The sequence below is a fragment of the Schistocerca gregaria genome, chromosome 3 (assembly GCF_023897955.1).
Source record: "Schistocerca gregaria isolate iqSchGreg1 chromosome 3, iqSchGreg1.2, whole genome shotgun sequence".
NCBI lineage: Eukaryota > Metazoa > Arthropoda > Insecta > Orthoptera > Acrididae > Schistocerca > Schistocerca gregaria.
The window spans coordinates 38,827,927-38,900,015 of NC_064922.1; positions in this window are offsets into that span (position 1 = coordinate 38,827,927).

Genomic DNA, 72,089 nt, shown 5'->3' on the forward strand with positions numbered 1-72,089 from the left:
TTTAATTCCCTCAGCGTTACCCGACGTAATTCGACTACATTCCATTATCATCGTTTTGCTTTTGTTGGTGTTCATCTTATATCTTCCTTTCAAGACACTATCCATTCCTTTCAATTGCTCTTCCAAGTCCTTTGCCCTCTCTGACAGAATTACAATGTCATCGCCGAACCTCAAAAGAAAAATTCGGAGTAGGTATTAAAATCCATGGAGAAGAAATAAAAACTTTGTTTACTTCATTGCTTACTCAATATACAGATTGAATAACATCGGGGAGAGGCTACAAACCTGTCTCACTCCCTTCCCAACCACTGATTCCCTTTCATGCCCCTCGACTCTTATAAATGCCATCTTGTTTCTGTACAAATTGTAAATAGCCTTTCGCTCCCTGTATATTACCCATGCCACCTTCAGAAATTCAAAGAGAGAAAACTTTTGACAGTGTTGACTGGAATACTCTAAGGAAAGGCAAACCTACGTTTCTAGCTTTTGTAGACTTAATCTATTTTCTAGGATAAGTCGTAGGGTTAGTATTGCCTCACGTATTCCAATATTTCTACGGAATCGAAACTGATCTGCCCTGACGTCGGCTTCTACTAGTTTTTCCAATCTTCTGTAAAGATTTCGCGTTAGTATTTGGCAGCCGTGACTTATTAAACTGACAGATCGGTAATTTTCGCATCTGTCAATTCCTGCTTTCTTTGGGATTGAAATTATTATATTCTTCTTGAAGTCTCTGGGTATTTCGTCTGCAGATGGTAGAGTTTTGTCACGACTGGCTTTCCCAAGGCTGTCAGTAGTTCTAATGGAATGTTATATACTCCCGGGGCCCTGTTTCGACTCAGGTCTTTCAGTGCTCTCTCAAACTCTTTACGCAGTATCGTATCTCCCATTTCATCGTCATCTACATACTCTTCCATTTCCATAAAATTGTCCTCAAGTACATCGCCCTTGCATAGAACCTCTATATACTCCTTCCACCTTTCTGCTTTCCCTTCTTTGCTTAGAACTGGGTTTCCATCGGAGCTCTTGATATTCATGCAGTTGGTTCTCTTTTCTCAAACGGTCTCTTTAATTTTCATGTAGGCAGTATCTATCTTCCCCCAAGTGAGATAAGCCTCCTCATCCTTACATTTGTCCTGTAGCCAACCCTGCTTAGCCATTTAGCACTTCCTGTGGTTCTCATTTTGAGACGTCTGTATTCCTTTTTGCCTGCTTCATTTTCTGCATTTTTATATTTTCTCCGTTCATCAATTAAATTCAATATTTCTTCTGTTACCCAAGGATTTCTGCTAGCACTTGTCTTTTTACCTAATTGTCCTCTGCTGCATTCACTATTTCATCCCTCAAAGCTACCCACTCTTCATCTACTGTATTCCTTTCCCCCATTCTTTCAATTGTTCCCTTATGCTCCCCTGAAATTCTGTACAACCTCTGGTTCAGTCAGTTTATCCAGGTCCCATGTACTTAAATTTCCACCTTTTTGCAGTTTCTTCAGTTTTAATCTACTGTTCATAACCAATAGATTGTGGTAAGAGTCCACATCTGCCCCTGGAAATCTCTTAGACTATACAACGGTAAGATACAACTTAAAACCTGGTTCCTAAATCTCTATCGGATACCTGCTAGTATCACCAGGATTCTTCCATGTATACAACCTTCTCTTACGATTCTTGAACCAAGTGTTGGCTTTGATTAAGTTGTGCTCTGTGCGAAATTCTACCAGGCTGCTTCCTCTTTCATATCTTACCCCCCATCTACATCTACATGACTACTCTGCAATTCACATTTAAGTGCTTGGCAGAGGGTTCATCGAACCACATTCATTCTATCTCTCTACCATTCCACTCCCGATCAGCGCGCGGGAAAAACGAACACCTAAATCTTTCTGTTCGAGCTCGAATTTCTCTTAATTTATTTTGATGATCATTCCTTCCTATGTAGGTTTGGCTCAACAAAATATTTTCGCATTAGGAAGAGAAAGTTTGTGACCGAAATTTCGTAAATAGATCTCGCCGCGACGGAACATGTCTTTGCTTTAATGACTTCCATCCCAACTCGCGTATCATATCTGCCACACTCTCTCCCCTATTACGCGATGATACAAAAGGAGCTGCCATTTTTTGCACCCTTTCAATGTCCTCCGCCTATCCCACCTGGTAAGGATCCCACACCGCGAAGCAATATTCTAACAGAGGACGAACGAGTGTAGTGTAAGCTGTCTCTTCAGTGGACTTGTTGCATCTTCTAAGTGTCCCGCCAATGAAACGCAACCTTTGGCTCGCCTTACCCACAATATTATCTATGTGCTCTTTCCAACTGAAGTTGTTCGTAATTTTAACACCCAGGTACTTAGTTGAATTGACAGCCTTGAGAATTGTACTATTTATCGAGTAATCGAATTCCAGCGGATTTCTTTTGGAACTCATGTGGATCACCTCAGACTTTTCGTTATTTACCAACTGCCACCTGCCGCACCATACAGCAATATTTTCTAAATTGCTTTGCAACTGATACTGGTCTTCGGATGACCTTACTAGACGGTAAATTACAGCATCATCTGCGAACGACCTAAGAGAACCCAGGTCATTTATATAGATCAGGAACAGCAGAGGTCCCAGGGCGCTTCCCTGGGGATCACCTGATATCACTTCAGTTTTACTCAATGATTTGCCGTCTATTACTACGAACTGCGACCTTCCTGACAGGAAATCACGAATCCAGTCACACAACTGAGACGATACCCCATAGGCGCGCAGCTTGATTAGAAGGCGCTTTTGAGGAACGGTATCAAAAGCTTTCCGGAAATCTAGAAATACTGAATCAACTTGAGATCCCCTGTCGATAGCGGCCATTGCTTCGTGCGAATAAATAGCTAGTTGCGTTGCACAAGAACGATGTTTTCTGAAACCATACTGATTACGTATCAATAGATCGTTCCCTTCGAGTTGACTCATAATGTTTGAATACAGTATATGCTCCAAAACCCTACTGCAAACCGACGTCAATGATATAGGTCTGTAGTTAAATGGATTACTCCTACTACCCTTCTTGAACACTGGTGCGACCTGCGCAATTTTCCAATCTGTAGGTACAGATCTATCGGTGAGCGAGTGGTTGTATATGGTTGCTACGTAGGGAGCTATTGTACCAACGTAATCTGAAAGGAACCTAATCGGTATACAATCTAGACCTGAAGACTTGCCCATATCAAGCGATTAGAGTTGATTCGCAACCCCGAAGGTATCTACTTCTAAGAAACTCATGCTAGCAGCTGTTAGTGTTTCAAATTCTGGAATGTTCTGTTCGTCTTCCCTGGTAAAGTAATTTCGGAAAACTGGGTTCAGTAAGTTCGCTTTACCTTCACAGTCGTCGGTAACAGTACCATCGGCACTGCGCGACGAAAGTATTGACTGCGTCTTGCCGCTTGTGTACTTTAGATACGACCAGAATTTCTTCGGATTTTCTACCAAATTTCGAGACAATGTTTTGTTGTGGAACCTATTAAAAGCATCTCGCATCGAAGTACGTGCCAAATTTCGCATGTCTGTAAATTTTAGCCAATCTTCGGGATTTCGCATTCTTCTGAACTTCGCATGCTTTTTCAGTTGCCTCTGCAATAGCGTTCGGCCCTGTTTTGTGTACCATGGGGGATCAGTTCCATCTCTTACCAATTCATGATGTATGAACCTCTCAATTGCTGTTGCTACTATATCTTTGAATTTGAGCCACATCTCGTCTACATTTGCGTAGTCAGTTCGGAAGGAATGGAGACTGTCTCTTAGGAAGGCTTCTAGTGACACTTCATCCGCTTTTATTTTGCGTTTGTTTCTGGTGGATTTGGAAGAAATGGCATTGAGCCTAGCTACAACGACCTTGTGATCACTAATCCCTGTATCAGCCACAAACAGTCCAGAGCTAATAGCATCATGACTAAGAGGTCAAGTGTGTTTTCGCAACCATTTACAATTCATGTGGGTTCGTGGACTAACTGCTTGAAACAATTTTCGGAGAAAGCATTTAGGACAATCTCGGAATATGTTTTCGCCTACCACCGGTTTTGAACAAGTATTTTTGCCAACATAACGAGGGAAGGTTGAAGTCCCCACCAACTATAACCGTTAGAGTGAGCGTATTTATTTGTTACGAGACTCAAATTTTCTCTGAACTGTTCAGCAGCTATATCATCGGAGTCTGGGGGTCTGTAGGAGGAGCCAATTCAGTTGTTAAGTATAACCACCACACATACGAATTCGCACTGAGTACCTACTTCGGCTTCACTACAAGATAAACCACTACTGACAGACACAAACAGTCCACCACCAATTCTGCCTAATCTATCTTTCCTGAACACCGTCTGAAACTTTGTAAAGGTTTCTGCAGAACTTATTTCAGGCTTTAGCCAGCTTTCTGTACTTAACGATTTCAGCTTCTGTGCTTTCTATTAGCGCTTGAAGCTCAGGGACTTTCCCAGCACAACTACAACAATTTACAACTGCAATTCCGACTGTTCCTTGATCCAAGCACGTCCTGTATGTGCTATGAAACCTTTGATATTGCAGCCCTCCCCGTACTTCCCGAGGCCTTCTAACCTAAAAAACTGCCCAGTCCATGCCACACAGCCTCCGCTACCCGTGTAGCCGCCAGCTTAGTGTAGTGAACTCCTGACCTATTCAGCGGAACCCGAAACCCCACCATCCTCTGACGCAAGTCAAGGAATCTGCAGCCAACACGGTCGCAAAACCGTTTGAGCCTCTGACCCTCAGACCCTCCACCCGGCTCTGCATCAAAGGTCCGCAGTCGGTTCTGTCAACGATGCTGCAGATAGAGAGCTCTGCCTTCATCTAGTAAGCAAGACCGGCAACCTTCACCAAATCAGATAGCCGCTGGAATCCAGAGAGAATTTCATCAGATCCAAAGCGACACGCGTCATTAGTGGCGACATGTGCCACCACCTGCAGCTGTCTGCACCCTGTGTTCTTCATGGCATCCGGAAATACCATTTCCACATCAGGAATGACTCCACCCGGAATGCACATGGAGTGCACACTGGATTTCTTCCCCTTCTTATCCGCCATATCCCTAAGGGGCCCCATTACGCGCTACTACAAACAACATAGTGAACGCATTTTGTGGCCAAGATAGACACGAAGCCCACGTCTACTACAGTAGTATAAGTTTATATGCCAATTAGCTCTGCAGATGAAGAAATTGAAGCAACTGAAGGCCTATCCATATTCAGCTACTATGTTTCTTCTCCCCCTTTTCTTACTACCGAATTCCAGTCACCCATGACTATTAAATTTTCGTCTCCCTTCACCATCTGAAGAAATTTATGATGAAATAAAAGAAATTATTCAATTTCTTCGTCATCTGCAGAGCTAGTTGGCATATAAACTTGTACTACTGTAGTAGGCGTGGGCTTCGTGTCTATCTTGGCCACAATAATGCGTTCACTATGCTGTTTGTAGTAGCTTACCCGAACTCCTATTTTTTATTCATTATTAAACCTACTCCTGCATTACCCCTATTTGATTTTGTATTTATAACCCTGTATTCACCTGACCAGAAGTCTTGTTCCTCCTGACACTGAACTTCTCTAATTCCCACTATATCTATTTGTAACCTATCAATTTCCCTTCTTCAATTTTCTAACCTACCTGCGCGATTAATGGGTCTGACATTCCACGCTCCGATTCGCAGAATGCCAGTTTTCTTTCTCCTGATAACGATATCCCCTTGAGTAGCCCCGCCCGGAGATCCAAATGGGGGACTATTTTCCACCGGAATATTTTACCCAAGAGGACGCCATCATCATTAAGCATACAGTAAAGGTGTATGCCCTCGGGAAAAATTACGGCTGTAGTTTCCCCTTGCTTTCAACCGTTCGCAGTACCAGCACAGCAACGCCGTTTTGATTAGTGTTACAGGGTTAGATCAGTCAATCATCCAGACTGTTGCCCCTGCAACTACTGAAGAGGCTGCTGCATCTCTTCAGGGACCACACATTTGCCTGGTCTCTCTACTGATACCCCTCCATTGTGGTTGCACAAACGGAACGGCTATCTGTATCGCTGAGGCACGCAAGCCTCCCTACCAACGGCAAGGTCCATGGTTCATGTGGGAGATTTATATTGTATCTGTAGTTATTTGTTTTGCCAGCGAAACTTACTTTGCTGTAAGTAGCTTCTGTTAAGCAATACAACAATGTAGTTACTAAGGCAGAAAATTTAGACTGAAACTGGTCAGTATGAAGTATACGAAACTAGCAGTAAATATTTAATCAGTTTTGATATTCTTATGACACTCGACGATTGCATGGAAAGGAAAGGGATCCTGCATGGTAATAATGTATGAGGACAATGCAACACAGGTGTCCTAGAAATTTTAACTTTTGCAAGTTATTATTCAAGTTATTCACACTCTGTGAATGAAATGTTGCTGGTTGAAGCCTCTCTACACTACAATGTTTGTCAATTAACAGTCCTTCGATATTGTAGCTGTGCGGATGACAAGTATGTAGCCGACGACAATGCGGAGCTGCTGTTGCTGCTGCTGCTTGATGAGAGGAACCCCGAGTCGTCTCCAGAGCCACGGATACTTACGGGACAGGCAACAGTTGAAACTGCAGCTTCCCCCGCCGGTCCACTCCTACCGTGCTCTCAGTAATCGCAGGTTAACGAGTGAGGGATGTCTACACTGGCACGAGTATAGGTACACACCGGGTCGGCCGGAGCGTTCAACAAGCACTTCCGCACTCTTTCATGACACAAACTGCTCTGCCTCCCATCTGCACGCCACGCGACAGAGGCTCTCCATGCGCAAAGATAAACATCGGTACAGCTATTATCATTTCGTCTTTGCTATTGATACATCTCAATAAAGTTCCCTTGGCTATTACCCGGCAATTTATAATACTTCTATTATAATTACAATCAATTATATACAGTCAAATTTTTATTTAATACGTAATCGAAGTATTGATGTATTTAGTTTCTGTAGTACAGCATATAGCATCAGAATCAAGAGTATAGTGCAAGATATCAACGAAAATTAAACTGCGAAAATTTTGGATGTTGCAGACGGTACTTTGTCTGCATTTTTGGTGTTATACCCTCTATGAGACATGTGTATATTGATGATTACCCGGTACACGCCTGATCACGTGGTACCGTAGACATGCCAGAAAATGGAGAGACACCGAAATCCATTGCAAATAAATACATAAAAAACCACATTTAGACGTCAACTGCTAGGAGTCTCACGCGTACATCTGAAGGACTATCTCATTTATATATGTTTGAGGGAATCCCATCATTCCCAGAGTGACAGGTAGGTATGGCAACTCGCCGGACAATGATGTGACCGCCCAACATTCACCAAGCTTTTGTATGCACAGAAAGGACCTCCACTTGCTTTGCCTGTAAGTTAGGACGATAATTGCCCGTGGATGATACTGAGGCCAAGAAGATTTACTAATCATCAGGATACAGTGGTTGCGAATGCTGAGAGATATCGTAAACCAACCATTAACCAGGAAAGGAATCGTTTTACATTGACAATCTTTTTGTGAAATACGTCTTTTTTATGTGTGTGGCAAAGGCATTGCCCAACCGTAAGGGAAGCTGCTAAGAAGTAATTCAGCTGACTGCTTGTAGAATCCTATCTGGCTAATCAAACGTAAAGAAACGACCACGGTGTATAAAGTGCTCGGAATACTGCTGCATCCAGTAACTGACCTGTGCTGATATTTCGTCCGAGACTTCTTCGTAGCCGTAATATTCTTCACAGATGTCAGCATCTTCCGAATTGCTGTTTTATATTTTTTATTGATGTCAGAGTATGTGTTACTCGATACATATATCTCGCTTACTAAGTGGAATGGTGCTACGAAGGTAAGTTCACCCAAAGTTTCAAGAATTCTGAAGGAATTTCGTCTACTACAGCTGCCTTCTTTTGATTTATGTGTTTCAGTGCTCTTCGGCAGCTGCTGTTGTTATAACGTCAAAACTCAGAGATTGAAAAATATTCCCGTTACGAGCAATACTATCGCTGAAATGGGTAGTTTGAAGCCCGAGAAGTTGTCAGATACTACCCTACGCCTTGTACTGTTCATGAACGCCTGCAATTCAGCGGGGCAACCTCATGGCTGGATGCACGTTCCCCTCACGCTGCGGCATCCCGTCACACCGGTAAGCTCTGCGGACTGCCGTGTCTCATGCAGAAAAGGTATTTGTCTGGTGCATAAGTTCTAACGTAACACAGACGTTTATCAATAATACATTCTCCTTCTCTATTTAAAACAATCTGTCAACGCTGGAGTACGTTTTATATTCCGCGACTGTGGAAATCACGTGGTTTTGAGGCGAAGAACTCGTCGAGCCATATTCATAGAGCATCTTCATTGGAAAGGGAAGTTCCTTCAAGGTTGTATCTGTGTTTGAGGACACCAGATCAGCTGAATAACGTGGTTGCGGAAGGACTCCCCAACACAACTCCCGTATAGTGTCTTCCCTCAGCCTAGCAAAATGCGGGTGGTCATTATCGTGGAGTAGCATCACTTCACGCGGTCTTCCTCCTTGTCGTTCTTGGATTGCGTCTGCAAAACGTCTCGGTTGCTGAGAATAAACGTCAGCAGTGATGGTTACACTTCGGGGAAGCAATTCGTAGCGCACTAGATGCATAACATCATCTTTTGTAGATGATTACAGGTCGTTGTTCGGGGAGTTGCTGCTTTGCTGGGCTCAACCATTCCTTTCGTTTCCCTGTGTTAGCATTGTTGTTGTTTGCTGTCTTCAGTTCTGAGACTGGCTTGATGCAACTCTCCATGCTACTCTATCCTGTGCAAGCTTCTTCATCTCCCAGTACCTACTGCAACCTTCATCCTTTTGAATCTGCGTAGTGTATTCATCTCTTGGTTTCCGTCTAATCTCTTGGTCTCCGTCTACGATTTTTACCCTCCACGCTGTCCTCCAGTGCTAAATTTGTGATCCCTTGATGCCTCAGAACATGTCCTACCAACCGGTCCCTTCTTCTTGTCAAGTTGTGCCACAAATTCCTCTTCTCCCGAATTCTATTCAATACTTCATCATTAGTTATGTGATCTACCCATCTAATCTTTAGCATACTTCTGTAGCACCACATTTCGAAAGCTTCTATTCTCTTCTTGTCCAAACTATTTATCGTAATGTTTCACTTCCATACACGGCTGTCGTGCGGTAGCGTTCTCGCTTCCCACGCCCGGGTTCCCGGGTACGATTCCCGGCGGGGTCAGGGATTTTCTCTGCCTCGTGATGACTGCGTGTTGTGTGCTGTCCTTAGGCTAGTTCGGTTTAAGTAGTTCTAAGTTCTAGGGGACTGATGACCATAGATGTTAAGTCTCATAGGGCCCAGAGCCATTTTTTGAATAAGTGTTGTAGAATTAAGGAACATGTTTTATGTGGAAGAACTGCGATGTTTTTGGAAAATGAATATCTCTTCTATAAAAGTCAACATTGACTTATCAGGATGGCAGCGTGAGAAGGCAGTATTGAATACCGAAAAGAATTGTCAGCACCATTGCTCTTTGCAACGTATGTGAGCCGTGGCTGGCTGGATGGGTGCCTTGTTTTTTTTTTTTTTAATCATTTGTTGTAGCCCAGTGGTTACCGCAATAACGTTGCTGTCTTCTCTCCGTGAGCCGCAGTAGCAGTGTGTATCGATACTAGTACTGCTGTACTATGTCTGGTGTGGCGGATATGTTTTCCGGGTGTGCTGTGTGTGACAGTCGGTCCGTTGGGTCTGAGCAACGAGGAAGTCTCTGTAGCGCGTGGTCGGACCGGAGCCGCTGGCGGCGTGTACGTGCGGTTGGAGTTGTGAGGCACTTCTTGCAAGGGTTACGAAGTTCGTCAGCCACCGAAACTGGACACTAAAGTTGAGTGCTCACTTAACCTACTATCAAGCCTCAACTGCTATCACATCTCTTGGTTTGATCCTGGTTGTCACTTTCTGAGAGATCCACGCGAGCAACAACGTGTGTGCGTTCAAGTCGATTAGAATTGCAGCCGTCTTCCTGTGTGGTGTTAAACTTCATTAATGAAGGAATGACTTAAATTAAGTGTACCAGAGGTATCTCCTGTGTTGTGGCCGTTGACGTTCCAGTGACCTAAAGTGGTTGTTGACGTAGTTTCTGGCAGTGTATTTTCCACATCGTGTTGGTATTGTACAGCACAGCGTGTAGTGTGACAGCTGAGGTGTTGGTAGTTTTGGGCGTTTATTCTCATTTGGCTTGATTGGCCACCAGTATCCGGAACGTTGTGCGATTGACATCTTGTTGTCGTTTTGCTGTTCAGGTGCAGTAGAACTGATGTTGTTGGTTGGTTCCTCGGCTGGCTTTTTGTTGGGTTGCCTTTTGATTAAGAAGTTGTCGGTCTGGCTGCCTGTTTCACCTAAAAGTGCGTTAGTTACTTCCCCAGGTTGGAACCTTCTGAGCGCCGCTCCTTGTGTATTACAGAGTGATTTCCTTTTTAGTCTTAAGTACTGTGTGTGGCCTTCAGCGGAGTTTTTGCTTATTGAAATTTCAAGGCTTTTCTTCTTAGGCCTTAAGGCGTAAAAAAGTTTCTTGACTGGTATGTGGCCTTCAGCCGAGTTTCAGCCTTTCAAAATTAAAATTGCAAATTCCTTGTGCCTAGACATTAAGCCGTAAATTGGTTTCAAGTAGGTATGTGGCCTTCAGCCGAGTTTTCAGCCTTTTCAAATCAAGAGTTGAAAATTTTGTCTAGGTTTTAAGCCGGAAGAAATATTTTGTAGTTTTTATGTGGCCTTCAGCCGAGTTTTTCAGTTAAAGCCCAGACAAAGAAATTTCCAATTTTTAATTTTAAGACGTGAGATTATTTGGGTTTCGTATGTGGCCTTCAGCCGAGAGTTATGTGAAGCATTTTAGGATAAAGACTTTATCCTATTTTAGTTGAAATTCAGAATCTCTTCCTTTAGGCCTTATGTCGTAAAATTGTTTTCTCCATGATGTGTGTTTTAATCACTATTAAATTAAAAATTCAAAATCCTTGTCTTGCCCTTAAGTCATAAGATTGTTATTTTTTAATATGAGGCCTGCAGCAGAGTTTTACACGAAGTATTTTGAGATCAGGCCTTCAGCCTTTTCAAATTGAAAGCTCTTCTTCCCAGGCAAAATCCGTAAAATTGTTTTGTTGAAATGCGGCCTTCAACCGAGTTTTCAGCCAATTTAAATTAAACTTTGAAAATCTTTGTCTCGGCCTTAAGCCGCGAGACTATTCTTGATTAACGTGAGGCCTTCAGCCGCGTTATATGGGATAACATTAAAGCTAAGGCTTTCAGCCTATTTATATTGAAGATAAAAAATTCTGAAGAAGTGAAACCGCCAGAAGAACTCCTGTACCTTGCTTAGGCCTTGTGCCTTGGATTTTCGATGTGGCCTTCAGCCGATCTAAATTAAATCAAAGGAGGTCTTTCGTTAAAACCTTGAGAGTTTTGATTCTTGCTTGTCTGATTGTGTGTTTTAAGAAATAAATTTTGTATGATGGTGTGCAACTGACAGTAACATATTTTGACCTCTTTCCACAAATATAACCGCATCCGCTCCGTCCTGCTAGCCCAGGGATTTCACTGGTAGCAGAGCGTGGTTACGTTTGTGTTCTTGCCATTTCAGTTACTGTTAGTTTCAATTTTATTTCTGTTCTGTGACACCACATTGTTTTGGGTGTTGATTGTTTCAGGTGTATTGTAATGGCGGTCAGTCAGAGTCCGGGGATCGGCCTGCTCAGGAACATCTTGTTTACGAGTTGGAAATAAGGCGCCAAGCTACTGAGAGCAGTGATCCGGATTTAGTGGCCCGTTTAGGTGCCGTTTTTCAGCCGGTTGACGTCACGCCGGCGGTGTTGGGTGAGACAGGAGCGGCCACTGAATTTTTGTTGAAGGCTGTTAGGGGCCTTGAGGACACTATTTGCGTTTTGGAAGGCACTCAACCTAGTGCCAGTCTATTGGATAGGGTGTAGGCCCAGTTAATGTATTTAACAAATCGGAAAGCGGATTTGGGCATGTTAGCTTTGGAAGATCACCATAAAAAATTAGCCGCCGAATTGGGCTCTTTGGTTAGTGCATTGCAGTTTAATGTTACGTGTTTAGATTTGGTGAGAAGAGGATTGAGGAGCGGAACTTGCTGTGTTCGGGAGAGGGCGAGAGCCTGCCCGGGATGGTACTGTTACGTCCTCGGTGAAGTTAGACGCAATGTTTGCCAAGTTGCCTAATCCTCTCGTGATATTACTGAATTAGTCGTGGAGTGGCTTGAACAGGTCGAAAAATTATTACGGTTGTCGGTTCGTCTTGAACTTTATGCTTCTCCCTTTCGTGGTTCCACACCAAGTAATTTTGTCACTGCCGTACCTGTTAGCTAGAAGTGAGTTGCAGAACCTCCTCTTCCGAGCCATGACTGAAGTGTTCTCCTTACAGCAATTGAGGGAGCTCGTCATTAGGCAGAGATTGACCACCGGAGTTCGAAAACAGCTTGAATGTCGTTACATTTGGGAGATGCAGCGGGATAAAGAGCAGTTACATCAGTATGTGGACAGAGTTCAGACGGCGTCCTTGGCTTTGTTAATCGATTTGCCTGAACAACAGCCGGTGTCTATTGTTCTTAGGGGAATGCGCGTTGCGGATAAGTAGCACTATGTTTTCCGTAATCAGCCTTCAGCTTGGGAAGAACTCCGTGCCGCGGTTGTAGCGATATGGGCGTTGCCGCTTGGATACGATGTATGTCACGAAGTTAAGGGGCAGGCCACCGGCGCTGGCAAGGGAAATTCCGAAGTGTCTGCATCCGCTGAAGCCGTAAAACTGGAACCCCGGGGTTGTTTCAGGTGCGGCAGCACGGCTCACTTGGAGCGCTCTCGGATTCAGCCTCGCGCTCTCAGAGCCAATAAATGACGCCGGACTGGGCAGCTATCTCGTGATCGAGCCTTTAGACGCTGGCGTACCCGTGTTGTCGCTCCCTCTTCACCGCCATCGCCTTACGTTGGTTCTCGAGTAGGTGGCGAACCGATCTGTGCTCTTTCCGATTCTGGTAGCTCATTTTCATTATTGTGCTTCGAGTGGTTTTTGGAAGTTGGTCATTTTACGAAACTTCGGTCGGTGCTTTCTCCGGTGCAGAGATGTCGGGTGGCCAATGACCAGGTGTTGCCTCTGCATGATTGGGTCCGAGGGAGTATATCGATGGGGGATTTTTCCTGGCCCTTGTCATTAGCCTCGGTCAAGGAGCTGCCGGTCGATCTAATTTTGGGATGTGATTTCAGTAAATACTGGGTTATTCTTGGATTATTCTGGGCACACCTTTTTCTCTAAGTTAGCTCCTGTGGAGAAGTTTCTACATCTACATCCATACTCCGCAAGCCACCTTATGTTTCGTTTTATAAGTGCGCTAAACGTATTGTGCATCGAAATGCAGATGCATTGGCCGTTCAGGATGTGGCTAATGAGTTTGATCTTACCCATCTCTCGCCGCATCACGCTTCTCAATTACGGGATTTGTTACAGAGTTTTCCTGAGCTTCTTAGTGATAACTTGAGTGTCACTAATGTTCTTAATTACCATATCCTTCTATCCGACGATAGTCCTGTCAGGCAGCCCCCACGTCGCCTCTCACCTCCTAAGGTGAAGATACTGAAGGCGAGAATATCACAAATGCGCCAACAAGGAGTTATTACGCCTTCTACATCTACTTATGCTTCCCCCATATGCCATGTTCCCAAGGATCAGGAGCACTATTTCAGACCTGTGGTTAACTACCGGGTGCTTGAACACTAAGGTTGTCTTCGAATGTGCCTCTGCCTCTGATCTGCATAACTTTTACCTGGTTTGCCGGTACTAATTGGTTTACTGTTCTTGGTTTGAACCAAGCCTGTTGTCAGATTCCATTAGCTGAAGAATGTAAACATGTTACCGCATTTTGTACTGATTGGAATCTGTTTGACAGAGTTCCTTTTGGTTTGGCAACTCGTTTGCTGGATAATATCCTTAGGGACTTGAAATTAGTGTTTGCCTATAATTATTTGGACGATTTAGTCATCTATAGCTGTTCGTTTCAGTCCATTTGGATCATATCCAGAAAGTTCTTTCGAGGTTTCAGGGAGACGGGCTGACTGTTAAACCCAGTAAGATGACATTAGAAAGGCAGCAGGTGTTCTTCTTAGGTCACCTAGTGCCAGGTCAGAGTATTCGCATCGAACAAGAGCGAACTAAGACCATACGGGCGTTGCCTCCGCTTACTGATAAACGCGGAATTGCTAGGTTCATAGGCATGTTGAACTATTTTAGGCGTTTTGTCCCTAATTTGGCTTAGTTGGCCGCGACCTCAAACGAACAGTGCCGGAAGAGAGTGCGTTTTGAATAAGGACCTGTCCAGGAGCCCGCGTTTGAGTATATTAAGGCAGCTGCAGCCAATCGTCCATTTCTAGGAGTACCATACTTTAATAAAAGGTTTATTGTCCAAAATGACACATCTAATGCTGGTATTTTAGCCGTAAAACTGGCCGTAGTGCCAGATGAGAGGTACGCATTTAATTTGAAGTTAAACACGTGAGAGACACTGAAAATATCCTTGCGGATGTCCTCAGCCGGTAGTTCGCCGAATCTACACCTAGTGAGGGAACCCGGGAGACAGATGGAGGCAGGATTGGGAGAAATTCCTCTTTAGTTTGATGTCGCTCAGCGTCGGGATCAGGACCCTATTTGGCTGGGGAACTGTCGCATGAGTATATTATTAACAGTTGCATTCTGCGTAAAAGGGTCGGGCATGCGAAGCAGTTAAAGAAGTTTGCCAGTAGCTCTGGTGCGCCCGGTTTTTCGGTACTTTCATGATTCGTTGGTGGGTAGCCACTTATAAGTTCCTAAGACTCTGAAAAAAGTCAAAGCCTCTTGGCCCTCCATGGAGCGAAATGTCAGAGAGATGGTATAGCAATATCGGCTGTATAATGTAGTCAAACCCAAGAATGCTCTTCAACAGGGTTTGCTGAGCTCTGAGCGCGAGTCCTGTCCTACGCACAAGCTCTATATCGATTATCTAGGACCCTTTCTTCGTACTAAGAAAGGTCATCGATACGTGTTAGTTACTATTGATGCGTTCTCCGGATTCACTTGGCTCCTTCCGAGCCGTAACGTCACTGCTACCACCACTATTTCTCATTTAACTAAAGTTTTCATTGTTTTTGGCCCCCCTAAGAAAATTGTTAGCGATAATGCGCCGGCCTTCCTTTCGGCTCCTTTCAAGGCATCCTATTTTCAGAACGGTGTCAAGCATATCACGACTGCGTCGTATTATCCGCAGGCATGCTTTACGGAGAGGGTTAACCGAAATCGTAAATCCGCTTTGATTTCAGAAAACGCCTAGTAAGTGGGACTCTAGTCTTCCTTGGCTTAGTTTTGCTTTTAATACCACCAATCATGAAGCCTTGGGAGCTACTCCCGCCTCTTTGATCCTTTCCTATCCTGTTAATTCCCCTTTTTAGAACTTGTGGGGAATTCAAGATCTAGTTCCTCAAGTCATCAATGAAAACTGGAACCGTGCCAGACGTAATATACTCAGGGTCCATAATAATCAAGGTGAGCGTTACAATCGTAATCGGCGAACCTTTAGAGGGAGGCTAGGAGATCAGGTCTATGTCCGTAGTTTCCCCAGTAGGCAGCTGCGTGTCGGAAATATGAGTAAATTTACTCCTCATTTTCTGGGGCCTAGCACCAATTTGTTCATTTTAGGCCCGGTGAATCTGCTGGTTAAGGATAACCATTCCGGTAACCAGTACTGGGTTCACCTTAGCCAGGTTAAATCCAGTTAGTTAGTCTGATGGTTAAGTAGCCCCCCCCCCCCCCCCCTTCCAGCATCGTGTTTGTTTGAGGGCGGGAGGTTGAGCCGTGACTGGCTCGTGTTATGCTTCCCATTAAATCTTGGTTTTGGTTGATATTCTGTGATTAGTCTCTCGCGGTTATGCTGTTATCCTCTCTCTCTGTGAGTCGCAGCAGCAGCGCGTATCGATATTAGTACCCTTGTACTATCTATGGCATCGCGCTTATAGTTTTCCGACTGCAGCGCGTGCGGGTAATGCTCCGGTCCTTTTGCCTCAGAAAGTCTACAAGGAAGAGCTATGTGGTCTACTTAGTTCTGGTGCATACCGGAAGATTAACAAAGATCCTACTATCAAGGTGACAGTATGGACTGCTGCCTTGCTGAACGCTTCATCACTACCAAAGGAAGTCAAAAGAAGTACCACCGAGATATTATGGTCTTCCTAAAGTTCACAAAATGTCTAAGTATGAGAGTGTAGAGGTCTATGAGACCTATAACGAGCGCTATTGGTTCACCGACGTATTTTTCTGCCAAACACTTGGCTTCCTAATTAAAACAATTGGTAGGAAAATGGAGTCACCACATTCGTAATTCTATGGATTTTATTCAGAGACTTAACACGTCAAAACTAACTAGCACATCATTATTATTTAGCCTGACGTTGCTGTCATTATGCACCGGTACCTTTAAAGGACTCTTTCTCTTATCAGCCAACATCTTGATACGAACATTACGGCCTTATTTGAACATGTGCTTTTATCATCTTATTTCCAGTTTAATGGTGAATTTTATGAGAAGATTGATAGTTAATAAAAATTTGCGGGTTTCCAGCCGCGTCGGGTGGTTAAAATCCCACGGGCTTTCGACCGAGCTCTCCCCGGTCATTCTCAAGTGGTAAGACTGACTGCTGTGTCGTCGTGGCCGCGTCGTTATACAGCCGCACTGCTGGCTGTGACGTCACTGGTGCTCTCTTCCACGCCATATATGATCATGTTTTCATACCGCGTTCATCGCGCCCGTTTTAACATCGCGATAGCCGGGTCCCAGGCTGTGCTGAGTTGCAAACATCCGCCCTTGTTGATGGTGTTTTCAGCGGTTTTTATTTCAATAGCTTCTTTTATGACGCTATCGCAAAATCCCTCGGCTTTCATAACGACAGATGTTTCGTCGAATAGAATTCGGTGTCCATTTTCTAAGGCGTGTTCTTCCACGGCTGATTTTTCTGGATAGCGTAGGTGTAAGCACCTCTCGTGTTCCTTTCCGACGTTGCTCTACCATGCGTACTGTTTGGCCGACGTAGTAACAGCCACACTGACATGGTATCTTGTACACTCCAGGCGTTCTTAGCCCTAGGTAGTCCTTCACAGGCCTTATGAGCTGACGAATTTTTGCTGGGGGCCTGAACACCGATGAAATGTTATATCTCTTCAGGAGTCGGCTAATCTTTCCCGACACTGTACCACAGAAAGGCTAAAACACAAGTTTCTTGCTTTCTTCTTCGGTGGTGTTCTCTTCTCTGTTGGTGTGTTTCTTGCGTGTCACGCCAGATATAGCCTGGACACCTGTCCGTGGCTGTACCCGTTTTCCCGGAAGACGTTTCGGATGTGGCTCAGTTCTAGTGGCAGATTTGCTGCGCCTGGGACGACTTTAGCACGATGGACGAGGGTATTCAGAACGCCACGTTTTTGTGCCGGATGGTGGTGGCTGAGAGCGTGCAGATACTGATCTGTGTGTGTGTGTGTGTGTGTGTGTGTGTGTGTGTGTGTGTGTGTGTGTCCGTTTTCTGTAGACACTGTGGCTGAGGGGCCCCTTGGTTTTCCGTCGAATGAGGACGTGAAGCAAGGGCAATGTACCCTCTGTTTCGACTTCCATCTTACACTTGATGTGGCCGTGAATGCTGTTCAGGTGTTCCAAAAATTCACGACCATGGAGCTACATGATGAAAGTGTCATCGACGTAACGCTAAAAGCAACTTGGTTTAGCTGGAACCGTGTCCAAGGCGAAGTCTTCAAATTTTGCCATAAAAAGTTTGGCTATGGATGGAGCCAGAGGGCTTCCCATAGCCACGCCGTCCAACTGGTCGAAATACTGGCCGCCATGTAGGAAGTACGACTATGTCACTGTGTGCTTAAACAGTCCCACAATTGTGCTATCAGATAATTGGGAGAGGAGATCTATACAGTCTTTGACCGGAACACGTGTAAACAGGGAGACCACACCAAAACTAACCATCAAATCTCCTTGACTAAGACGCAGTTGTTTAATTCTGTTGAGAAAGTCGACGGTGTTCTTGATGTGATGCACACAACGAAACACATGCGGTGCAAGGAGGCTGGTCAGGTGTTCTGCCAGTCTATAAGTTGGTGACCCAATGCTGTTCACAATGGGACGAAGAGGAGAATCGGTTGTGGATTTCTGGTAGTCCAGAAAGCGTAGGTGGTCTCGGCGCCTGAGGGAGGAGAGTCTTAATAACGCCCTCTTCCAGCATTGACTGTTTTAGAAGCTCTGATGTCTTCCTCATTATTCTTGACGTCGGGTCCCGTGGCAGTTAACGCTATATATCCTCTTCAAGCATTAACTGAATTTTGGCATCGTAGTCAGCTTTATTTACAATGACGGATGCATTGCCCTTGTCGACTGGCAGAACCACGATGAGTGCGTCGTTGCGGAGTGCGTGAAGACCATTGCGTTTAGCCCTAGTCAAGTTAGACCTCGGTGGTTTAGATTTTGAAATGATGCGACACGTTTCGCGATGAATTTAGTCAGCATTCTCACTAGGCATCTTACGGATTGTTTGTTCAACCCCACTTATATCATCACAGACAGGGATTCTCTGAAGCGCTGGTGCGAAGTTAATACCTTTCTTAAGCGCCGAAATGGCACCCGCATCGACCTCTTTCTCCGTCATATTGATGACAGTTCCTTCTGTTGATTTCCGTTCTGCACCGTGTTGTTGTTAAGAAATCCGCGCGAACTACCCTTTCTGTTTCTCTGTGGCCTTCTTTTGCTGTAGTGGCCGCGTCGACCCACTCAAAATCTAATTGTGAGAGTACCTCTGTCAACTGCAGATGTATAGCCAGCAGTTCGCGACCTTTTATATCCAGCTGCCGCCTGGTGAAGTGTATCGTTTCCCGCAACAGGGCAGAGCTGGCTGAACGGTAGATTCACCTGGCTGCCGAGGTAAATCGTGGAATCGCGTTCTCATCTCGACAGCGTAGCAGGAAGGCTAGAGAGCTTAACAGGTTAGCCTTCTTCCCAAGCAGGTTCCCTAGGCGCCACGTTTCCCCCCCGTAGAGGTACGCCATGTATGAATGCGTGGTTTCGTGGCGATATGAATTAATAAGATTTTCTCGGGCTTCCAGCCGCGTCAGGTGGTTATAATCCAACGAACTTTCGACCGAGCTCTCCTCGGCCACATCAAGGACGATCTAAATCTTAGAACGCTTCGAGTGTACAAGATACCATGTCAGTGTGGCTGTTACTACGTCAGCCAAACAGTACGCATGGTAGAGCAACGTCGGGAAGGAACACGAGAGGTGCTTACACCTACGCTATCCAGAAAATTCAGCCGTGGAAGAACACGCCTTAGAAAGTGGACATCGAATTCTATTCGACGAAACATGTCGATATGAAGGAGGGATTTTGCGATAGCGTCATAAAAGAAGCTATTGAAATAAAAACCGCTGAAAACACCATCAACAAGGACGGAACCCGACTATCGCGATGTTAAAACGGGCGCGACGGACGCGGAATGAAAACATGACTATATACAGTGTGTTACAAAAAGGGACGGCAAAATTTCAGGAAATATTCCTCACACACAAATAAAGAAAAGATGTTATGTGGAGATGTGTCCGGAAACGCTCAATTTCCATGTTAGAGCTCATTTTAGTTACGTCAGTATGTACCCTACTTCCTCTATTCACCTCCAGTTGGCAAAATAGAAGGAAGGTAATGTTGACTTCGATGTTTGTGTTGACATGCGACTCATTGCTCTACAGTACTAGCATCAAGCACATTAGTACGTAGCATCAACAGGTTAGTGTTCATCACGAACGTGGTTTTGCAGTCAGTGCAATGTTTACAAATGCGGAGTTGGCAGATGCCCATTTGATGTATGGATTAGCACGGCGTAATAACCGTGGCGAGGTATATTTGTATCGAGACAGATTTCCAGAACGAAGGTGTCCCGACAGGATGACGTTCGAAGCAATTGATCGGCGTCTTAGGGAGCACGGAACATTCCAGCCTATGACTCGCGACTGGTGAAGACCGAGAACGACGAGGACACCTGCAATGGACGAGACAATTCTTCGTGCAGTTGACGATAACCCTAATGTCAGCGTCAGAGAAGTTGCTGCTGTACAAGGTAACGTTGACCACGTCACTGTATGGAGGGTGCTGCGGGAGAACCAGTTGATTCCGTACCATATACAGCGTGTGCAGGCACTATCAGCAGCTGATTGGCCTCTACGGGTACACTTCTGCGAATGGTTCATCCAACAATGTGTCAATCCTCATTTTAGTGCAGATGTTCTCTTTACGGATGAGGCTTCATTCCAACGTGATCAAATTGTAAATTTTCAGAATCAACATGTGTGGGCTGACGAGAATCCGCACGCATTTGTGCAATCACGTCATCACCACAGATTTTCTGTGAACGTTTGGGCAGGCATTATTTGTCGGTGATGTCTTGATTGGGCCCCATGTTCTTCCACCAACGCTCAATGGAGCACGTAAATATGATTTCATACGGGATACTCTACCTGTGCTGCTAGAACATGTGCCTTTACAAGTACGACACAACATGTGGTTCATGCACGATGTAGCTCCTATACATTTCAGTCGAAGGGTTCGTATGCTTCTCAACAACAGATTCGGTGACCGATGGACTGGTAGAGGCGGACCAATTCCATGACCTCCACTCTCTACTGACCTCAACCCTCTTGACTTTCATTTATGGGGGCATTTGGAAGCTCTTGTCTACGCAACCCCGGTACCAAACGTAGAGACTCTTCGTGCTCGTATTGTGGACGGCTGTGATACAATACACCATCCTCCAGGGCTGCATCAGCGCATCAGGGATTCCATGCGACGGAGGGTGGATGCATGTATCCTCGCTAACGGAGGACATTTTGAATATTTCCTGTAACAAAGTATTTGAAGTCACGCTGGTACGTTCTGTTGATGTGTGTTTCCATTCCATGATTAATGTGATTTGAAGAGAAGTAATAAAATGAGCTCTAACATGGAGTTAAGCGTTTCCGGACACATGTCCACATAACATCTTTTCTTTATTTGTGTGAGGAATGTTTCCTGAAAGTTTGCCGTACCTTTTTGCAACACCCTGTTTGTCGAGGAAGAGAGCACCAGTGACGTCACAGCTAGCAGTGCGGCTGTATAACGACGCGGCCACGTCGACACAGCAGTCAGTCTTACCACTTGACAATGACCGGGGAGAGCTCGGTCGGAAGCTCGTGCGATTTTAACCGCTGGAAGCCTGAGAATATTTTATTAATTCATATCGCCGAGAAACCATGCATTCATACAAGATCGATGGTGTTGTCATGGGACGCCCCCTCTACCCTCTGGTAGATAATTTATTCATGGAAGACTTCGAGGACAAGGCACTGCACTCAGCAAGTTTTAAACCAACGGTCTTCTGGAGGTACGTGGACGACACATTTGTGGTATCGACGCACGGGATGAATGAATTACATCTATTTCTTGAGCATTAGAATTCCATCCATTCTAGTATCAAATTTACTATGGAAATATAAAAAAACGTCTACCTCCCATTTTTGGATGTTGTCGCTCGCCGTAAAGTTGATGGCACATTAGGACACGCCGTATACCGGAAACCAACGTATACAAATCTAAATGTTCATGCCAGTAGCTGCCATCACCCTTCACAGACCGTATGTGTTCTTAAGACCTTAGTGCATAGGGCACACTGTATTTCCGATAAAGACAATTTGCAACAAGAGCTCACATACCTTAAGAGCATTTTTAAATCGAATGGATTTTCTCCGCAACAAATTTGTAGAGCATTCAATGTAAAACCTAGGAAGAAGATAGTAATTCTTTCAAATCTAGTACTTTTTTGCCGATGTGGGTGTATTCTTGAGAAATTCTGTGTTGTGGTGGTCTTTCACCCCCCCCCCCCCCCATCCCCCCCAACGAAGACTGCTGCAGCTTTACTCTGTGAAGGACGATTTACAGCTTCGAAAAGCGGGTGTGTATCAGATTTATAGCGGAAATTGTGAGAAATCGTACAGAGATCAAACAACACGCACCGTTCATGAGAGATGTGTAGAGCATCGAAGATACAAACGCTTATTACAGCCAGACAAGTCAGCTGTGGCCGAACATTGTCTTGGTACAGGTCATTCCATGAATTACAGTGATGTGAATATTTTAACATCCACGTCTTCCTTTTGGGAATCTGCCGTCAAGGTATCGAGATGAGAGCAGCTAATAATTTAATAAACAGAGATAATTGTTTTAATTTGGACAAAGCATGGAATCCGGCTCTTGGGGTAATTGAACTGCAGAGAAGTCGTCACGGTGTCACCGCCGCCGATCATACATCGATAAGCGAATCGAATGTCTGTACGCCTTCGCCACAGGCGGTGCATGTATAAGCGTATTTTTTTGCCGCCGACCAACATCTCTCACTCGCATGCGCAGTACCGCCGCGGTGGAGCATCTAAGGCCGCGCTTGGCATCTTGTCGTCAGTCTTATGACTCACTCTGAGGATGGCCGGACGATACGCGGCCGAAATATCAGCGGAGGAAATTTTATTTGCGCGGCTGCGTGCCCAAAATTTAATGGACTGTTCATTACACCGCGAGAAATTGAAACTGGACAGTGGTTATGAAGTTTTTTAAGTGAGAAACTGAGGAAAAATAGGGAGGAAACGTTTATGAAAAAGCACATCGCCGATTCAAAAATGAGCTTGTAATGCCTTCACTTACGTTGTACTATATCCCACAGTATGTCTCGTTTCACCTGCTATCGATGCCCCTTAATAATTACATTGTTTCATCGTATAATGCGGTCAATAATTAAGTTTTGCATGTTAACCATACGGCAAAGCACTCTTCTCTTTGCGTGCTGTCATTTGCGAAAATCTTGTTTCCATATCTCAAACCGTTTGAGATGTGAGGAATGTTGAGAACATCTCATTCTGGCTTTTTCGCTGGCTCGGACGGTTGCAGATGAGTGCGCTACATCAGATTAATTTTTCCGTCATTGGTGACTGAGACTTCCACCAAAGTCTAAAGAAAAATTCATTATCTCAGCTGAATTTTATACGCGGCAACATATTATGTAATGTGTACCAAACGCAAAATCTTAGCAACCCCTATTTTCTATTTTAAACTTTTTCATATTTCATGCAATGTCTTACTTAAATCAAAGTACCATAATAACTGTCACCATTAACGAAATGATGGGCACGTCACACGAAGCTGGCATATAAAGCTATAAGTAGGGAAAAAAGATTTTTTTTTTTTTTTTTACGGAATAGTATCTGTAAAATCGTTTGAGGAAGAACGCAGGGCGTGTGGCTCGCTTCTGCCATCGCAGTGTGTCGCCAGCCGGCTGGAAGTGGCCAGACAAGGTCGGCCCCGCCTAAAGAAACAAATGAAATCGCTCAGTAACTGTTCCCTGCGCATCGGCCACTGTATCCAGCACGGATTCCACCATCTGCCACAGCATATTACACGGCTTGCAAGGTATAGGGTAGATGTGGACCAGTGATTTTCCACAGCTGCCACTATGCTCTGTATGTAAGTAAAGATTTTACAGCGGGTTTGTCGTTCAGAAATCGCATTTGAGTGTTGTTTGTTTGTGGGAAGACTGTGTGACACCTTGTGTACGAAGGGGAAACGTCTACCAGCACTTACCAAAGTCCGAGACTGCAGTTTGTCGTTACGCTGCTCGCGCTGTCACGTGAATACGGTGCCCATCGGTTCGCGAGGGTCACGTAGGCTGTTAATGGCCCTACGTGACTAGCGCCTGAGAGGCTCCACGTGCTGTTTGGTTGGCTGTGCAGGACCACACAGACACACCAGGTTCCCTGTGTCATGGAACGCAGCGAGCTCACTGGTGGCCAGAAGAGCGCCCTCACGGACAGTGCGGCGACGTCCAGCGACAACTGCTGTCGAAGCCCACATCGACGCGGCAGGAGACCGAGGCGGCCGACAGTGGAACTCCCAACAAGGAGACTGGACATACCAAAGTGGCACTATGTCGTCATTGCAGACGAGTCCCAGTCCTGTGTACAACATCACATTGGACGTATCCATGCATGCAAGCTCTGAGGAGGACGAACGTTGCCAGACTGCTTTCGTCATCTTCTCATGGGCTCATCATCTGACTTGTTGGTATGTGGTACCACTGGGTAAATAAGATGACCGCGTCTTGTCCACACAGATGGTAATTTGGACTGTACCTATCACATTTCTGGCGCCTTAAGGACGGTGGCTATGACCCTTCTCCGAGATCTTCGTGACATTATCTTTCAACACATTACACCAACATCGCATGTTTCCCATGCTGTGCTGACCTGTGCCGCACACCGGAGTATATTTACCGAAATTATGGCCAAAATGGCAAAAATGGACGTTTGGTCAACTATTGTAGCAAGTACATGAAAGGTTCTCGGTTCACTTGCCTCGTCAAATTTTCAGAAAATTCCACGCTTTCGATGATACCCTCCACCATCGTCGTCAGGGACTAAAACTGACTGTCGTGAACTGGCAAGGTTCCCTCTTTCATACTCATAGGAAGGCATCTGATTTGCTGGATTACGTCACGGTGGAGCATACAGATGTGTTGCCCCCCTACGTAGATAGATTTTGCATGCAATCTAGCGCTGCATGCAGCACCATCTATCGCATCAGGCTGTGAACTGCGAGAAGTAAGACAATAAACCAACGTGCAATTGAAAAGAACTTTGCGAGAGGCCTGGGACAATCACCTGCTGTGATCGGTAACATTAGACAAGTGAACGTAGCAGAACCAACCAAGATTACACACACTAACATACACTTCTCAATACGCACATATATAACACAGTACATAGCTATAATTAGTTTGAAGGCGCATTTAAAAATTTGCGAGAAAAGTATGGCAAACTAACTACATATGGAACAATCACACACGTGACGAGCAATTCGGTGCCCTAGTAGAAGCAGTCCTGTCATCACGTCACCAGTAAAATCGGTACAGCAAATTAAGGGTATCACACGAATCTTCTTTGAAATTTTCAAGTACAAAAGGTTAAGAACTAGTGGAAAGTGGCATGGTACAAACTGAAAGACAGGCAGACAAACTAACAAATGCATGCCGAGTCATCCCAGGCCCATCTCTATGGACGGCAGTGGAGTAGTTTAGGGGTATTCACAACTACAGTTAACCTAGTAGTGAAAGGGAGTGCTTTAAAGGTTTGAAACTATCAAAAATAATTTTGGCCAGGATTTCGGTACATGTAATCCACTGTTGGTTGGTTGAATTGTTGGAGGGCACCAAACAGCAAGGCCATCGGTCCCTCACATTATGGAAGGATGGGGAAGGAAGGTGGCTATGCCCTTTCAGAGGAACCATCCCGGCATTTGCCTGAAGCGATTTGGGGAAATCACGGAAAACCTTAATCAGGATGGCGGAATGGGTTTGAACCGTCGTTCTCCCTAACTAGAGTCCAGTGTGGTAACCACTGCGCCACCATGCTCAGTATATAATCCTCTTTGCGTCGATACAGAGCGTTCCAGACTGTTGCTTTAAACAGGCACCAGAAACACTGGCTACGAACTGTGCAGAGACAGCCACAACAGGGGGTGAAACCCGTGTAGGGGCTACACGTAACACGACTTCGGTTCGCTGTCAGGCCACTTGCAGTGCTGCAAGTTTATTAATGCATCATGTCGCTTTCTTATTGGATGATCTTTAGGTTCTGTGTTTGTTTTCGTTCCGTAGTGAACGGAACTTAACAGAAGCTCGTTTCAAATCATTGTGCTTCTCATTCCCTATTGTGTGCTTTGCACTCTTTGAGTTACGTTGTAAGTATGTTTCTCATATTCTGATTGAGCTCTGTTGACATCAGTAATACTGGGTCGGGTAAATGAGTCCATATTTTGTTGTTCATATAAAACAGAAGTTGGTTTCTTCACATGATGTTCTGAGATTTATGATTTTTGTTACCACTTACGAATCTGTGTGTTAACTACGCGACTTAGACAATTGTTAAGAACGCTGCTTTTATTATACTTTATGTGGTGTCACCGCCAGACACCACACTTGCTAGGTGGTAGCCTTTAAATCGGCCGCGGTCCGGTAGTATACGTCGGACCCGCGTGTCGCCACTATCAGTGATTGCTTACCGAGCGCCGCCACACGGCAGGTATAGTCTAGAGACTCCCTAGCACTCGCCCCAGTTGTACAGCCGACTTTGCTAGCGATGGTTCACTGTCTACATACGCTCTCATTTGCAGAGGCGACAGTTTAGCATAGCCTTCAGCTACGTCATTTGCTACGACCTAGCAAGGCGCCATATTCAGTTAATATGAATGTATTCTGAACAGATAATATTGTGAATCATGTACCGTCAAGAGCGACGTTCATCATTAATGGATTAAAGTTAAGTATCAAAATAATTACGTCGGCTTTCTGAATTCTAATTCCTTGTCATGTTCCAGATCTGACGTCAGTATAGTTCTTTCCTCCTCACGCCAGCCTGCGTGAGCTAAAACGCGTGCATTTCGGCCTCCTCTTGTAACACGGTGTTGGCTCTTCTGCCAACACAACACTTTATATCTGTTTACATACGTGCCCTGTACTTTCACGCTTTTAATGAAGAACTCCATCTTAGCGGGTGTCGACAGTATTGCTATTCCACATTATTACATCTGTTGCGGAACTTGTATCTAATTCTGCATTGAGTGCTGTTGCTTCTCGTCACTGGATGCCATGCGTTTCACAATGGCTCGAAGAGTGTCGATGTAGGTGTAGATGTCTGTTTCGTAGTCTCAGTAACTAGCAAATGTTTTCACACGTTATTAACAGGCAGTGCAGATAGTGCATTTTAGCAGAAGTCAATGAAAATTTTGGTGGAGTACGAAAAACGAATGGGAACAAAAATAACAAAGGATACGAAGAGTACACTAACAATGGATTTCAATCGAGGTTCTTAAGCTGTAACAAAAATACGTGAGTCTGCAGAACACCGCGAGACAAAACCAGCGTCCTTTAGCATGCAACAAAAACAAATACAGAAGCATTTAGTTCACCCTATAATACGGATGTCAGCAAAAATTAAACAGAGTACGAGCAACGTATTTGCAATGCAATTCAAAGACTGCAATACACATAGAGAGGTCCTCAAGTGGTTTGAATGGCTGTGAGCACTATGGGACTTAACATCTGAGGTGACCAGTCTCCTAAAACTATTTAAACCTAACCAGCCTAAGGCCATCACACACATCCATGCCCGAGGCAGGATTCGAACCTGAAACCGTAGCGGTCGCGCGGTAGAGATGTCTTAATCGGGAACATAATTTCAACTCGATTACAGCCAAGCGGTAGAAATTGCATTATTGGGTTTTAAAATAAATGCACTTTGGCACCAGACCCACTCATATAAATGAAAAATATTGTCATATAGTACTCGCATTTTGCAGAGCAAGAATACAGATTATCACGTCATATTTCCCCGAATTCAAAGTTCACCGCCAGGCCATTTGGAGCGCTAGTGTCGGTTTCTGCGACCGTACCTTAACATAGTCGCTACTCTTGTGATATTTTGGTATTCTGTGTGGCGGATCACCACCCTCCATTCAGTACGATACAGAGTCGTATCAGCGTGGAATGCCTCGCGGCACCCCTGTCTGTCACACGAGCTTAGTTCGACTCGATGTGCTGCCGCTTGTCACTGCCTGATGTAGCTTCACTGTCTATTAATTTTCGAAGCCTGAATGAACAAAAAATTAAGTACTCTAACTAGAAGAGAAACCAGGCATTGAGCAAGTATTTATTTCTTCTAGTCTTCCGTTATTCCATCTCTTCCTCCCGCTTCACTCTGTCCACCTTCTTCCCCCCTTTCTCTAGCCATCCTCTCTCTCTCTTTATCCACTCTTCTCTCCCGTCCCTCCTTTATCCACGGCCTCCACACCTCCCCTGTCTCTTGCCATCTCGTCCCCTCCCCTCTCTCTGTCCATTTCCTCTCTTCTGCTGTCCATGTCCTCCTCCTCCTCCCCTCGTCTCTCTCCACGCTATCACGCTCACCCCAGCAGGAAGCTGGTGGTTTTTAGCTCTTCATTCTAGACAGCGACTAATATGTGTGCCAAATATGACTGAAGTCGTTCCAAGGATTAGGATGAGCATTTTACCGCTAGTTTGCTCGTATACGTACACGTCACCTAATTTCAGACAAATTTCGATCATATTTGTATACATATTTCACCTGTATGCCTAGCGAATTTTCACCCTGCTGTTGTGTTTTCATATAGCTAAATGTTTATGACGTCGTATATCCTGAAATATGTGTTGTACAAAAAGATAATTTTCCAGGTAGATCCAGCAGTATACGTGGCCACTATCTGCGAAATGCGTTGTGAACACAGTTGGCAGTAAAGAAGTAATAAATTAAAACGTCACACATCATCTGACAGTTTCTCGCGCATCTCACTGTTTATGACGTAATATCTCTTGAACTATTTGTTATATAATTATATATTTTTGTAGTTACGTTGAGCGGCATATATGGATGATGTTTGCGACTAGAGTTGGTTTCAAATAAGTGATAAATTAAAACGTCATGCATAATCTGAAGGTTTTTCACTCATGGTTCAGGAGACATGTCAAATACTGAGATGAGTTGTAGAATTATATATTGTAGGTACATTCAGAGACAAATGTGGATATTGTCTGTAAAAAATGTTGCGAATAGAATAAGTAGCAACTAAGTAATAGATTTAAACGTCTTGCATGATATGGTAGTTTTCCACGCAGTCAGTGTTTATGAAGTCTTGTCGCCTCAACTACACTCCTGGAAATGAAAAAAAGAACACATTGACACCGGTGTGTCACACCCACCATACTTGCTCCGGACACTGTGAGAGGGCTGTACAAGCAATGATCACACGCACGGCACAGCGGACACACCAGCAACCGCGGTGTTGGCCGTCGAATGGCGCTAGCTGCGCCGCATTTGTGCACCGCCGCCGTCAGTGTCAGCCATTTTGCCGTGGCATACGGAGCTCCATCGCAGTCCTTAACACTGGTAGCATGCCGCGACAGCGTGGACGTGAACCGTATGTGCAGTTGACGGACTTTGAGCGAGGGCGTATAGTGGGCATGCGGGAGGCCGGGTGGACGTACCGCCGAATTGCTCAACACGTGGGGCGTGAGGTCTCCACGGTACATCGATGTTGTTGCCAGTGGTCGGCGGAAGGTGCACGTGCCCGTCGACATGGGACCGGACCGCAGCGACGCACGGATGCACGCCAAGACCGTAGGATCCTACGCAGTGCCGTAGGGGACCGCACCGCCACTTCCAAGCAAATTAGGGACACTGTTGCTCCTGGGGTATCGGCGAGGACCAATCGCAACCGTCTCCACGAAGCTGGGCTACGGTCCCGCACACTGTTAGGCCGTCATCCGCTCACGCCCCAACATCGTGCAGCCCGCCTCCAGTGGTGTCACGACAGGCGTGAATGGAGGGACGAATGGAGACGTGTCGTCTTCAGCGATGAGAGTCGCTTCTGCCTTGGTGCCAATGATGGTCGTATGCGTGTTTGGCGCCGTACAGGTAAGCGCCACAATCAGGACTGCATACGACCGAGGCACACAGGGCCAACACCCGGCATCATGGTGTGGGAAGCGATCTCCTACACTGGCCGTACACCTCTGGTGATAGTCGAGGGGACACTGAATATTGCACAGTACATCCAAACCGTCATCGAACCCATCGTTCTGCCATTCCTAGCCCGGCAAGGGAACTTGCTGTTCCAACAGGACAATGCACGTCCGCATGTATCCCGATCCACCCAACGTACTCTAGAAGGTGTAAGTGAACTACCCTGGCCAGCAAGATCTCCGGATCTGTTCCCCATTGAGCATGTTTGGGACTGGATGAAGCGTCGTCTCACGCGGTCTGCACGTCCAGCACGAACGCTGGACCAATTGAGGCGCCAGGTGGAAATGGCATGGCAAGCCGTTCCACAGGACTACATCCAGCATCTCTACGATCGTCTCCATGGGAGAATAGCAGCCTGCATTGCTGCGAAAGGTGGATATACACTGTACTAGTGCCGACATTGTGCAAGCTCTGTTGCCTGTGTCGATGTGCCTGTGGTTCTGTCAGTGTGATCATGTGATGTATCTGACCCCAGGAATGTGTCAATAAAGTTTCCCCTTCCTGGGACAATGAATTCATGGTGTTCTTATTTCAATTTCCAGGAGTGTAAATGTCGTTCCACGATGTAATTTTCTGCTACATTCAGAGCTATAGGCGAATACTGTCTGCATAAAAAATTTTCCACGACAACGTTAGCAACAAATACCCAATTAATTAAAACGTCACTTGCCAAGTGAACAGCAACACTGTAGTAAGCGACATTTTTTTTTGTTTTCATCATTTTTTGGTGTTATGAGAAAGAAAAAGTTTCCTAAAGATTTGAAATTATGTGTCAAGTTTATTGCAAGTCTGTAAGTGATCTGAGCTACAAATGCTGGATGACTGAAGAGTGGGTGTTCTCGCTCGTGGGCTGCGCTGGTTTTGCACTCCCACCCCCCACCCCCAACCCTTGTGGTCCTTACCACCACAGTGCTCCTTTCCACTCAGTAAATGATACGTGCACCAAGTTTGGTTGAAATTCGTCCTGTGGTTTAGGCAGAGGTGTGGAACTAACATACATACATACACACACATATACATACAAACATGTATATAATTTGTGTGAAGTACACAGTGAGAAGATTTAGTTATTTACTCTCCTTCCAGTGCAGTTTTAACACTCTCAATACCAAGCCATTTTCAGTAACGTGTATTACCAAAGAGAGGGCGGCGGGGGGCTACTTTGTACCCACCGTAAAGAATTTATAAAATAAAAACGTTTCATTACTTGTTTTTACATTGCGTTATGAACATAATCAGGATCCAGTACCTCAATATGTCTTATAAAATGCATTTTTGAAAACAGTTTTAACCTTTCACTTACTTCACTTCTAAGTTAAGTAAGTCTAATTATCTTGAGAAAAATTAGTAGTAAAAGTCGTTATAATACTATTGAAGTGCACTTTACTATAATTAAAATAGTTACAAATACCTGACGTAATATAGAAATATACGTTATGTACATAACATAGTGTCGTGAGAGTAATTATTCACGACTTTCTTGGGCTTGGAACATACAACAGTTTTTTGCTGTTTTGCACATATGTACCTCTTACAATTGTGGCAGACTATTATTGTTTTGTTCACTTTGTTGTACTTTTCTGCTTTTGAAAGGCTTTCACTAACACACAAAAGACATCTACCTTTACCTCCATGAGCTTCCTTTGCACCGTAGTCCTGCTGGATTTTCCTCTGAGAATACCCTCCATTCTTGAAACTACAGGCTTTGGCAGTCCAGAAATATTTTTAGCCCTTTCTTCAGTGTATGGTTTCGCGAGCTGTAGTCCAAGTTCTTGAAGAATAAGTCGTCACTTACTAGGTTCTTCTTATCCCAGTCCGGCAAGTTCAACAAAAATAGTGTAGACCTATTCACCACTGCTATGTACACAAGAGTACAGAAAAGAGATAGCGCCCACCTTCTTGTAGCCCTCTTAGTTGAATATTTTCTCACCATTTGATCTATCGTGTCAACGCCACCTTTAGTCTCATTATAGTATAAATTTATGATCAGATGATAGAAATAGCAGATTTCTTTTGGGTTTTTTACGGGGGATACAATTGTGATTGGAATATTTCCAACACTAATATGTAATTCTCGTCTTGAGATGTCTCTCAGTTCTTGAGGTATGTGTTTCCAATTAGCTTGTAATGTTCCCACGAGAGTCAGCTTGTGATTCCTCTATAGATCTTCGGCCAAATCAATTGAAGTGTAATATCTATATGTGGTGACCTTTCTCACTGAATTATGTATAGGAACTTTCAGGCGTTTGACCACAGCTGCAGCGGAATTTGAGTGCTGTGTACCATTATTTCTTTTCCCAGCATAAGGCTCCGTGCAGATAACATATCTGGTTTTAGCGTCTGTGAGCATGCGTGTAAGTACACCGTATTTACCATGCTTTTCCTTCACGAAGACCTTGACGGGACACCTGCCACGGAACAATGGAAACTTTTTATCAATAACAGTGTGCATCCCAACAGAATAATATTTTGGACAAAATTCATTCTTTTTATCAAAAACTTCTTGTATTGCAGCAAACTTATCACGTTTATTGCGATCGCTTCGTGACTCTCTGTGATCAAATCTTATTACTTTAGTAAGCTGCTCCAATCTGGTACGACTTGTAGCAGTATAAACAAACGTTCCTTAAGTAAAGAACCATAAATCTGTAAATGATGACTTACTGTCTTTTTCCTTCCCCATTATAATAAATAGTCCTATATACGCCATGAACGCAGGTCTGTCTGTCTGTCTGTCGGTCTGTCTTGGGTATTTTCTGCCTCAATGCATCTTGATTGGTATGCTTTATTATGATGTTGACAATTTCTGGAGACAAAAACTCTTCAAATATGTCTGTTATTGTTCCTAGTTTACCTTCGTCTCTTATGCCTTCTCTTTCTTTCACTGTGTTTTCTGCTAATCGTCTTCTAATTTGAGGTGGTTTGGAGGTATAAATTTTTCCAGTGCTTGTAATATCCTTGTCACTAACCTCGCAAACTGCGACGTCATCAGTTTCAGGTACCCAGAGTTCATCATCAGCTTCTGTAAGTGCTCTATCACTGTCCACATCCTAGCGCACAACAAAATCCTCTTCAGGTCCACTCACTACAGCTTCAGTTTGATCAGATTCCATTTGAGAAGCCGTAGCTTCTTCCAAAATCTGTGATATTTCTCCATCAGTAAGTGAATGTCGACAAGTTTTGAAGCACAGTTGTATTAAGACTGAACTAAGTGCCACTGAACAGGAAACAATAAAGAAATAAAGGGAAATGAATCATTGTTGGGACTATTGTTGCTATCAGTCCAGAGAAATATAATTTCCATGTGTTCTAAGGTCATATAATGCTGTTATTTGTGGAGTAAGACAAACATTGTGGGAAGTCTCATCTACTACCAAGGGGGTAAGACATTATGACCACCTCCCTTCAACTTAAAATTTCGGATTAATCTTAAACGAAAAATGTAAAACAATCATAAAATCTGTAAGAAGATTTCATCAAAGACAACAAACAATTTTTACAAAACTTAAGAAAATAAAGTACCAGAGTAGATTTCAATATTTTCAAAAGGTGGGTACAAAGTACCCCCCCCCCCCCCCCTGGTAATGCGAGTATTGCGAGGGTTACTGGTCAAGACTGTAAGTGATTAGGATTTCCATTACTATATTTGACCGATATACTACTAACTCGCAAAAAAGAAACGATATTGCTCGCATTACTAACAATTTTTTTTAACGAACATTTTCTGAGTGTGTCGTTTTTGACCTGCGATAGCGCCACTACGCCATCACAAAAATTGCATCAAAACTGATAAAGTGGACCAACAATTTCTTGCAAACGTGTTCTTACGGTCTATAGAGAAATTTCAAGTAGCGCTTCTGACACGAAAGAAACGACAATGATGTCCCGATACCGGATACGCTCCGTTGCTGTAACCTGCTCTGGGGCAGACGAGAGGACCTTGCTGAATTGACCTCTGCCACTTCCTTCATACCTACCGCTGTTCAAGGTCAGTGTTGCACGTGTACTTCCTTGCGTACGTATAGTACGACACAGTTCTCAAAAAAGGTTGAAATATCGCCTTTGCTTAATATACTCGGAAGTTCTGTAACCTTCACAGAACTCTTATAGTTATCTTCTTAATATATTCCTCCGCAAGTGAGTGTGCAGCGAAATGATTGGCCCGTGTCACGCACACGGCGCCTTCAACCATACCGCTAGAAAATAGACTGAAGCACCAAAGAAACTGGTATAGGCATGCGTATTCAAACAGAGAGGTATGTAAACAGGGAGAATACGGCGCTGCGGTCGGCAACGCCTACGTAAGACAAGTGTTTCGCGCAGTCGTTAGACCTGTCAAGGCTGCTACAATAGGTCATGATTGTGAGTTTGAACGGGATGTTACTGTCCACGCACGAGCGATGGGACACAGCATCTCCGAGGTAGCGAAGAATTGGGGATTTTCCCGTACGAGGATTTCACGAGGGTACCGTGAATATCAGAAATCCGGCAAAACATATAATTCCCGACATCGCTGTGGCCGGAAAAATATTCGGCAAGAACGGGACCAACGACGACCGAAGAGAATCGTTCAATGTGACAGAAGTGCAGTCCTTTCGAAAATTGCTGCAAATTTCAATGCAGTTGGAGTGATATGGGACCCCTGATACGTCTAGATACTACTCTGACACGTTCCTAAGCATCCTGTCTGATCACCTGCATCCGTTCACTTTCATTGTGCTTTCCGACGGACGTGGGCAATTTCAGCAGGACAGTGCGACACCCTACACGTCCAGAATTGCCTCAGAGTGGCTCCAGGAACACTTTTCTGAATTTAAACACTTACGTTGGCCACCAAGGTGCGCAGCCACGAAAATTATTGAGCATATCTGGGATGCCTTGCTACGTGCTGTTCAGAAGAGATCTCCACCCCCTCGTATTCTTATGGATTTATGGACAGCCCTGCAGGATTCACAGCGTCAGTTCTCTACGGCATTACTTCAGACGTTAGTCGAGTCCATGCCACGTCGTGTTGCGGCACTTGTGTGTTCGTGGGGGACCTACACGATATTAGGCAGGTGTACCAGTTTCTTTGGCTCTTCAGTGTATATTACCATCGGATTGGCAGTTCTAACATAACATTTGGGTGTGGTACGTGACTCACAATGTCCCTTACATACTCACTTCAACGAGAGACACAACGGGCGTTAGTGACTACTTAAATATGCAACAGTAGTTTTAATAACCAACTTACAACAGAAATAGAAATAATTTTCCTGCAATTTTCTAGAAATTTCTCCCAGTAAAATAGATTAATGCCCGCTGTACATGTATTTTGATTGTTTTTTTAAGAAGAGTTGTTATTGCTTGTTTTTCCTGTGAAGAGGAGCCTTTTTCTTGTTGTCTTCCAGAGTAATTTGTTATAAATTCCTTTCTTCGCGTGACGATGTTTAACAATTTCGCGATGAGGAGTGTTACTTCACAGTTTATTCCATTCTTTTGTATGAAGAAGTTGTTTCTCTGCTTTTCACGAAGCAGCTCACCTTGTACAAAGACCAGGTTATAGTTTTGAGAGGGTTACTTAAGCATTCTGGAAGAGGAATCAGGTCGAATCCTGTGAGGAAAATACCGTTACGAGCTACAAGCCTCCATCAACTTAGGAATTCTTTTATGGTGAGCGTAAGACGGAGCTAAATGGGAAAAGTAAAAAGGAGCGTAGCTGTGATTCGAATCTTGCTAGTAGCAATGTCTATTTTTAGTATTTATGTTTCACATTTATTAACAAATGAAAATGTTATTAACTGACATTATCTCATAGTCTTTAATGATAATAAAATCTCTCCATTTCGAATTACTGACCGCGTAAAAATTTGATATAGAGAGGCGAAATGCGTTTATTAAATAAGAAAGTTGTACATCAACAACGTAGTTCAATCTCTAGAAATGAAAATAGGGTTTATTTTGTATCTGATGTTTCGCATTTTTGTACCCAATAAATTTTAAAAAGGACGTTATTTTTATTAAAAAATGTGATTCGATACTTGATAAGAAACGTTTCCATATCATCACAAATTCGGTATTTAAATAAAAGTAAAAGTGGATGCTAATAGCGAAATTGGAACTAACGATTTTACGCTTACAGGCCTCTACGAAATGGCTCTGAGCACTGTGGGACTTAACATCTGAGGTCATCAGTCCCTTAGAACTTGGGTTAGTTGGGTTTAAGTAGTTCTATGGACATTACACACATACATGGACAAGGCCTTTACACTATGCATTTCAATGCCAGTGAATACGTTAATGGTAATAAATTTTTTGTACGGTACTTAATAATGAAGAGAATTCTTATGATATTCAAGAGCGATATATTCGAGGTGTTTCTTATTTAATTGTGTCGTATTTCGTTAGAAAGTTGCTATCCCAACACAAACATTAATATCCCGTTACGCCAGTGCTATGCAGCCTTCCTTACTTCTTTGCCTCTGGAGGTTTACAGGAGGTACGAAGAGTCTGAGAACCATGGCGCCCTGATTGCTTCCCACTCTTCAGCTCTAAGGCGTGCAGGGCTGCAGTGCTGCCTGTGACTTCCAATGTGCACTCACATTAATGTGAACATCTGTCGGATGACTTTGCGGCTAAGAGTGCTGGGAGACGCGTGGGAAGAGAGTCGCTGAGTTTCTGGAAGGTACTGGCAGGGATGTGGAGCCGTGCCAAGTCTACAGCCGTGGCCAGCCTGGCTACTTGTCTCAGCTGAGCAAGCATGGAACGAGCAGCCCCATCCAGCCACTCTTTGAAACCACTCGTACACTGTGAGCTGTGTGACTCGTTGCATTGTCCTGCTGGTAGATGCCATCGCGCTTAGGAAAAACAAACTGCATGTAGAGGTTGACATCGACGCATATTTGTGTTGATCCACTGTGGTTTCCAGAATGACAAGATCATTCAAGGAATTTTGTGTCGTCTTGTTGTCACTGTAGACTTGTATTGTGGGAAGCAAGGAGAGCATGTTGTTTGGTGGCCAGTATCCTCTTCTATAACAAAAAGTGCATGGGTGTATTAACAGGGTTCTTTACTTATAAGAACAAGAAGTTACTTAAGATGGCCGACTTTTACTTCACACAAGACCTGGACTATGCACACTATTCTGATGGCTAGGTACTGACTGTGAGCTAGAGGCTGAGCTAACTGTGATTTCGACTCCCATTAGGCTGTGACTGATGACTCAGTTCGTTGACTCACTGGACGCCTGCTGACTACCCCCCTCTCCACCCCAAATCTGTGGTGGCGATCTAAATACTGGAGGTCGAGAGGGCGCTGGCGGCGCATTGTTTGCGAGTGTGTCTTTGGCCTCTCTCCCGATAGGCTCGCTTGCTCCGGTGACTACAATCAATCTTCTCACAACCTCTGTGTCACCTGCTGTGCTGGCGAGATCTTATGCCAGCACATTACCTCCCCCCCCCCCCTCCCCCCGAAATGGCACACCGTTGCCGTGTAGTGAGGCAGTTAATGACAATGGGGAGGGAGGCACGATGCTGGACGTAGAGATGAGCGAGGAGCCGTAGCTGTGGAGAATGGCGTGCTTCTGGCTGTACCCTGCCTTGTGGCTTGTGAGGCAACAGCAACGCACTCCAGAAAACTGCTGCCAGGCCGCACATCCAGGCCTAAGGGCGTGTCCTGGGGCGACGAGGGCGACGGCGATGCTGATGCCATGTCCACCTCCATTGGGTCGGCGAGCGGGTACGGTCAGGGCGAGGGCGTATCGTCCATCTGTTCCTTGGTGGCACCAGCGGGCATCTGCGAAGGCCGTGCGCCCCTGTGAGGCAGTGAACATGGGGGAAGGAAAGCAGCAGAATGGTGGAGAGATGACACGCACGAATTTGGTTCTGATGGCGGCGGTGCAAACCATTCGGAGCTGCAATCAAATATGTAAAGAGCCAATGCGTTCCTGAACCACGCCTCTTGCACCAGCGCTCACTGTTGCCATAAACAGTACAAAAAAAAAAACAAGATTACGCGGCACGAAGCGGTACCTAAGGCCCATTCGCGGCACCGGGTGCTGTGGTGGGTGTAGCAAGTGAAGCACTGACCTATGGCTGCGGCCGTGCAGAAGTTCCGGCAGTGATGGTCCGTCTCGTGGGTGTGAGCGATAGGAGGTGGAAAAGAGTTGCAGCGCCTGTTCCGAATTAGAATCTTAATAATTTTACAATAAAACACCATTCCGAGGTTTTTAATTTAAACTATTAATCAGATTTTATTCTGTATTATAGTAAATGTGTAGGTGGTGAGAAGCTTGGCCACTGTTGTTTGCAAGTCTGTATGAAGCGATCTGCTTGTCCGCTGGTCTGCGGGTGAAACGGAGCACTTGTTAGATGACGAATGCCGTTTCGTTCACAAAACTGTTCAGGGTTTGCCATGAAAACGTTCCCAATACCACAACGCTCCCGCCTCTGGCCTGGACTCTTCTGACGACTGTTGCCGGGTGTTTTCTTTTAGATGTTTCTAGCCATACGCGCCAGCAGCCGTCAGTCTAGTGGACCATAAAAACGGGAACCACGTGATGAGGCCATCTGTTGCCACTGGGTGGACGTCCAATTACGGTACTGGGCTGCGAATTCCAGCCTCTGTCGACGACGAACAGCGGTCAGCATGCTGACCTGAAGCGGGCGCCTGCTGTAGAGGTTCAGACTCAGCAACGTGTGGTGAACGGCCGCTGAGGAGACGCAGTCGGCAGCCCCTCGGCTAAGATGGGCGGCCAGCTGCTCAACAGCTGCTCGTCTCTTCGGCCGTACACGTCTCCACAGCCATCATTCACTCCTGTCATCTGTGGGGCGCGCTGCACTACACTTCCACTGGCGCCAGGTTTGGTTAGCGCCGTCTTACCGTTGACTTCATGCTTCAGCCACGGTGACAGCGAACAATTTTTAAACTTAGCCCTTTCTATCCCTGGCTCGAAAAACAATTGTCGTGCCCTTTTGGTCGCCAATTCAGTTTCTCCTTTTCCTATCAACGACTGCACCGTTTTCCGCGTCCCCTGACACGCTATGCGTACACCCTCCACTGCTAGAGCTGCACTTGCTGTCTGTGAGTGGTTACTGCATGTGTGACGCTATTTCAGTGATTACATAATCATGTCAAGTTACAAAGAACTTGACAGTATGAGCCCATTTATCAGTTTGACGTTGCGCTCCTTCTCTCCTAGCTGCCATGCACTGATTCGGTTGAGGAAGATGCCATAAGGTCAGTTTACCCCGGAGCCACTGCGCTGAAACAGTTTATTTGGCGTCTTCAGTCCCCAATACTCGGTCTATGTGCAATCTTGAGATGCAGATCTCCAATCTAAATGTACATGTGCACAACTGCAAACAGTCTATTTTCAGTTGGTCATCCTGCTAAGATGCAGATGTGCTAATGCCGTCTACATTATTTAATGGGACCCACATAGCAAGTCTTTCTGTTCAGTACGGGACGTTGGCCAGCAGAGATGTCCATTGAGGCAATGGAGGACTGCAGGATAGGTGTGCTGAATCTGCAAATATCTTACATTAGGTGTCAGGTTACCAACTTGGGAATGCTTGGTAAACACCCCCCCCCCCTCCCTATTCCCCGAGAACCAGTGAGAATTGATTAAAGTCCCCAGAGTAGTCATCGAGGCAACTTTGTCATGTGACAAAGGTGACGACAACCGGCTCACTTACTCTCCCCTCTAACCAATGAGGATCAAGCATTACCTCCTCCCCTCTTTTATAACTGGGACACTTGAGTGCGAGGGGCTACTCCAGAGCTGTAAAGCACGTGTGGGGGGGGGGGGGGGGTGGGCATCAGCCAATGGCTATTTGTTTGTAACGAATTACATTAAGTCATGTCACTTGAGTTATATTTGTTAATACCAGTATTATATAATTAGAGGCACCAGCGGATGCCGCATCCAGGAAGTACTCTCATTATTCCATATTTTTTGTAGTTTTCACCCATTTTCATATTTTTTTGTGTATTCCTCAGTTTTACGTATTTTTCTTTCTTTTTCTTATTGCTACCAGATTTTCCACAATTTTACGTATTTTCCACCACACTTTTCCCGGCGTCACGTCGCCATTGTGACTCTATCTGCCAATCACAGTCCAGCGTGGTTCCGATTTACGGATCACTGCTAAGCCACCACTCCATTACTAGTGTGTGTGTTACGTCATAGTGTTAGAAATGAAGAAATTGGTAGAAATAGTGACGTCTCGTCTAATACATAATAAAGAATTTCTAACCAAAGATATTCTATGTATAACAAATACCACACTGTGATACATAAATACCAAATACATCGTCAGATTGTGTGATGTCATAGCGATATTTTGATGCTTCCAATCAAAGCTACTGTGTTTGTACAACAGCACTACAAAATATGCCTCTGGAGAGGTGAGCAGTATCTGCAACAAACCTACCTAATGAACAGCACATCACCTGCAGGATGGTCCTCCACTCAGAGACCCAAGGAAACTGAGTTTTGTCATTTAATACTAACATGGCATTCTGAGTCATATGTTTCTTCATTTCAAGTATTTCCAGGTGGATCATCCTTTTGATATTCTTTACAGAATGTAAAATCTTACAATCAACATAATTTGAGCGATTAGTTTTCTGTTATCAGATAATTAGCAAAGGTTTAACCTTTCTTTCTTAATCTGTAGTTTCTCTCATGTTCAGATAACCTAAGTTATTGGTCTGCCGCTGTGGTTGCCCCGGTTGCCGCCCGCAGTGGGGCTGAGCCCTCGCCTGTGGTTGATTGGGAGGTCGTTCCAAGGCCTGGCAGGCAGCGAAAGGCGTCCCCGGAGGCTGATCAGAAAGCCTCCCCGGTGTGTCTGACAAACCGGTTTCAGGCACTGTCTCTGGCTGAGCCAGATGCAGCTGCCTGCCCTATTTCAGAGGATCATTGTCAGCCTTCAAGGTCCGGGCAATCGCAGAGGGTGGGCTTACTGGTAGTTGGGAGCTCCAATGTTAGGCGCGTAATGGGGCCCCTTAGGGATACGGCGGCTAAGGAGGGGAAGAAATCCAGTGTGCACTCCGTGTGCATTCCGGGAGGAGTCATTCCTGATGTGGAAAGGGTCCTTCCGGATGCCATGAAGAGCACAGGGTGCAGCCAGCTGCAGGTGGTGGCACATGTCGGCACTAATGACGTGTGTCGCTTTGGATCTGAGGAAATTCTCTCTGGATTCCAGCGGCTATCTGATTTGGTGAAGGCTGCCGGTCTTGCTTACGAGATGAAGGCAGAGCTCACCATCAGCAGCATCGTTGACAGAAACGACTGCGGACCTTTGGTGCAGAGCCGGGTGGAGGGTCTGAATCAGAGGCTCAGACGGTTTGGCGACCGTATTGGCTGCAGATTCCTTGACTTGCGCCATAGGTTGGTGGGGTTTCGGGTTCCCCTGAATAGGTCAGGAGTTCACTACACTCATCTGGCGGCTACATGGGTAGCAGAGGCTGTGTGGCGTGGACTGGGCGGTTTTTTAGGTTAGATGGCCTCGGGAAAGTGCGGGATGGGCTGCAATGTCAAAGGGTGCTTGGCAAATACAAGACGTGCTTGGATCAAGGAACAGTCGGAATTATAGTTGTAAATTGTTGTAGTTGCGCTGGAAAAGTCCCTGAGCTTCAAGAGCTAATAGAAAGCAGAGAAGCTGATATCGTTATAGGTACAGAAAGCTGGCTAAAGCCTGAAATAAGTTCCGCAGAAATTTTTACGAAGTCTCAGACGGTGTTCAGGAAAGATAGATCAGGCAGAATTGGTGGTGGAGTGTTTGTGTCTGTCAGTAGTGGTTTATCTTGTAGTGAAGTCGAAGTAGATACTCCGTGCGAATTGGTGTCTGTGGAGGTTATACATAACAGCCGAATTAAGTTAATAACTGGCTCCTTCTACCGACCTCCAGACTCCGATGATACAGTTGCGGAACAGTTCAGAGAAAGTTTGAGTCTCGTAACAAATAAATACCCCACTCATACGGTTATAGTTGGTATGTTGGCAAAAATACTTGTTCAAAACCGGTGGTAGGCAGAAAACGTCTGCCGAGATTGTCATAAATGCTTTCTCCGAAAATTATTTCGAGCAGTTAGTCCACGAACCCACGCGAATTGTAAACGGTTGCGAAAACACACTTGACCTCTTAGCCACAAACAATCCAGAGCTGATAGAGAACATCATGACTGATACAGGGATTAGTGATCACAAGGTCATTGTAGCTAGGCTTAATACCATTTCTTCCAAATCCATCAGAAACAAACGCAAAATAATTTTATTTAAAAAAGCGGATAAAGTGCCACTAGAAGCCTTCCTAACAGACAATTTCCATTCCTTCCGAACTGACTATGCGAATGTAGACGAGATGTAGCTCTCATTCAAAGATATAGTAGCAACAGCAATTGAGATATTTATACCTCATAAATTGGTAAGAGATGGAACGGATCCCCCGTGGTACACAAAAAAGGTCCGAACGCTGTTGCAGAGGCAACGGAAAAAGCATGCGAAGTTCAGAAGAACGCGAAATCCCGAAGATGGGCTAATATTTACAGACGCGCGAAATTTGGCACGTACTTCGATGCGAGATGCCTTTAATAGGTTCCACAACGAAACTTTGTCTCGAAATTTGGTAGAAAATCCGAAGAAATTCTGGTCGTATGTAAAGTACACAAGCCGCAAGACGCAGTCAATACCTTCGCTGCGCAGTGCCGATGGTACTGTTATCGACGACTGTGCCGCTAAAGCGGAGTTATTGAACGCAGTTTTCCGATCTTCCTTCACCAAGGAAGACGAATGGGGTATTCCAGAATTTGAAACACGAACATCTGCTAGCATGAGTCTCTTAGAAGTAGATACCTTAGGGGTTGCGAAGCAACTCAAATCGCTTGATACGGGCAAGTCTTCAGGTCCAGATTGTATACCGATTAGGTTCCTTTCAGATTACGCTGATACTATAGCTCCCTACTTAGCACTCATATACAACCGCTCGCTCACCGATAGATCTGTACCTACAGATTGAAAAATTGCGCAGGTCGCACCAGTGTTCAAGAAGGGTAGTAGGAGTAATCCATTTAACTACAGACCTATATCATTGACGTCGGTTTGCAGTAGGGTTTTGGAGCATATACTGTATTCAAACATTATGAATCACCTCGAAGGGAACGATCTATTGACACGTAATCAGCATGGCTTCAGAAAACATCGCTCTTGTGCGACGCAGCTAGCTCTTTATTCGCACGAAGTAATGGCCGCTATCGACAGGGGATCTCAAGTTGATTCCGTATTTCTAGATTTCCGGAAAGCTTTTGACACCGTTCCTCACAAGCGACTTCTAATCAAGCTGCGGAGCTATGGGGTATCGTCTCAGTTGTGCGACTGGATTCGTGATTTCCTGTCAGGAAGGTCGCAGTTCTTAGTAATAGACGGCAAATCATTGAGTAAAATTGAAGTGATATCAGGTGTTCCCCAGGGAAGCGTACTGGGACCTCTACTGTTCCTGATCTATATAAATGACCTGGGTGACAATCTGAGCAGTCCTCTTAGACTGTTCGCAGATGATGCTGTAATTTACCATGTAGTAAGGTCATCCGAAGACCAGTATCAGTTGCAAAGCGATTTAGAAAAGATTGCTGTATGGTGTGTCAGGTGGCAGTTGACGCTAAATAACGAAAAGTGTGAGATGATCCACATGAGTTCCAAAAGAAATCCGTTGGAATTCGATTACTCGATTAATAGTACAATTCTCAAGGCTGTCAATTCAACTAAGTACCTGGGTGTTAAAATTACGAACAACTTCAGTTGGAAGGACCACATAGATAATATTGTCGGGAAGGCGAGCCAAAGGTTGCGTTTCATTGGCAGGACACTTAGAAGATGCAACAAGTCCACTAAAGAGACAGCTTACACTACACTCGTTCGTCCTCTGTTAGAATATTGCTGCGCGGTGTGGGATCCTTACCAGGTGGGATTGACGGAGGACATCGAAAGGGTGCAAAAAAGGGCAGCTCGTTTTGTATTATCACGTTATAGGGGAGAGAGTGTGGCAGATATGATACACGAGTTGGGATGGAAGTCATTACAGCACAGACGTTTTTCGTCGCGGCGAGACCTTTTTACGAAATTTCAGTCAACAACTTTCTCTTCCGAATGCGAAAATATTTTGTTGAGCCCAACCTACATAGGTAGGAATGATCATCAAAATAAAATAAGAGAAATCAGAGCTCGAACAGAAAGGTTTAGGTGTTCGTTTTTCCCGCTCGCTGTTCGCGAGTGGAATAGTAGAGAGATAGTATGATTGTGGTTCGATGAACCCTCTGCCAAGCACTTAAATGTGAATTGCAGAGTAGTCATGTAGATGTAGATGTAGATGTACCACAGATCTACCTGACTCACAAGCAGTACTGTGGAGAAGTATAAGTTAGTCACTCTATACACAACACTCATTGCCAGTATTTCTCGGTGACATAAGCAAAGTGATACTTTCCTATGTAAACAATCTACATCTCATCAACTTTGGATCTTATGCATTTATCCTCGAACTCAGTTTGAATTACCTTTGGCAATAAGACCGGAGCTCATTAAGGCGATTAAAGGGCAATCACCACGCAGCATTGCAAGAGAAGATCTCAATGAATTCTCGGTTCCACAAAACCAATTACAGCAAAATAAGCATCTCCGGTTTAAAGACTATGAGACTAGCCGACAGAAATTTTCCAAGCCCTTTATAGCTCCTAGGTCTCCGTGAGACACCCTATTGTAGTGCAGAAATGAAGCAGTTGCTGAAGTGAAGCACATCCTGTTCATCAAAGAGAACTACTGACGGATGTGTTATGGAAAAATGTTCTTCTCCCCGTGTCCAGTGAAACTCTGTTGCGATCATGAGTAGTTGCCATCTACGATCACTGTTTGTAGGTAATGTCTAGTAAAGTCATTAGAAGATCGAAATCGGTTGCAAAACGATTTAGTAAAGATATCTGTATGGTTCGAAAGTTGGCAGTTGGCAATTAGCGCAAAGTTATGAAAAGTGTGGGGTTATCCGCAAGAGTGCTACTAGGAATCCGTTAAACATCGGCTACACGATAAATCAAATCTAAAAGCCGTAATTTTAAATTAATACCTAACAATTACAGTTACGAACTACTTAAGTGGAAAGAAGAGAGAGAAAATGATGCGGGGAAGACAAACCAAAGACTGCGTTTTTTTGGCGGAACAGTTAGAATATGTAACAGATCTACTGAAGAGTCTAGCTACACTGTGCTTGTCCGTCTCCTTTCGAAGTACTGCTGCGCGGTGTGGGATTGTTACCAGATGGAATTAACGGAGTACATCGAGAAACTTCAAAGAAGCGCTGCTCGTTTTGTATTAATATGGAATAGGGGAGACAGTGTCACTGCATGATACACAGTTAGGGGAGGACGTCATCAAAACGAAGGCGTTTTTCGTTGCGGCGGAATCTTCTCACGGAATTTCAGTCATTAACTTTCTTCTCCGAACGTGAAAATATTTTGTTAACGCTGACCTACATAGGGAGAAACGATCATCATAATAAAATAAGGGAAATAAGAGCACGCACTGACAGATATACGTGTTAGTTATTCCACCACGCTGTTCGAGATTGGAATAATAGAGAATTATTGTGAAGGTGGTTCGATAAACCCTCTGCCATGCACTTAAGTGTGATTTGCAGTCTACCCATGGAGATATAGATGTAGACAGTGGACGCTCATATCAATAAAAGTACCCCGTAACTCCACAGGAGAAAACGCAAAAATCACTGCATGAAGGATTATAATTAGTGTGTTTATGATATGTTGAAATGTCTGTGTAGAGTCGCTTCATAAGACTGTTGCCCTGTTTGATTCTGTTTGTCTGCAGTTGGTTCTACTAACCCTCCCAGAAGGACTGAGAAGTTTCAGTGATAATCTGACGTTAAGTGCAAGCAACTCGTTCTGCGCATCAGTATGTCAGTACTTTAAGTGATCCATTAATATTCCATGTGTAATCTAGCCCCATATTTATAAAGTTCGTCCATTAGCCTACCTTGTGTGACCAGGTCTTTTTATGTGTCTTTTCAGGTTTGTCTTGGGTTTGGTACTTGAGCTGCTTTTCGTCTGCTAGAAGCACAGGATAACCAATTTTGTACCTCTTACGTGGGCAAAGAGGTCTATCGGTGCTGTTCGACAGCTTCGTGGTTGTCAAGTTGGTATTGTCCGTTTCCCGTGTGGGCTTTCCATGCGCTCCGAGCCGAGCGGTGGCTGTCGGTGGATGTATGGCTCTGAGCGCTATGGGACGTAACATCTGAGGTCATCAGTCCCCAAGAACTTAGAACTACTTAAACCTAACTAACCTAAGGACATCACACACATCCATGTCCGAGGCAGGATTCGAACCTGCAACCGTAGCAGTCGCGCGGTTCCGGACTGAACTCGGTGGATGTAGCTGTGCTCTTAAGTGAGCCCTCTCCTGCCAGTGATGAGATAGGTCGTAGCTTCAAACGCGGTCTTCATGCGTGGAGCCGTTCGGAAAACCTCTTGGCCTGAATGAAGTGTTTCGATTACTTCTTGTTTTATATTGCTCTTGATAGGCAATGCTTGAGTCTATGATTTTGTCAGTGTCCGGAGTTTGCTTTGTTCCTTTCTACTATTGTGGTGTCAATGCGCTCTACGGGATATGGTTAGCCTGAGTTAATGTGCTTTAAAGCTTTGTGAATATGACAGAACTTGTGTTTTCGTGTATGTGCGATATTTCTTTTTATGTATTGTAGTTTATCGCATGTTCTATTTTCTGCTGTGATCTCGAGTTGTCTTTATTCTGTGAGCGTTGCGCTCTATTACTGAATCTCAATAGTTGGTCCGTGTTATTTTAACTGATAAGTGATGGGTGAATATTTGCGTTACTGCATTTCCGTGTTTTGTGGGAACGTGTAGCAGCTGCCTTTGTTTAATGGGGGCCATATGTTTCTCGAATCATTGGGGCCTTCCGCCTTGATGGTTTTATTATGAATTCGGCGTGATTCATGATCTATTCGTTCTTACAGTGGTGTACTCTCATTGATTTATACATTTAGCGATTTTCACTCACATCTGTTTGAAACAGTTGGATGTGCAACTCAGGTGACTTCTTTTCATGATGCTTGCGTGAATTCTCAGGTGGTGTATTTGCTGTAACAAGATGTTTCAATCGGTGTAAACCCCTTTGATGTTAGTGCATGCAGGCAATGCAGGTAATGTTCCTCTGAATTTCGTCGTTTTCGTGTGAAGCTTGATTGGATAACTGAAGTCATATGTTCCTGTTCCCTTTCCTCTCTTTTCCCTCACGTATGCATAGTTAAATTGCGCTATGTAATTTCTTCTTGCCAGATCAGATTAGTTTATTTCGTGTTCAGGCACAACTTAAGTATATCTACAGAATGTCCACCCATAATTCTTTGTGGCTATTTTTGAATAAATGTGTTTCATGAAAACTCAAATCGTGTGTCCTCTAACTACTTCAGAACGCACCAAATAGCTGCCAGACTTGCAACTCGATGCTCTTAACGGCTTCTTTCTTTGAAATATTAGCCTGATTTTTATATGCTGCACAAAAAGACAGTGATAACGAAGTACCCAGAGAGAGGAATGAGTAGAACTAATGTGCCAAATTCACAATCCATTGATTAATTATACAGGTTCATTTAACGATGTTATGTACTATGGTTAGATTTAGTATTGCATTAACTGCATGCAAATTTTTTTTCCACTATGCTCAAACAACCTCTGTGCCGGTTGGTGAACTCACGAAGGGACTGAAGAGAAATTTAATGAGCCGAGGAAAGTGAATGAAAAGCTATTTGATGACTTAGAAGCTGCGAATCTTAAGCTCGAACGGAACGTGGAAAGTAAAGCGAATGACTTTAGAAGATGCTACAGGATGAAATAGCGATCGAGTTAGCGAAAACGTCGAGGGTCGTCGAGAAGCGTCTGTGAAGCTGAAAGCGAGCAGTTGCCGCTAAACAGAGTGCTCGAAGAACAGGAGAGCAGGGTTATGGCGACGTTCGTGGCTGTCCCAAAGTGAACGCGTAGAGCTACTGTCCCGAGCTGAGAGAGCGGCTGCCGGGCGTTTGGAAGCCACGAAGGGTCAGGCAGAGCAGAGAATCAGCGCGATACGTACTCCGTCTTTTGCTGCGCCCGAGTTCCTGTTCCAAAGAGCTGCCGAGAGCCGGGAGTTAACGTCGCAGAGACAGCGAGCACCAGTTCGGCCGCAGGCGGTGGCGATAAAGCAACAGACTGCCGGCTACTGTGAGCAACACCCAGGTTTGGTCCGGAGGGGACGATACGTAGCTCCTGACTTGAAGAAACGTGTGGCTCACCTCAAAGCAGGTTGTCCCGAAATTGAAGTAGACAGTTCCTGCGAATTAGTATGCACAGAGGACATTCTTGGCAACCGGAATCAAATAATAACTGGATCCTTTTACAGACCTCCCAATTCAGATGATACAGTAGCTGAAAGGTTCAAAGACGAGTTGAGTTTAATTTCAAACGCGTACCCGACTCATACAAATATATTTCGTGGTGCCTTTAATCTATCCTCGATATGTTAGTGAAAATACATGTTTAATTCCGGAGGTACGCATAAAACATCATCCGAAATTTTGCTAAACGCTTTCTCCGACAACTATTTCGAGCAGTTACTTCATGAATAGTAAAAGATTGTGAAAACCGCGCTTTACCTGTTAACAAGGAATAATCCTGAACTAGTAACGAGGATTAAAACGTATACTGGTATTATTGAACGTACCCAGATCAACAAGGAATAATCCTGAACTAGTAACGAGGATTAAAACGTATACTGGTATTATTGAACGTACCCAGATCCCCAAGTCCTCCACAAATAAACGAAATATATACCTGTTCAAAAAAGCACATAAAAATTCACATAACATCTTCCTCCACTCCTTCCACATTAATAATGTCACTGCAGGCCAGATGTGACTTGAATGCAAAGAAATAGTATCGGCGGCAATTCAGAGATTTACACCAAATAAATTAACAAACGACGCAGTTCATCCTCATTGGTACGCCAAACGCGTCAAAACACTGTTGCAGAAACAACGAAACAAACATGCGAAATTTAAACGGAAACAAAATCTCCAACATTGGCGATCTTTTAAAGAGACTCGAAATTTAGCGCTGATTTCAATGCGACATGCTTATAATAGTTTTCACAACGAAACTTTATCTCCAAACCTGGAAGAAAATTCAGACAGATTCTGTTCGTATGTGAAGTATGCTAGCAGCAAGACACAATCAATGCCTTCTCTGCGTAATAGCAATGGAGATACTATCGAAGACAGTGCTGCCAAAACAGAGCTACTAAACACAGTCATCCGAAATGCCTTCACAAAGGAACACGAAGTAAATATTCAAGAATTCGAAACAAGATCAGGTGCCAACATGAGTAACGTCGAAGTAGATATCCTTGGAGTAGTGAAGCAACATGAATTACTTAATAAAGGCAAGTCTTCTGGCCCAGAGTGTATACCAATTAGGTTCCTATCAGAGTTTGGTGGTGCAAGTCATCGAGTAAAACAGAAGTGATTCCTGGCGTTCTCCAGGGTCCTTTGCTGTTCCTCATCTCTATAAACGAGTTTGATTGTTTGCAGATGACCCTGTCGTTTATCGGCTAATAAAGTCATCAGAAGTTCAAAACAAATTGCAAAGCCATTTAGAAAAGGTATCTGGATGGTGCGAAAATTGGCAATCGACCCTAAATAACGGAAAGTGTGAGGTAATCCACATGAGTGCTAAACGTAATCCGTTAAACTTCGGTTACACGATAAATCAGAAAAATCTAAAGGCCGTAAATACGTAGGAATTATTATTACGAACAACTTAAATTGTAAGTAACACACAGAGTATGTTCTGGGGAAGGCTAACCCAAGACTGCATTTTACTGGCAGGAGACTTAGGAAGTGTAATACATTTGCTAAGGAGAATGCCTACACTATGCTTGTCCGTTATCTTTTAGAATACTGCTGTGCGGTGTGGGATCCTTACCACATAGGACTGACGGGGTGCATCGAAAAAGTGTATTATCACGATATAGGGGAGAGAGTGTCACTGAAATGTTGGAGGCTTTGGGATGGAGATCATTAAAACAAAGGCGTTTTTCGTTGCAGAGGAAGCTTCCTACGAAATTTCAATCACCAACGTTCTCCTCCGAATGCTAAAACATTCTGCTGACGGAGACCAACATAGGAAGAAACGACCAGCATAATAAAATAAGGGAAACCAGACCTAGCATTGAAAGATATATATGTTAGTTTCTTCTGCGCTCTATACGAGATTGGAATAATAGGGAATTGTGAAGGTTGTTCGACGAAATGGCTCAAATGGCTCTGAGCACTATGGGACTCAACTTCTGAGGTCATCAGTCCCCTAGAACTTAGAACTACTTAAACCTAACTAACCTAAGGACATCGCACACATCCATGCCCGAGGCAGGATTCGAACCTGCAACCGTAACGGTCGCGCGATGTTCGATGAACCCTCTGCCAGCCACTTAAATATAATTTGCAGAGTATCCATGTAAATGTAGATGTATAGGGGCTGATCGAGTTGGAGCCTCAGGGAATAAAGTGCAAAGAGGGACTCGGAACGCGAGGATAAGTGCGATTACAGGGAAAGCAATGTTGCGGGAGGTTCTCGCGGCGGAGGACAGACCTTCGCGAGAGAAAAGCAAAGCTTCTGTTTTAAGCATTTCCTTTCACTACGTTAGTTTGAGTTGTTCCTGAACTCGGTTAACTGAATTCACCCTATGCCTGGTCGGAACTGTTCGAATTTGTGCTTTCCCCAGTGTGGCCCAGCACACAAAACTGAATTCGTGCGTTGTTTCTTAGCAGGGGAACCTGCCATGCCAATGAGGACCAGATAGCGGCGTTGTGAGACAGTAAGGGAATTTCGGCAGGCTTTCCTTTCAGCGCCGGGCGGAGTAGCCACGAGGTTTGAGGCGCCATGTCACGGATTGAGAGCCCTTCCTGCCGGAGGTTCGAGTCCTGTGTCTTGCATGGGTTGTGTGTTGTTCTTAGGTGGGGTTAGTGTAAGTGATGATCTCAGCAGTTTGGTACTTTAGGAATTCACTCACACACATTCCCTTCAGCCTACTAGTCGGAGGCTGCACGAGCCCACACAACACTATAGTAATACTCTTCCTTAAATATTCTGGATTTACGAGCGCCGCCCGTTTGCTCGAACACATGGTACAGGCTAATCAATTTTTATTTTATACGTTCGGAGCAGCAGAGCTGATCAGTATTTGCCTGACTATAATGCCAACCCACATGTGTCACATCATCCCAGCTGCCAAATGCAGCCGGCCGGTTCTAGGCGCTTCAGTGTGATGTCATTTGGTTAGTTAGGTTTAAGTAGTTCTAAGTTATAGGGGACTGATACCTCATCGTTTTGCAAAATGAAAGGATGATGTGGAAGCATTTAAAGCGGCGCAATAAGAGTTCGAGTACGATTTGGGGGACTATGTGTCTAAGTATACGATCTAGTCACGCGGTGCGCAAACGCACGATTCCAGTTGCGGGCGCTGTCAAAAACCTAGACCAGAGTGACTGACCGTACGCGGCCACCCTAGTTCCTTTGGGAACAACTGGGGAATAGAAAAACGTAGGGTAAATCAGTACACGAATGAAGGGGCACACGTACGCGGTCACGAGAACCCTGGAAGCAGTGGGATCAAAAACCATTTTTATGCATTTCTGTCTGTAAAATATCGGAGTGTGCGTGCGGAACGATTTGAAGTGGAATGATCATATAAAATTAATTTTTGGTAAGGCGGTCACCAGGTTGAGATTCATTGGGAGAGTCCTTAGAAAATGTAGTCCATCAACAAAGGAGGTGGCTTACAAAACACTCGTTCGACCTATATTTGAATATTGCTCATCAGTGTGGGATCCGTACCAGATTGGGTTGACGGAGGAGATAGAGAAGATCCAAAGAAGAGCGGCGCCTTTCGTCACAGGGTTATTAAGCGTGATAGCGTTACGGAGATGTTTAGCAAACTCAAGTGGCAGACTCTACAAGAGAGGCGCTGTGCATCACTGTGTAGCTTGCTGTCCAGGTTTTGAGAGGGTGCGTTTCTGGATGAGGTATCGAATATATTGCTTCCCCCCGCTTATACCTCCCGAGGAGATCACGAATGTAAAATTAGAGAGATTCGATCGCGCACGGAGGCTTTCCGGCAATCGTTCTTCCTGCGAACCATACGCGACTGGAACAGAAAAGGGAGGTAATGAGAGTGGCACGTAAAGTGCCCTCCGCCTCACACCATTGGGTGGCTTGCGCAATATAAATGTAGATGTAGTAGCGACAACAACGGGCGGTCGTAGTGAGTTCGATTACGGGGCTTGAATCAGCCGAGTGGTGATAGCAATAACAGGTGGCGGTAATTTGGGAACAACTGGGGAATAGAAAAAGATAGGGCAAATCAGTACAGGAATGAAGAGACACGCGAACGCAATCACAAAACCCTGGAAGCAGTGGGATCAGAAACCACTTTAATGCCTTTCTGTCTATTTAATTATTCGGGAGCTGACCGTTTGGTTTTAAACTTTGTTTTCTGCGTTTAATTTGATTGGGAAACCGTTGAGATTAAACTTAACATATACATGGATGGACATGAGAAATGAAAGGTGTAAGTAGGCTGTTTAGGTTTTTATGTTGGTAACGCCACATAGCGCTCTGTATGAAAATCACTGATTGTGCTGTGTGCAGTCTGTGGCTGGTTGGCATTGTTGAAATATTCGCTATTGTAGTGTTGGGCAGTTGGATGTGAACAGCGCTTAGCGTAGCGCAGTTGGAGGTGAGCCGCCAGCAGTGTTGGATGTGGGGAGAGAGATGACAAGAGTTTTGAGAGCGGATGATCTGGAAGTGTGTCCATCAGAGTAAATTTGTAGGACTGGATTTCTAGTTAGTGCCTTCAATAGTTAGAATCTTTTATGTAGCTGGCAGTACTGGCGCTCGCTATATTGCAGTAGTTCGAGTAAGGAAGATTTTTATGAGGTTAGTGATTCGTGAAAGGTATAGGTTATTGTTAGTCGGGGCCATTCTTTTGTGGGGATTATATAAGTCAGATTGCGTTGCGCTAAAATATTGTGAGTCCGTTTAGTGATGATCAGAGTAAGTAAAGAGAAATGTCTGAGTACGTTGAGTTTTGCTCAGCTGTTTGAAAATCAAATAACGTAAAGGAGATTATCAGCACAATCATTCATAAATTTTTCTAAAGGGAGGTTTCAAAGGTTGCAATAAATTTTTCATCTATGATTATTACTTTACATATGAAATATTCTATTGCAGATTAATAAAAACGAATTTCTTTGAATGTTCCCAAAATAATGTTCAAGTTTTATTTTTATTCAAGGACTACAGCTGTTTGTACAAGATTGAAAATATAATTTTCCATCGAACTTAGCAAAGATTTTCACGTTGCACTGGATTTTTGTTTACTGGATATAGCCCGACTAGCTTTGAAGCATAAGACTATCTTTACTTTATGAATTCTTTTTTATATTTCTAAGCTCTCCTGAAGAATTATCCACTTTTAAATACACTTCACGTTATGTTCAGAATTTATCACTTTTTGAATGAAAATTTAAAAGAGCTGCAGCTTGTATCCACCTGTGAATGCACAAGATAAAATCTACTATCTCTTTGTATTCTCCTATGGAATGCTGTGAAAAGAAACACGTTTTTATTTTCGTTCACCTCTACCTGTACCCTTTTTAGGATGTGGTCGTTATTGCGATGGTATATTTTAATCTGCCGCTGTTCCAGAATGCTCGCTCACGGTGCAGCTCCGTACTGCCAGCGATATCCAATAAAATGCTGGAAATTCTAAAATAAAATGGGTAATGTCCGGTGCGAACTTTGCAGTAATTGTGACAAACAGATTTTACTAGATAAATATATTTTAACAGAAACAATTAAAATCTTTACACACCGTTTACAATCCCAGCTACAAATGGCGTCGATCATCGACTTATGACAAATGAAGACTACGTAATAGCCTAATGCAACGTTACGGGTTCCTCTCCCATTCAGTCTGTGCAGAAGGCAAGCGATTCTACTACAATATATTGCCAATTTATATCTTACCTAATTTTTGTACAGTCTTTGTCGTTTTTGATAACATATCCTTTCTTCTGTAGCGGTTTTCACATCCTCCGCCACAGATAGTATTTAACAGTTTTTGAATAATCATTTATAATAGCAAAATTCATAATTATCTTTTAAATGTCCTTTTGAAATACAATTAACAGAAATACATATAAATTATTTGTTGCAATGAACATTATACATCGAAATGTTCTTTTAACTTTCACTTTGGATGCATGCTGCCAGAGAACGTTACACCACGAAAGCAGAGACTGCTCATGAGGGGACCGTGAGCAGAATAGGAATGCCTTGGCGGGACCACCACAGTTGGAGAAAATCGAACCCGCTGATCCACAACATAATCCACTTAACGACAATGAGTGGCGGGAACTCTCGCGACAGAATGGTGCGGAACAGGACGGATCTCTGAGCAAGGTAAGTGCGAATGTTCTACACGTGGAAATATCCAGCACACGGGACGATTTGTTACAGGAGGCTGCAGGCAGTAAGGTTTCAGCTTTTATGCCAGATATCACCACCTCTATTAGAGTATCAGTACCCAGAACGCACTTGAGCTGCATCTGCCTGTGTTCTATTACAGGTGAGGCAGTGTTTCGTAACTATGTGTGGCTACAGAGGCAGCGTGCAATATTTCTGCAAGGGACTTCTATCGACTTTTTGAGTACACACCACACGGAGATGATGCTCTGTACTGGGTGAAACGAGGTCCGACACGATGCTACGACGTGCTCCGTGACTTTTGCAACTTCAGTGTATAAATGTACCGGATGTCTCTCTTAAAAGTCTTCAGGCACATTTCTTCTGGTTTTTCAGTAGATATTTTAAATGTGTAGATGCAGTCAGTCCAAACGTGTACTGGTCATCACGTCGACGGAAAGCTTCGGTTTGTTTCCGTTACACGCGAAATGCTGTTTGAAGCGGAATTTTACATTCTCATTCGTTAGAGCGGCCCGAGATTAGTCCAGATTGGTATTCGTTTTAGCGATACGTATTAGCAGGAAAACTGGAGAACGGAGAGTGGCGGTAGCTATCAATTTGGGCCAGGGCCTTGTTGTCGCTGTTAGAGTATCGGTTATTCTTAGAGTTTTCCCGCTCCTGTTAATACAAATGGATGAAGCGAAAAACGTTGTAGACTAGTTTGTGGCCCGTCCATCCGAATGGGTACGTGAAATTCCGCTTTGAAAATAAATTATTTTTTTTTTTAATGGGGAACAAACCGACGCTTTGCGGCGACAGTGGCACATCATGACAGGCGTAATGAACAGTATTAATTTCGACTCACTCCACCTACACATTCCAAAAACGAAATCGAAAATATCTGTCGGAACACCAGAGCAAATGCGCCTGAAGACTCTTGGGTGGAATACCTACACAGGATATTGGAGAAATAGTGGCAAATATTTTGATAGGTGATACCAACCACAAGAACAAGAAAAAAAATACCTTGAACGTGGGTCTGGAAATGCATACTTTGTGAGATCTCTACACTTGTCCATAGTGGCTGAAGACGTTCGGGTGTGAATATGTCCGCCTGACACACAAGGTAGATATTAAATAAACAAGTGATGTATGGCCACAGGTGCTGCCCCCATGATCCGTGAACCGAGCGAGGTGACGCAGTGGCTTGCACACTGGACTCGCATTCGGGAGGACGACGGTTCAATCCCGCGTCCGTCCATCCTGATTTAGGTTTTCCGTGGTTTCCCTAAATCACTCCAGGCAAATGCCGGGATGGTTCCTTTGAAAGGGCACGGCCGACTATCTTCCCCGTTCTTCCCTAATCCGATGAGACCGATGACCTCACTGTCAGCTCTCCTTCCCCAAACAACCGAACCCCAACCCATGATCCGTCAATAGCGTTCACTACTGTACGTGTCTTTCCGTACTGACGTACTCCAGTGCACACAAGTCTGAGCACTGGGTAATCTACAGGCAGTTGTGTTGCATGTACTATAGTTTTAGCGTTGTTAGTGTGTGTTATTTTGTAGTAAATTGCCTGCAACTATGGGTATGTATCGCATTTATTTATTCGGAGTATGGCATTTAAGTACATTTCAGAATTGCATCACGTTATTCTATATTACATGTGTTCACAGACAAACATCTAGTCCCTGTAAGTCATATCGCAATGTTTACTGTCACTGTGATATTTGTAATGCACTGTGCACGAATGGGTTGGTAAATTTTCCATTTCTCTTCTGCTTGTTAACAATGGAAGCGTACTACTCCTAAAGTGACATGACGGATATAATTATCTGCTATGGGTTAGCAATTGGAAATAGCCCGTAAGCACGTTCCCACTACGCAGAAAAATACCCACGTTGCAGAGTACCATGCGATAAGTTGTTGACCCAAAGTTTTCTGCTTCTTAAGGACACGGATTTTCTAGCTTCCAAAAGACGAGTAGTGGACGGCATGAGTCAGTTCACACACCTAAGATGCAGGAGGACATACCAGATTAGCTGGACGAAAGACGTGCAACAGCAGTGTGGAGATTTGGCGATTGACACCAACAGAAGGCATAAGTCATCCTGTTGTCCGGCTGGTACTGCTTGAGCTATTGCTGTATCCGTAACACCTTCAACACATCCAGGCACTAATTCCAGAGGACCACGATAGCCTATCATAGTTGTGTCATTGGCCCATACAGAAGCGTGCTGCAGGTCCACTGTTTTCGACGAAGAATTTATTTCTCTGATCCTGTGCGGTTCACAAAGGGTCGTGCTGTGAACTTCCATACTCAGCACGTGTGGGCTTATGAAAACCCCTATGCTGCTGTACAAAGAGTACATCAACCTCATTTCTCCGTCAACTAATGGATAGACATTCTTGGTGATAAGTTACTAGGGCCATATATCCTACTCCAAACATTTAATGGAGCTCATTATCGTCAACTTCTTGTTAACATTTTGCTTACCTTGTCTGAGAAGGTACCACATCAGTAAAGACTACCGATGTGGTTTATGCATTATGTCACATTTCATCTGCAATGTGTGTGAATATCGGATGCTGACGCTTCAAGTCTTTTGGAATGGTTGGGGCGGAGGGGGCACACCTTGGTCCCCTGTTCCCTCGACTTCAGTCCTCTGTAGTTTTGGTTATGGGAACAGTTCAATGCGTTAGTCTTGCAGTACCACATGTATGTGAAATTAGAAATCGTTACCAGAGTCGGAGACTATTTAGACTCTGACAAATCCCTTTAGATACAGTTTTGATATACATAATACAATGGAAATATGCTACTTGAAATTTGGCCCTTACCTGAGGTCCTAGGGTGAACAATTTGTATAAAATTACTTAATAACTGTATTTTAAAAACAATTAATAATGCAAATCGAATGAAAGGAACACTACATTCTTTAAATGAAATTCAAGTAAAAAATGAACTGGTGATTTATTGCAAAAAGTCTTCTTCGTACACAAGAAAACCAATAGACTAACTGTCTATCATGTTAGACTAATACTGACAGTCAGCAAAAGCATAATGTCCAGGGAAGGATAATGTGTTCATGCTGCACATTCCCTCCACGATGTTGAGGCGAAATAAATAATAAAATTAAATTTCTTGGTTTTTTGTAAAGAGGAAAAATTGTGGACATGGAATTATAACTTCAGAATTTTTGAAAGGCCTTTCTTTTTTTACGGGATGTCTTGACCAGCTTGAATGCGGACAAATTCAGTGCTGCGTGAAATATGCCTGTAATATAATTTACCATTCCGATTAATTACATTTTTGAATTCTACGTCACTGTTGATTTAATCAGAGTTCTCACCTTAGACGTAGAATTAGTCCTTCTGCCACAATATTAATTCTTTAGTCGCCCTCGATGTTCTTCTCTTTGTTGACCGTGTGTACCTTCCTAAGTCGGCATCGGTTCACTTCACGTAGACGGTGGAAACCAAGGAAATACAATGCTACGTCACTTTAAAAAATAGTGAGAAGTATCGAAGTGTTACGAAAATTATTTATTCACAAGACAATAAGACTTGCTCTGCTCGTCGCACAAATCATGATTACTAACAACATGGCTGCCTTTCCGCACAGTCCGAAATTACGTCCGTCCTCCACAAGGCAACAATCGAAAGTGTCTCTTAGCTCCTTCTTGGAGTATGAAACAAAAGCGAATCCAATATGAACATTACAGAGATTATATTCTACATCCCTCTCAATTTGATCTTTGGCGCAGCCTTTGAGGTGTTGTATGTCTCTGCGTCGGAATGTGTCATTACAATGTGAATAAACCCTACGAATCTGAATTTTACTATGTAGTGGTTCCTTGTCGGGACTAAAATGAAAAGAACCTCTCTTCGTATCCGTAATCTTACGGTACTGCGGTGGTGTACAACTATAAAATGGTAATCTCCCAAACAAATTGGTGCCGCTACAATGTGCTCACCAATCACTAGCCATCTCGATCTACATCCACATCTACATCGATACTCTGCTAATTACGTTGAAGTGCCTTGCAGAGGGTTCTTCGAACCACCTTCAAAATTCTCTATTCTCCAAATGTCGTATAGCGCGGAAATAACAAACACCTACATCTTTTTCGTACGAGCTCTTCAAATGGTTCAAATGGCTCTAAGCTCTATGGTACTTAACATCTGAGGTCATCAGTCCCCTGGACTTAGAATTACTTAAACATTAACGAACCTAACCACACACACATCCATGCCCGCGGCAGGATTCGAACCTGCGACCGTAGCAGAAGCGCCGTTCCAGACCGAAGCGCCTAGAACCGGTTGGCCACAACGACCGGCTGTACGAGCTCTGACTTCACTTATTTTATCCTAGTGATCGTTTCTTCCTATCTAGATCGGCGTCAACAAAATATTTTCGCATTCAGAGGAGAAAGCTGGTGACTGGAATTTCGTGAGAAGATTGCTCCGCAACGAAAAATGCCTTTGTTTTAATAATCTCCATCACAAATCCTCCATCATTTCAGTGACACTCTCCCCCCTATTTCGCGTTGATGCAAAACATGCTACCATCTTTGCACTTTTTCGATGTACCTGCTAAAAACGCAGTGTTGGGTTAGCCTTCTCCACATGATTTTCTGTGTGTTCCTTACAATTTAAGTTGTTCATAAATGTAATTACTAGGTATTTAGTTGAATGTATGGCCTTTAGATTTGACTGATTTATCGTGTGACGGGAGTTGAACGGATTACTTTTAGCACTCATGTGGATGACCTCACACTTTTCGTTATTTATGGTCGTTGCAATTTGTCTGCCGGCCGGTGTGGCCGTGCAGTTCTAGGCGCTACAGTCTGGAACCACGTGACCGCTACGATCGCAGGTTCGAATCCTGCCTCGGGCATGGATATGTGTGATGTCCCTAAGATAGTTAGGTTTAAATAGTTCTAAGTTCTAGGGGACTGATGACCACAGATGTTAAGTCCCATAGTGCTCATAGCCATTTATCTATTTCTTTGCAATGTGTTTTGATCTTCTGATGACTTTATTAGTCGATAACCGACAGCGTCATCAGCAAACAACCTAAGCGACTGCTCAGATTGTCTCGCAAATCGTTTATACGGATAAGGAACAGCAAAGGGCCTGCAACACTAAGATGTGTGCGTCAACACGAGATCTGCGCCCCCATGGAACTTGTGGACCGAGCTAAGTTGTCGGGACGACTTCCTAGTGCAGAACACCAGAATGTTCGCCTCCCCTCAGCGATCGAGCACGAGAAGTCTCCTCTACGACGATCGACCCAAGAGTGTTCGATCATCCACATTCAACTCCTCAGTTTGGGCCGTCATGGCAACAAGCATGTCAGGGAAAACGTTATGTACTTCTGTCCAATGACAGCAGACGGGACAGAGCCTTGTATAAACAACTCAGAATTTCCAACAAGCCAAGCAAACGCCGCTGGAACCCCACCAGGTCAGGTTCACACAGCAGCAGGCCGCTCCTCGTCAAGAACTGGTCAGTTCTCTCCAGATGTTACCGGGTAAGACACTCAGCGTCAAATTCTGAGCTTCCTGGGGTCGTGACTCGGGACGTCACTATGTGTGCCACTGGATGTCAGACTCGGAAAAACTTTCCTCTTCAAGGCGTGAAAATGACTGTAATGCGTGAGTTATTGCCGGATTTGTTATGCGCTCTGTATGTGCTTTCACCCTGCTCAGACAGCAGCTGGTATAGATTTTACGCTTGTGAGCGTATATATACGTTGTTATGTGGCTAGCGGAGCTTGTGGACTGGCCCTGTTCGATTTCCTTTACGTACATTTATGTAATTCGAAAATCTGTGCCCAGACATCAGTTTACTAAAACAACGTGACAATTTTGTAAAACTCAAAAGTGTTAATTCTAAAAAAGGGAGATATTTTTCCGGCTCACTTAAATACAAATCTATTCGTAAGTATTTGAGTTTCATATTGAAACAGTGTCGAGGTTAGAACCTCATATTCAGCATTTTTTTTAATTATATTAATATTGTATTTTTTGTCAACTGGAAATACTGAATTATAATATTCTAATGAAAATACGATTTTATTTGAGTCAAATCAAATAAATTAAAATTTGATTCAGACATGTGAAATGACTTGTCTATACTAATAAAACTCCCAGAAAGAATATCACTCTGCAGCAGAGAGTGCGCTGCGATGAAACGTCCTCTCAGAACTAGAATAATCTGCCAGAAGGTTCCATCAGTAATACTGGTGCGCTTTATATGTTCGTTTCTCCATGTAATGGAGAAAAAAGAATTACTCGACATTCACAGTGACTAGAGTATGTACAAAAAGGGCAATCAATACACATTTGCAGTTGACCAGCAGATCGTTCTGCAGATACAGTCTATCCTTTTGAATTTTTAAGTACTATAATCTATTTCTGTGAAGGATGCTTATCACGATATTTATTTGCTCTTTCACTTTATTCACATGAACTCTGAAAGTTTTATGTGACTATATTATTTTGTTTCTGCAAACATAATTCGTTCCACCAAAATAGCTGGAAATCCCACAGCAGATCAGTTCCAGTCATTCCACGAGTAAGGAGGTACACGGCTCGTCTTATCTGTAATTCAACCATGCCTAGACGGTCAATACCGTATTCTATCGCGTCCGCATTGTTACTTTGTGCCAAGAAGGTCTCTCAAGAAGGGAGGGGTCAGGCGTCTCGGTGTGAACCAAAGCTATGTTGTTCGGGTATGGAGGAGATACACACAGAGAGAGGAAATGTCGATGACATGCCTCGTTCAGACCGTCCAAGGACTACTACTGCAGTGGATGACCGTATCCTACGGATTATGGCTCGGAGGGACTCTGACAGCAACGCCACCGTGTTGAATAATGCTTTTCGTGCAGCCACAGGACGTCTTGTTACGACTCAAACTTTGCGCTACAGGCTGCATGATGCGCAACTTCACTTCCGACATCCATGGCGAAGCCGATCTTTGCAACCACGACATTTTGCAGCTCGGTACAGGTGGGCCCAACAACACGCAGAATGGCCCGCTGAGGATTGGCATCACGTTCTATCCACCGATGAGTGTCGCATATGCCTTCAACCAGACAATCGTCGGAGACGTGTTTGGAAGCAACCCGGTCAGGATGAACGCCTCAAGATACACTGTCCAGCGAGTGCAGCAAGGTGGAGGTTCCTTCTCTTTTGGGATGGCATTATGGAGGGCGGACGTACGCCGCTGGTGGTCACGGAAGGCGCCGTAACGGCTGTACGATACGTGAATACCACCTTCCGACCGATAGTACAACCATGTCGGCAGCATATTGGCGAGGCATTCGTCTTCATGGACGACAGTTCGCGCCCCCATCGTGCACATCCTGTGAATGACTTCCTTCAGGATAACGACATCGCTCGACTAGGGTGGCCAGCATCTTCTCCAGACATGAACGCTATAGAACATGTCTGGGATAGATTGAAAAGGGCTGTTTATGGAAGACGTGACGCACCAACCCTCTCAGGGATCTACGCCCAATCGCCGTTGAGAAGTGGGACAATCTTGACCAACAGTGCCTTGATGAACTTATGGCTAAAATGCCACTACGAATACAGGCACGAATCAATGCAATAGGACGTGCTACTGGCTATTAGAGGGAGAGGTGTGTACAGCAATGTTGACCACCACCTCCGAAGGTGTCCCTGTATGGTGGTACAAGATGCAATGCCTGACTTTCATTAGCAATAAAAAGGGTGAAAAGGATATTCATGTTGATCTCAATTCCAATTTTGTGTACAGGTTCCGGAGCTCTTGGAGCCGAGGTGATGCGAAACTTTTTTGATGTATGTACATTTTTACGTTGTCTGTACAGAACTGTATACACTGTTAGCGTAAATAGCGCTAGGGAGGTGCATTATAGATTCAGTAAGCGTACAATACTTCAAAACTCGTTTACTACCTCATTTTCCGCAATTTGATCTTACGTTCTTGCCTCAGTGTCAGAGGTACAACAACAGAGTTTGCGCTTGGCTGTCATCCATTCGTATGTTCCGCTACATTTTTGGAGAGAAACCCGGTTGCCGCACAGTCGCGGCGTTGGCCTCCCTCTCTCTCACTCTCTCTCTCTCTCTCTCTCTCTCTCTCTCCGTCTCTGGTGCCGACTCGCTGAGTGTGACACCTAGCGGCAGCTCTGGGTACCTTTGGCGCGACGTCGCGAGTCACAATCCCAGAAAGCTAAGGAATTAACGCCGGGTCTTGAGACTCAAACCTGCTAGCCGCCAGTAGCGCACGCAACACCAAAGATCCCACCCTCCTCCAAACGGCGCGTGACCCCTGCGGGCCCCAATGTAGCTGCCCTGCCGGACTTCTAACCGGGGACTCAATGCTCTGAGCGGTGAGCAGGCTGTCCCTCCCTTATTCCCATTGTTGTGTGCCTCGTACGTTCTACAACTCTTGGGGAAACGAACTCCGAGGTTCCCACGAATTCTCTCAGCTGAAGTGATGTAAGTTAAGACACACAACCTCTGGAATTTTTATCAGGCACAACAGTGAAAATCAAGTATATTAATGAGAGTTTAATAAAGTGATGAGAATCGTGTTCCAGCATTTCTCCGTCATAAGGAGTGGGTGGTGTTATTTTATCAATGGATGGAGCAACCCAGATTGCTTGTAACATTTCAGCCGACGCCACGCCGGTCAATGATACCCAGACACTACAGGATCGCGTCTTCGACGCAACAACGAGCAAGCGTATTTCGGAGAGTGCGTGATCTCTTAAGCTGAGGATCAGAGCGATACATTTCCATTGGAGGAACGTCACGTTGAGCACCTCATATGAGAAATGTCATTAACGGATATCAGGATGGACGGCTCGTATGGACAAGTGTACAGATCACAGAAAGTATGCATTTCCCGATCCACGTTATAACATCCCAGCTTCCTCAACCAAATTATAACGTCCCAGGACTTTCTGCACCAAATTATAACATTTCAGCTCCTCAACACCAAGTTAAAACGTTGCATTAGGAGGTGTCTGCATCGCGCAAAAGGTCTTGAGTTCATATTGACGACAACAAGTAATTCTTCATTACAGACGTTTATTTACAAACAGAACTGACAGACTTCACAAACTCAATAACTGACTCTCCAAGCTAACCGCACTGCATATCCGAACTGGCAACTGACAACTCCTAGGTGTATTAATATCTTTCCAAACAATGAGAGTCTTTGACAATGTTTTGTTTACAATACGATAGCAATTCACGACTTAAAACTAAATTAGACATTACAGAATTTTAGTACAGATTAAGTAAAAGGATCAGTACATATAAATTCTTACAAGCATAATTTCCAAATAGATTTTATAACATTTTTCTACCAGCTTCTGGATAACCTTCACCAGATTTGTACCGGTGTTTCCAGAAATATCTTGACATTTGATTCTGGATATTTCTTGAGTGATTTAGAACAACTATTTATATGTAAAATGATTTAAATCGTGTTTCAAAACGTAAATAAATCTTTTTAGCACTATTTCTTGATACAAATCGTCTTTCGAAATCAGGTTATGAAAAAGTTTTCACAAGTTTTCGTATTTTTGCGATCGTAATATAAAATTTCTCCATAGAAAGTTAGAGAAGTGTGCATTAAACGTTCATTTCCAGACTTTCTCTTTAGCTGGTGAGTTTTTAAATGTATCTTGTCCATATTATACGAAATAATTTAGCTCAAAACTGATAATTTATACAATTAATCAGAGCTACAGCAAACAGTGAGTCTTTCTATTACAAAATGAAATATAATTACAAAATTGAATGAAAATAGGTTACTAACACTAATATATATTTACATTAATTCTATTTTTGTTCTTTCTGTGCAAAATGTCCTAATATTGACACAGCACAATATTTAAACATCACCAAAGTTTCCCTTTACATTTTGCATATCTGTATCGACATCCCCTAAAAGTCTACAGTATCGAATACTTCAATATGTCCCAATATGTCCTGTAATGTTACACACCCCGCCATCAGCACTTCCATGTGAAACACGGAAGGGTTGATGTCCTTACATTACAAAACAGAAAAGTTTTACACATATCTTTGGTGTCTTCTTTCTTGAAGCCCGGTGATCTTCTTTCTTGAAGGTCGGTGATCTTCTTCCTTAAAGGTCGGTATACCTCAATGCCGCACACTGTATTTCAGTCTCATCTTCACAGTCCGTATGGTTTCCATATACACTGCATGCTATCACAGGCTGCAATAGCACAGTCTGCTATGAATATACAGCACACAGTGGTCAAACCCAGTTAAACATTAGCAAAAGCATTTAATAGTCGGTGCACCGGTTTTTAAGGACACAGAAATTTGAATTCTCTAAAGTCTAATTACTCAAGAAAATTTACTCTAAATAATTTCTTAAAGCTAAGAGAGGATAGACTGACAGGTGGAGAAAATTGATTATACAGGATCACAGAATAAGTGTAAGATGCAATGCCAGAATACGAACATGAAATATGACAATTGCATAGCTAGGGGACCTAGTGCTCGCCAAACACTTAGCACACAAAGAATGTATGCTCCCCTGAGGAATCAGATAAATACAACATAACAAAGTATACAAAAATATCCTGGTAAGATTACATATAAAAGTCTATAAACATCTATTATCTAAAATACTTTTTTACATTTTTTTGTACAATTTCAGTTCGGTCACGTTTCGTAGGTCAAACAGTCTGCCAGAATTTGGGTAGACTAGACGGTAAGCATTCGGATGAGGATTGTCCTGAATCTTGAAAGGTCCAATATATATGTCAAAAAACTTTTTTAATTCACCACTGATGGCTTTAGACTTCTCTTGTGTTTCAACAAGGACCAAGTCTTCAATTTTAAATTGAGTAGGCTTCAATCTTTTGTCATGTCTACATTTCCTCTTATCACCTTGAGATTTCATGGTCTTTCTCACTATTTCCTCTCTCTCTTGAGTACTTAATGGTTTGCAGACTGGAAAATCAATGAAATCACTAATTGGATGTGGTGGTTTGCTATTATACTGTATTTCATACGGCGAAAACACTAATGCTGTAGGCTGTTCACAACATCTTCGAATTTCTCAACATAGTCAATCCAACTAGCATGATCAGTATTGCAGTAGGTTGTAAAGAATCGCCCAATTTCCCTCATGTATCTCTCTGAAGGGTTTCCTGACAGATGATAAGCTGAAATAAGAATGTGACTTATATTTTCATCTTCAACAAAAGCTTTCCATACTCCAGAAGTAAATTGAGTCCCATTGTCTGATAAGATTTTCTGAGGTTTTCCAACCCTGCCAAAATAGTCTCCTCTGATTTTTGAAATAATGCTCTTACTGTTTGCCTTGCGAAGAGGGTATGACTTAATGAATTTTGAAAAAAACATCAACCATAACAAAAATGTAGCAATAGCCTCCTCTGGTCTTTGGTAATGGTCCATATAAGTCGACAGCGACAAACTCGTGTTGTTCTTTCGGTAAGATGTTTTGCATCAATCCTCGACAAGTTTGGTTGGATACTTTTACTCTTTGGCACCTGTCACAACCCGTTAAAATTTTTCTAACCCTCCTGGCTATGTTGTTAAAGTACACATTTTCTTGGATTTTCTGGATACACTTTTGAATCCCACAATGACCAAAACTTTCATGAATGTACTTGATGAGTACATTGATGTACTATTCAGGCCAACATAATTTCCATACATCGCTATCTACACTGTTTCTCTTGAATAGAATCCCTTTGTAGATTTTGTAATAATCTCCCACTTTTTCATGTCCCTTTTTCCCTAAATAACTTTTGACCAGTTTACAGTTCTCATCGTGTTTCTGATTCTGTCGGATGTCATTACAAATGTCTCTGATTTCTTGTTCATTGTCCACCCCTCTTAAATACATAATTTTGAATTCTTTTTCACATTCCCTACTGTCATCTTCAAAGTCAGCCCCCACAGGTAGGCTAGATAAAGCATCAGCAACTACATTATCGGGTCCTCTAAGATATTTTATTGAGTAATTAAATTGTTGTAACAAGAGTGCCCACCTGGTAATCCTTCCATGATGCAACCTACATTCTTCAATATAAATTAATGCCTTATGGTCTGTGTAGACAACTACCTGGTTTCCCAATAAACAATTTCTGAATTTAGAAAATGCCCAGTAAATGGCCAAAAGCTCTTTCTCGGTAACAGTGTATTGCCTCTCATGTTTTTTCAAGGTTCGACTAGCAAAAGCAGTAGACCTGTGTTCTATTTTCCCATTTATATTTACTTCTTGGAAAAGGTGAGCACCTAGGCCATAATCACTACTATCTGCCATAATGCAAAAAGGTAAACTTAAATCAGGACGGTACAAAATTTTACTGTTACATAACTGTGTTTTTATTTCTTCAAAAGCAGCTTCACATTCCTGATCCCAAACCCACATTGCGTTTTTCTTCAGCAATCTGTTAAGACTTGGAGCATTTAGAGCTTGGGTACTAATGAACTTTCTGTAGTAACCGCACATCCCGAAAATTGACTTGAGTTGTTTCTTGGTTTTTGGAATTGGGAATTTTGCAATTGCCTTGAGTTTTTCAGGATCTGGCAAAATACCTTCCTCAGAAATACTGTGCCCCAGAAACTTCAATTTTTTCATACCAAACTTACATTTAGATAATTTAAGTGACATTCCCCCTTTCCTTAATCTATTGCAAACCTCCCTCAAAGTATTAACATGTTCTTCCCAAGTTTCTCCAGTGATCAAAATGTCATCTACATACACAGTTAATTTTGATAAAAGATCTTTTCCCAAAACAAAGTCAATTGCTCTAATGAATTCGGCCACTGAGACATTCAGCCCAAATGGTACCACACAATACTGGTAACATCTTCCCCCATACAAAAAGGCAGTATACTTTTTGGAATCATTTTCTAATTCTACTTGGTGAAATCCTGGTGTGAGATCTAAACTGGTCATGTATTTCATTCTTTCAAATTTATGAAGTAGTTCGTCTATATTCTCGAGATGATCGGTCTCTCTTTCCACATACTTATTTAGGTGTCTTGAATCTAGTACAAGCCTGACACTGCCATCACGTTTTGCAACCACTACCAAAGGATTATTGTATTGGCTCTTACTTCTCTCAATGATGCCCCACTCTTCCATCTTTTGAAGTTCCTTTTCTACATCTTTTCTCTTTGCAATGGGTACACTATAAGGTTTCATAAAGAATGGCTCATGTGGTTTTAACCTGAGTTTACATTGGTAATTCTTTACTCTGCCAGGTCTATCATCAAAAACATCACAGTAATTCCACAATAATCTTTCTAACTCTACCTTCTGTTCTTGGTTCAAATTATCTGATTCCCATAATTTTTCTTGAACTATATCCCCATATTCTCCATCATCATAATCCTCAGTAATTTCCTCTACACAATAACCACTGTCTTTAGAAAATGTAACGTCCCTAATTTCAATTCCCTTATCAGCACAGTTTTGAACCGACATGTCAGTACTGGAACATACTCTCGTCTTAGGATCAATAAAGGTAAACAAACTCTTTTCCCAATCAAATGCTGCATTAGCTTTTAATATCCAGTCCATACCCAACAGTACATTCTCATTTAGGTCACTTATTACAGGACATCCTCGAGTAAACTGTACATCATTTATACTGAAGGACAACAACATCTGTCTATTAACAATTTTGCTCAGTTTGCCAGTAATGCCTCTAATTTTTATTCCAACAACTGGTAATTCAACAAAGTCAGGATCATGGTTAATTATATCTCTTAATTTGCTTGAAATGGCACTAATTGGACTCCATGTGTCAATCAAAAAATACCCTTCCCAACCTGCAGCTTTAATTTTTATGTATGGACAACCCATAGTGGTGTTTTCCCTTTCTTCCTGTTCTTCATACAAAAGATCTTCTGCTATCTCATCATACCTCTGTTCCATATTTAGGTTTTCTTTATTAGGCAATACTTTCTTCAAACTTCTAGGTCTACTGGAATTTACTGGAATGTCTGGATTACTATTTACCTCACTCACATCCTGACTAGTACCCCGTTTGATGATTTCATTAGGCTTAAAAGCAGAAACTGGTTCACAAATTTCCCTTAATTTGATCTTAACATCATTATCATCACTGTAATCTTTAAATTTGTCCCAAATAGATTTCAAAATAATCACAGATGCATCAGCACAATCAACCCCCCTGTCTCCTGATGTATTACTAAGCTGAACTGGCACAATCTGATTCTCATGTGGAATGTAGTTAGAGTTCCTGGCACAACTATTCTCAACACTATTGCTTATAACATCCTCCTTAACCTCAACATAAACTATTCCATCCAATTCACCATCAAAATCTTCTAGTACATAATCACCATTAGTCTTATCATCAACATTATCATCATCATTGCCTGAGCTTACACTACAAACACTACTAGTATCACCAACATTACTCACAACACCATCTTCACCAACCACATCCACATGAATATCAGACTCTCCAGAAACTTCAGTACGAACATCATTATGACAACTTACATCTAAAACATCACCACACATAAGTTTGTACAATCCAAAATTATCAAAGTTATTCTTACCTTTGATTTCAGCATTAGGTGCTTCTTCTTGATTATATAAATTTGCAATTATATCATCTTCTAGGCCTACTTCATCAAAGGTAGCCTGGTTCCTATTACAGTTGTTTCTAGTATTTTCTCTGATGACATTCCAAAATTTCCTGTCAAATTTAATTTTTTCATTACCTCTATCTACAGATCGATCATAGCATACTGTCTATACTGGTTAGGTCTCTGATTATAGTGCTGTCTGTTCCGGGTGAAATTAGCCTGATTTTGAAAATTCCTTGCCTCAAACTGACAGACTCCCAGTGGAGCATTTAGTCGTTTAAAGGCCTATGTCTGTCGTTTCCCTGCCTCGGGTTACCTTCTCTCATGTCATTACCCCAGGACCTGTTTCGATTTTCCCATTCTCTGTTTGAATTAAAGTGCTGATCATTCTTACCAAAATTTCTTCTGTCATTGCTATTATAATTATCCCTGTTGTTGTTAAAGTTTCTTCGTTCACTATTACTGTTATTATTAGCACGGTTCGGTTCCCACCCTCTGTGTGCTGAACCTACAAAGTCGTTGAATGTGTTGTTTTGTTCAAAGGCTCTATCAAGTTTGTCCACATATTTCAAGAATTGTTCTATGGACTCATCTGGACCATAAACTAAACCCCATTGTACTCTTTTCGGAAGTCTCCGGTTTAGTGCATCAATTTGAATTAGCTCATCAAATGGCTTATCCAGATGCACTAATTTTTGCAACTGTTTCTCACAATAGGCTTTCATTGACCCATCAGATTCTCTGTAACTAGGACCATTCAAGAATTCACTTTTGATTCGAGCTTGCTCAGTTTCAGACCAAAATTTGGTTAGAAAACATTTTTTCGAAATCTTCAAAGGACATTTCCGCATAACAATTCTGATTGGCCCAGGAAAGCGCCTCACCATCAAGTAATTTCTTTACAAATTTTATCTTAACACTATCTGTCATTATGGACGTGAACTGTTCCTTGCAGAATAGCATGAAGTCTTTTGGGTGTATATTCTTGTCACCGGGATAAGTTTTAATTGGAAAATTTCCCCATATCCCATTACAACTATTACTAAAACCTTTTTGAAACATAGTTTCTTGTATTTCTACAAATTTTCTGTCTACAGTTTTTTCGACATTACCTACTCTACTACAAATTTCTGTGACCTTTTTGTCCGTATCAGATTCCGTATCAGATTTGAAAGATTCAATTTCGTTTTCAAAAAATCGTTTTGTCTGGTCAAATTCATTTCTCAATTGAGAATTTTCCTCATTTACAAAATCAACAACTTTTTTAAGTTTTGACTGGTTATTTGAAGTTTTGTTACTTAAATCAGTTTGAAGGACAGAAATTTTGAACTCAACCGTGTCCACACGACAACTAAGTTCTTTTTGGTTTGACTCAAAAGTAATTCGCCATTCTTCGAGAACCTGATTAGTGTGAGCAATCTGTTCTGTATTTGAGTTTATTTCTGATTTTAAATCACACACAGCCTTCGAAATCGACCTGTCCATCTGTTGTTGTGTCTGTTCAATTTGTTGACGTAATTCGGCACGAGAATCGTCCATCTTCGAGTTTAACTCTGAAAACATTTGTTTTAACATTTCCAACATTATTACACTGTCAGAAGCACTTTCCCTAATAGGTGTACTCGCTACACCGCTGTCAGTACTGAAATCTGCGTCTTTTTCCATTATTTTAGGAAGCAGTTACTTATCTTAGTGTCCGTCGGCGGTCGTTGGTGTCCGTGTTTTGCGAAATTTCTTCAATTCCAGGATGGTTTCACTCGGTTGATTCACTCCTCTTCTTGTGACCCCAGAATCGACGTATTTACTTCTTGTGATCCCAGAAGAGACGTATTTTATTTAGAAGAATCACTAGGTGGTCGTCAAATCGTCTGCTTCCTCCACCAAATTAAAATATCCCAGCTCCAGCGCCTCCACCAAATTATGACATCCCAGCTTCCTCAACCAAATTATAACGTCCCAGGACTTTCTGCACCAAATTATAACATTTCAGCTCCTCAACACCAAGTTAAAACGTTGCATTAGGAGGTGTCTGCTTTGTGCAAAAGGTCTTGCGTTCATATTGACGACAACAAGTAATTCTTCGTTACAGACGTTTATATACAAACAGAACTGACAGACTTCACAGACTCAACAACTGACTCTCCGAGCTAACCGCACTGCATATCCGAACTGGCAACTGATAACTCCTAGGTGTATTAATATCTTTCCAAACAATGAGAGTCTTTGCAATGTTTTGTTTAGAACACGATAGCAATTCACGACTTAAAACTAAATTAGACATTACAGAATTTTAGTACAGATTAAAGTAAGGAAGAGGATCAGTACATATAAATTCTTACAAGCATTATTTACAAATAGATTTCATAACATTTTTCTACCAGCTTCTGGATAACCTTCACCAGATTTGTACCGGTGTTTCCAGAAATATTTTGACATTTGATTCTGGATATTTCTTGAGTGATTTAGAACAACTATTTATATGTAAAATGATTTAAATCGTGTTTCAAAACGTAAATAAATCTTTTTAGCAATATTTCTTGATACAAATCGTCTTTCGAAATTAGGTTATGAAACAGTTTTCACATGTTTTCCTATTTTTGCGATCATAATATAGAATTTCTCCATTGAAAGTTCCAGAAGTGTGCATTAAACGTTCATTTACAGACTTTCTCGTTAGCTGGAGAGTTTTTAAAAGTATCTTGTCCATATTATACGAAATAATTTAGCTCAAAACTGATAATTTATACAATTAATCAGAGCTACAGCAAACAGTGAGTCTTTCTTTTACAAAATGAAATATAATTACAAAATTGAATGAAAATAGATTACTAACACTAATATATATTTACATTAATTCTATTTTTGTTCTTTCTGTGCAAAAGTCCTAATATTGACACAGCACAATATTTAAACATCACCAAAGTTTCCCTTTACATTTTGCATATCTGTATCGACATCCCCTAAAAGTCTACAGTATCGAATACTTCAATATGTCCCAATATGTCCTGTAATGTTACAACGTGTAATGGATTTTTTTTTCTTGTTTTGGTGGACAGCCCCACCTCTCGAAATATTCGACACTTTGCACTACAGGTTGAAAGAAGAGTGACGAACATAAGATGCCGT